General features: G+C 33.1%; 1 protein-coding gene across 1 annotated transcript; it reads right to left on the bottom strand.

The window, feature by feature from the left end:
* Window positions 1-11437: 11437 nt before the first annotated feature.
* Window positions 11438-42660, bottom strand: LOC129234335 (outer dense fiber protein 3-like protein 1). The gene is made up of 6 exons (XM_054868327.1): window positions 42628-42660; window positions 40940-41069; window positions 26078-26135; window positions 16171-16291; window positions 12710-12850; window positions 11438-11530 (listed from the first exon to the last, which is right to left on the bottom strand). Exons 1-6 carry the CDS (start codon window positions 42658-42660, stop codon window positions 11438-11440), a joined length of 576 nt encoding a protein of 191 aa, XP_054724302.1.
* Window positions 42661-52786: the final 10126 nt, after the last annotated feature.

Genomic DNA, 52786 nt, shown 5'->3' with positions numbered 1-52786 from the left:
AGAACTATGTAAAATAAACTGTAAATGCTTACCTTTTTCCCAAAATCTTTTTTTTTCTGCAAATTATTGCACTGACTAAAAACACTATATTGTACTATCAATTAGAAACTTTTATCATTGATAATAAATTTTGGGATGGAGTGGTTCAATACGAAATTCACCAAGTTTTTTCTTTGGAATCGTTTAAGTTGCAAAGAAATTGACGTCATGTAAAATGGTGCAGTTTCAAAATTTCAGTGCAACAAAACTATGCAGCAGAAATAGCTATGCAAAAGAAATAGCCATTTACCGTTGTCAGGAAGCTGAATGTTTTTCTCCCTTCTTATTCCTCGTGAATTATAATAACCCTCTTCTATTTTGTGCTATAAAGAATGCGAGTTCATTTGAAACTTTTGTAATGTCTAATAAGTTCCAAAGGGGGGGGGGGGGATATTTTCAAAAAGGTTTTCCCGTCAGTGTTGTTCAAGTCGCATAAAAAGAATGTTAGCATGATATAATGGTGGAGTTTCAAATTTTCACTGCAGCAAAACTATGCAAAACAGTAAACTCTCCCAAGAAACTGAACATTTCTTATGTGAATTACTGTACCTCCAATATCCATTATTTAACAGTGTTAATTTTCAAATTTTATCATTTGTAATGAGTTCTAGCAACAGAAGTAAGAAATTCACAAAACGTTTTCTTCTGAATCGTTAAAGTCGCATAAAATAAATGATAATATGATAAAATCGTGAAGTTTCAAATTTCCTCTGAAATAGTATTATTTAAAGCAAATAGAAAAACGTTTAATTAGTCTGAAAATTTCTTTCTGTCAAAACTTCAATGGAGTCGCTCAAAAGGACTGCCAGCATGATAAAAATAGAGGAAATTTAAGTTTCCCTGCAACAAAAACTATGCAAAACAAGCAAAAAAGTTGGACTTAGTTCTGGTACTGAAGCGATCAACGTAGCAAAGCGACTAAGTTGCAAGATTTAATTGCATGACAAATGTATCTGGACTTTAATTACAGCACTCTTTGAGCTACTATTACAGCATTTCCATTTTTTTTAGCCATAGTTAGAAACTGCTATAGTTCGGAATTTTCTAAAGCTTTCTCGAGATAAAATTCCTAGATATACAAATCATTTATTTTATCTACAGGGTGTTCCGTTTTAACCTGCAAGACCTTTATTTTGCAACCGTTAGTACAAGGCGTATACTTCCAATTGTAAAAATGCTCAAAATCAGATGCGGAGTTAAGATATTGAAAGTTTGAAGCAAAAATAAAAGGAGTCAAAAAATACAAAATTTAACTTTTTATACTGGCCCCAGGTCCCCTAACTTATATTTAGGGAAATAATCTCCATTGAAAGATATTACTAACGCAAAAAACTTGACATTTGTGCGACCAAAACTCAGGGAGATATTCCAGTTTAAAGTTTTAAGGGACTAGACAAAAGATGAGATTGGAACTTACCGCCGTTTCAGAAGAATGATAGTCGTCAAAGTAAGAAAAACAAGGTATTTATATTTTTCATTGCTATTCAAAAATAAATGCAAATGTTATGCCGTGATACGCAAAAACACGACAAAGCCTCGAACAATTTGAAAAACTACACTTTATGCACAAGAATAATTTTAAACACTTGTTAACTGCTATATTTTCCCCCCAAAAAGCGTTCTTGACAGCGAGTGAGAAGTGTTGTTAATCACAAAACGCTACGTTTCATATCTCGGTGAGTATTGGTCGTACTAATTTCAAACTTTTTGTGTTGCCATTGTTTTTCAATGGATATTATTTCTTTAAACATAAGTTAGGGGACATGAGGCCCGTATAAAAAGTTAAATTTTGTATTTTTTGTCTTAATTTTATTTTTACTTCAAACTTTCAATATCTTAACTCTGCATCTGATTTTGAACATTTTTGCAATTGGAAGTATACATCCAGGACTAACGGTTGCGAAAATAAAGGTCTTTGCAGGTTAAAACGGAACACCCTGTATATTTGTTACTATATTGACTTTCTTCATTGTAATTATTTTCTGCAATACCTAAAGATTCTCATTTTGAATATTACATAGAAAGTTTATGATAAGCTAAATTACTTTGAAAAAGTTGATTTTTTTCCTTCAGTAAACTTGTCAAATAATGAGAGAAATGCATTTCATATTGCTACCAGAAATGCTGAAATTGATGCAAAATATGATTTCTCTTGCTACAATAATAGTACTGTCCAACCACGGATTGTATGGAATTTTCAAACGTCCAAATGAGACAAATTTGTCTGAATGAGGGGGGAAAGTAAAAATTTAATTCGTGTATTCCGCTCATTTGAATGAGACTCTGCTTCTGCAAAAGCTGACATCGCTAAAAATAATAGATTTGTCCATTTCTGGCTGTAAAACGGATGTTTATCTTTCCATACAATTCGTGGTCAGACAGTATTGTCCGTTTTTCACAAGAAGGCACTTGACTCCTCCCTCGTCATGTGGTATCCGATGATTCTATTTCGCTGTTTTCGGCAGAATGTATACTCGGATCATAGCATTTTGTTGTAAAAGCAGCAGTTTTTAAAATGTAAGAATAACTAAAATGCCAGCAAACAAGTGAAGCAAGTGATGTAAAGGACACTAAGACTTTTTTGCACATAAAAATGCACATGCCTAAGTTAAGGCTGTCTAGCTGTCTTTAGAAGCGCATGGATTGCGTACCGATCACCACCGCGTAAAATGGAACTCTGCGTTCGAGGGGCTGTGGCAAAGTGTCTTCTCCTGAAAAACGGACAATAGATGTGATACAAAAGTACTTTTTTGTTTTTCGCAATTACAATGCCGCTCCAAAATGATTTTCCATTCCTATGTATATCACAGATCTGACATATTTTTCTGAAATTTATATGCATCAATACACATGTACATAAAAGTTTGTCTACTTTTCCGAATAACCAAGTTTCTAAGTTCACCATTTTCTTTTACAATTTTGCTAAAAATGTGGTTTTAGGTGCCGTGAAATTCGTCGTAACTGGAGTGCATTATACATTTATCTTGGAAAAAGTATATTTAATGTGCAATTCTTAAGAACGTAAGAAACGTTGCTGAATGTGTAATGTATAACATATCACACATTGCAATAAATTTTAAACCAAAAATTTATTTTAATTGAAACCATAAGTATCAAAGCTGACACCATGGTTAGAGCTTACGGTTTCCAGTTATATCGCACTACAACTTCAAAAGGGATCAAATGATTTTTAAAAAAAATCGTTCTGTTTTGTGTTTCCTAGTAAAAAAATTATTTGCTTTCAGAACATGAATTTGCAAAACGATTGACAAAGTTGCACGCATAGAAAGTTAAGGCAAAGCCACCAGCAGTTAAAGTTGCACTAGAGGTTGACGCTGCAGTAGTAGTTGTCCTTTATGAAGAAAGAATAAATTAATAAGAGAAATTAATGCAGCAAAAAAAAAAAAAAAAAAAAAAAAGAAAGAAAGAAAGAAAGAAAGGAGTTGCAGAACAACTACAAAATTATATAAAAGTGTTTATTTGTACAATGCTTATCTTTCAGTTTATTCTTGGCAAATTTCAGAAGGAAATTGCACTAAACGATTGGAAAAACATGTACTGCTCTCATCCAACGATCACTCTAGTGCGAATGCGCATTGTCGTCACTATAGTTCGGGCAAACCTAACTTGGCAGCACTGTGAAGGCAATGCAGATCCTAATCAAAGCATTACAGCGCTATCAGGTTACGGTTGCCACAACTATGGAGAGCTATGCAACATAGACAAATTTTGATCTTTTTTCGCCTGTATTCGTCTTTTTATATTTAATTTTCTTTAAAAACGTCAATTACTTGAACTCTGTCAAATACTGAGGATTTTACCGTATTACTATTTAGTTTGATGCAATTTTTACTTAAGTGTACCTACTTTTAAGTGAGAAATTTTTTCAAAGAATGAAACATATTAAATATAAAACGATAATATTTCTACACGTATGCTCATTCCTTTGTGTTGAAAAAGTTTTATTTTAAATCTTGAAGCATGTGTCGGCAACTTTTTTCACATTTTTTTAAACGTACTTGTTCACATTTTTACTCAAAAATTTTCTTGAATACTTCCCCTCTTTTTATTATGGTACACTTCTTAGGTGGCAATTTACTCCTTGTGGCTTTGCTTTCGAATCTGATAGTGACAACTTGGCTGTAAACGTAGTTGAAAACTCATTACGTTTTAGATCTCACAGTTTTTCCATCAGAAGAAAAAAATATTCGATATGTTTGGAAAAAAATAACATTGAGTAAAAAGTATTCACAAAGAAAATGGGGAATAAGGAGCAATATATGTAAAACACACGGCAAGTTCAATAGTAAAAAACCCCTCCAATGATCCTTACTAAGCAAAATTAACTGTTGAACTTTTTCTTGAAACTAATATTACTAAGAAAATTATCTTTTTGTCTTTACAGCAGTGTATTTCTTTCCAAGAAAAATATTTGCTTAATTCAAGCAAAGTTGAAATTTTAAAACGTTCTTTAGTCACGCTAGAAGTCTGAAAACGTTTTCAGAGGACATCAAAAGCTAATAGTGCAATATTTATTTACTACCGAGTAAAATCTATGCATACAGCAACATTCTTCAATATTTAAAAGAAGATGGCAACTATAAAAATATGTTCATGGAAAAATATGCTACATGGAGCTCGAAACGTTGATTTCTTAATTTTTGAAATTTCAGTTACTCTGTATTGGTTTGTATATGTTTATTTTAAGTACAGAATTGTGTTTATACTGTATATGCAACAAACCGAGTAAGTGTTTTTTCATGGAAACGTGTGTTATTTCCATTCTCAAAGCCACTATTATGTGTTGATGTAACTGTTTTTAATAAACGTCTCTCGCTCTTTCCCTGTGTCGTTTCTTTGGAAAAAAGAAAGGGGCTTCTATTCTGCACAATAAATGTATAAATTCTCAGCAAAATACATACTAAAGCCTAAACTAAGCTTACGCAGTCAATGGAAACTGCTCTTTGAGTATTATTTACTTCAAGAACAGCTGCCTCCACTCAATCATTAATGTCCATCATCACTCTGAGGTCACTTCAAATTTCATCATTTCCTTATAGGATCACAATTCCTTTGCTGACCAGTATGACTTTAGAGACGCCAATATGACTGCTTTGAATCTTGGTCGTAAGTACTGACCCAAGTTAACAGTTTACTCACACAATTACAAAACTAATTTGAAAATGTAATTTTTTTAAGCAGATATCCTCCTTAGATATATTAAATACATTATTCTTCAACATTTTGTGAATATAAATATTTTTTTTTACCAAAAGGAAAAGTAATTTGTGCAATGGGGTGTGGGGAGGGGGGGGGGGATCGATTTCGGCTTAGATAGTAGATACTGTCCGTTCTCGAAAGCAAAGACTAGCACTCGAGATAGATTCCATTTTAAAAAGGGACGAAAGGTTGAGGGTAGGCATTTTCCGCTCGTACTTGTTATCTGTCTTTTTCGACGCTACTTAGGAAGAACTACCGAACGCGTATTTTGCACCTTTTTACTTTCGGGTTTCCCTCCCTCTTTTGATTACATCAGAGTAAACCTGACGCATACGCAAATTGGCGGATGGTCTCCGCTAACGAAAACAGACACTATATATATATATATATTTATATATATATATATATATATATATATATATATATATATATATATATATATATATATATATATATATATATATATATATATATATATATATATATACAGGGTGACCAGCAATTAACGCGTTGAAAAGAAATCTCAATTTCTTGAAAACTGTTTGGCGTATCAGGTCCAAATTTGGCGATTACATTCAGTGCGTTGCCAAGATTTTTTTTTTTTTTTTTGCACAGTCTCATTGAGTTGGCTTTTGTTGTTTATTTTTCAGTGAAAATGTTGAGATATGAGGTAGTGAGAAGCAAAGGGATGCAAGTAGCAAAATTAAAAATTTGGAGATAACCAGCACAAATGGTAGGTGAACCTCTCCCCTGTCTTAGGGCAAGTACTAGAAGCCCTGGTAGGTGCTGCTGTACAGCATGATTTAGAAAAAAAAAGTCAATGAACGCCTACCTAGGACGTAATCTTTATATGCGTTTTACTCAAAACTTGAAAATGTCCACTTACATACAAGGAAGCTCACAGCCCTTTGCTTCTCACTGCCTCATATAGCGTTTCTGAACGTATTTTCAGGGTTCGAACGAATTATTCGCACAACAACTGCCCAATTGTGACTCAAAAAAAATTTGGGAATGTGTTTAAGCTTAAGACAACAAAGAGACTCACTTCGATTCCGAGTCACAACTGACTACAACTGTATTTATGTCGAGGACTGCATACTAAGTGCCTTGCCTCCATTATTTTTTTTATACCGATAGATGGCAGCACCATCACCGGATCGAACAGTTAACGAGAATTTAGAACTAGACCAGGAGCTATAAACAGACTCACTTCTGAAGGATATGTGGAAATTTTTTGAAGTCAGTTCATTTCCGCAATTTAAATTGAGCAGGATTTCGAAAGCACGTGGCTCATGTAAGACGGCGCACCACCTCATCGTTCCAATGAAGAGTTTGATCTGCTTGAAGAGCACTTAAATGAGCGGAGTTTGACTTTAAGGTAAGCGAAATCTAAAAATATGGGAATTGATTGGGTGTCCTATTCTCCTGACTTGAACCCCTGCGATTCATTTTTTTGTGGGGTCATATCAAAGACAAAGTTTACGCTAAAAACCCCAAGACTTAAAAACTGCGATTCAGACTGTTTTTGAAAGCGTTAAAGCTTCAATCCTTCAGCAAGTGTTGCAGAATTTCGCTATTCGTTTGCGCCATATTATAGCTAGAGATGAAAGACGCATTGAACCTGTATCAAACAAATTCCCGTGTATTGTACTTTGTTTTAGAATTTAAATAGAATTTTTTTTTATCACTTGTTTTCAAGAAATTAATTTGTAACATCAGCGCGTTAATTACTGGTTGCCCTGATTGTACGTGTGTGTTGTCAATGATGATTTATACTACATCTGATACATTCTCCTAGCGACAGTCTTAGTAGTCAGAAATGGGAAAATTTTCGTGTGATTTCTGTTTTATTTATTTACCTACATATGAGAAAATTAAAAAATCGAAATTATAATTCATTCAGTTCTCAGAACAAACACATCACAGAAAATTGTCAATATGCTGAAAGTATGCTCTCCACATTCCTTCTTTATAAGGAGTCTAAAATGAAAGAAATGAGTCAATGTTTGCATTTAAATTTAGTACATTAATCTACTTAAACAGGAGCTCCCAAAGTGGATGACGTAGCACATGCACCCTGGGGTGAAGTAAAGAGGATACCTTGAAGTGTCGAGGTATATATTTCATAGCAAAAGACCAAAATTGAAAAATATCTACTTTTACTGGTGATTCACCAGAAATCTTTGAGATTCAAAATGACATTTCCCGAACTTGATTTAAAAACGCTTGTAACTTTTTTCTCTTTCGAGATCGAAGCCAAGTTTTTCGACCATAGGTCAGCTAAGCCTAAAAAATTCGAGCTAAAAGCGCAAATAACTCCCGTCGTAATTAAGTTAGAGCATTGAAACAAATTGCGTAGAACGCGGCAAATTCTACCCTTTCCAACGATATGTAATATTATTATGTGCAAGTAATTTTTCACCCCCATATTTGGGGATTTATGTGAAAATTGGGCCTAAATTGGAACAAAAAAAGAACGACTCATTGATTTTTTTTTTCGAACCGATCTGCAAACTTTTCCGGTGCTAAAGGAAAGATACTGTCAACATTTCAGCGAAATCAGCCGGGTAGTTCTCGAGTTTTGCGGTTTCACACAAAGAGACGCTTTTTGGAGATTTCATTTTAGACTATGTCGAGATTAGAAATCAACTGGGAGTTGAGATGATACACTAAATAATGAACTGGATTTTTGATGAAAACCTTCGAACATGAACTAAAAAGCTTATAACTCGTTTTTTATACAACTTAGAACTTTCTAACAGATGCCATCTTCAGCAGAAAAATCAGCGCTTTCGATGGACACATAATGTTAACACGTGCAAGTATTTTTTCACTTCTTTATTGGTGCATTTATGCAAAAATTGGGACTTAAATTAGAATAAAAAAGAAACTATATACCAATGGGATTTTTTTTTTTTTTTTTTTTTTTTTTTTTTTTTTTTTTTGCGAACTGGTGTATAAACCTTTCAAATACCAAAAAGAACAAACGGTGAAAGTTTCAGCCAAATATGCCAGGTAGTTTCTGAGATCTTAGAGAACACACAAAGCCACACCATTTACCAATATCCATTTATATATATGTATATAGTTTTACTAATAATAAAGCTGAAAGAGCCTCTGTCTGGAGGATGCCTGGATGTCAGAAGGATGTTTGGATCTCTGTGACGAGCATAGCGCCTAGATCGTTCGGTCGATTTTCAGGAAATTTGGCACAAAGTTAGTTCGTAGCATGGGGGTGTGAACTTCGAAGACATTTTTCGAAAATTCGACTTTGTTCTTTTTCTGTTCCAATTTTAAGAACATTTTCCGAGCAAGATTATCATAAGATGGACGATTAAATTACCAAGTTATCATAACGTGGAACCGTAACATGGGCAAGCCAATTGGAGATAAATTCACTAAACATTATATGTAAATATACAGGCAAACTAAAAGACTTTATTTTTTCTACTACGGGCAAAGCCGTGCGGGTACCACTAGTAGAAAATAAAAGTAAGGTTTCAAAGAAATTCTGGAAGGAAACATATGGCGGGCCTGCGTTCAGGAGATCCCATAGCGCCTTCAGCCTTGAAATTTTGTACAAAACTACGTCGATCCCCGGTGGTTTGCACTTGAAATTTTGTTTTTTTTTAAAATTCGAATTAGTTTTTTTTGTAATTAATTTTTTTAAGTTCAAATTTCGCGTAAATTGCCCATGATTGCCTGTTAAAGGGGTGAAAAATTACTTGCACATATTAATATTATTGAAAAGAGTAGAATTTTCCGCAATCTGTGCAATTTGTTTCAATGCTCCAACTTAAATACGGCGGGAGTTATTTACGTTTTTAGCTCGAACTTTTTTAGGCTGAGCTAAAATTTAAGGACTACTTTCTTCATTAAATCTATCAGTTCAAGGAATTGTCCCACAGTATTTTTTTTTTTTTTTTTGACACCACTGAAAAGAGCGGTTTTTTTTACTCCTGACCTAACTCGACCTTTGGTCGAAAAACTAAGCTTCTATCTCCAAAGGAAAAAAAAAAATTACAAGCCGTTAAAAAGCAAGTTCGAATAATCTCATCTCCATTAAAATTACTGATGTTTTATTTGGCATTGCCATAGTTACGTCTTTTCGATTCGTTTGTTTCTTCTTTCTTATTCACAAATTTTAAGGGCTTCGATTTTAACGGAAAATCTTAGGCTCAACTCAATTCAAGCCCCGAGATAAAAAGCAAAATATATTACTAGAGACCATGAATATGAAAGCGACTTTTGAAACGTACAAAACTGCAGTTCTGCAATGCTCAGGATCACCTTAGCCCTTACGGCTCTGCAAGTTGGTACAAGATATTTTGAAACCCGGGAAAGGGGTGCTTTTTGCTCCAAAAGGAGCTTATAATGCGTTTTTAATCTGTTCCTTTTTAATTGACGATTTAAATCTTTGCGAATCAAATAAGATTGTGAAGCAATCTTCGGAGGTTGGTGAGCGTTAGCGAGAGGGGGCAGAACCCCCTAGTTTATATTCAAAAAATAATGAAATATCCTTAGTTTCATCTATCCTTTACTGGGAACAGGAGATATTAACGTTTTAATTTAAAAAACATTCTAGGATAAACTCGATTGTAGCACTGAGCTACAGAACGAAATATTACTGTAGACTACAAATTTGAAAAAAACTTTTCAAACGTTATTTACAAACGAAAAAGGCCCTTTTGTTATGTCCAGTAATCCTTGAAATGCTTACAGCCTTCAAATTTGGTACAGAATTAGTTCAAACCCTTGTGGACACTTTAAAGTGTTTTTCTTTTTAATTATTTGTTTTATTTAATTTCATAAATTTTTTATTTCGTTGTGTGTATTTTATTCTTTTTTTTTACTGTGTTGCCTCGATTTTCATATTGTTCTAATAATAATGATGGCTTCAGTTAAATTCTATTTGTACAGAAGGGAAAGAATTATTTTCCTATCAAATGATTTAGTTCTTCGCGAACCAAATAAGAATTTTAAATTAATCTTCGAGGCAAGCCCGTCATTTCAAATTTTTCCGGGGGGGGGGTGGAGGGGACAAAGAGTGTGTACTCATTGAAATTTTTTACGGAAAACAACGGAAACCACAAACACTTATAAACAAAAACATTAAACATATAAGCAAAACTTTTTCAAAGCCAAGAGGAGCAACTGACTCCCTTTTACTTATATGACGGTTCTGCTGCGGACTTGGTGAGCATCAGAGAACAATGGTTGGAGCTTACTAGTTTTGTTATAAAATATTATGTACTTATTTATTTGTTGTTACAATAATGTTACAGGGCCAACTTAAAGATAAAAACAGCAAAATAAAATGAAGCAAATTCACTTTCTACGAAGGTTCTGATCAGTTGACGTTTAAAATTTTCAATGAGTTCTTAAATATTCCAAATATTAATGTTCAAAAATATTAATGTTTAAAATCTACAAATCCAAAAATCTCAGTTGAAATTTGCAAATAATTTGCTTTACTTTGCATGAAAATGTTTAATAACTCAGGCAAGGTCGTATGCAGAGGGGGGGGGAGGGAATTTATAGGATTCAAACCCCCTCCTAAATTTTTGGAACTATTCCAAAAAATGTTTTTGTTTTTAATTTTTTCGGATTTTTTGAATAAGCTATTGTAATAATAACCAAACAAATGAAATTAGATTTAATGAATCGTATAGATTTCTCAAGAAATGTGTTTGGTAAAAATCTCTCCGAAAAAAAAGTTTGGTTACGGTCCTGAATTTAACCACAATGAATTTAAAAGAAAAAAAAAGTTTTTCCACTTCACCTAATGTATGGGAGCATAATTATACAATTATAGACACATCGCTCCGTTGATAGAAAAGTGACATAATTAAAAATCGGCATTTTAGAGTTAGGATAATGAAAAGACAAGCTAAAGCTTTTTCATTTTTTAAAGAATACATTATAATTGAAAGTATAACAGGAATAAAAAGTTATTTTATTTATATTTGCTGTCCTGATTAACATGCTGTTCTATTACAAAACTTTTAAATTGCTCTTACCGACAAAATGCAATTTTTAAACGTGTCACTTTTCCATCAACGAAACGGAGCGACATGTTAAATAAATCATTAAAAAATTTCAGAGGTTATATTTGAAATATGTATATTTCTTAAACTCACCGTTTGCAAAGTGTATCGTTGTACATCTTGTTCGATGCTCATGACTCGGCTGCGAAACGCTCGAACGCTTTGAATGGAGAATGCTTGATGCCGAAAGTGTACCGCGGAGTTGAAGGCTTGTGGAACTTTACCTAGAGGAATGCAGAAGGTTCGAAGCTCAGTATCGTTACGAAATTGAGCATTTTTTTAGAAACTAACTTAACTTTTAATTAGTGAAGATAAATTTTCTGCTACAGAAAAAAAAATCCTTCGAAAAATTTTAAATCTAGCCGTTATAAAACATTAGAAAAAAAAAACTTACACAATCGAAAAACGGACCTTTTGCAATCCGCAAAACATTGCGTAGGAAGCACGCTAAGCAAATAGGTGTTGATAAGCCCTTACACTACAGTAGAACGTCAAAAATCCGAACTAATTGGGATCATAGGTATTTGGATTTTCAAATTGCTCGTATTATCGAAAATGACCAAAAGAAATACCGTTTAGGTAAATAGTATGTCATTAAATCAAATATAGTGGTTATACGATATGTGTGAACATAACATACATTATAGTAAATGATGCTGCAATATGTAATTACATTATTAAAAAACACAATTTAACAAAAATTTACTCTCATTGTTGACTGAACATGAAGGAAAGATGAAAAACATTTGCAGTACTGTATGTACTGCAAGTGACGAACTATTACACAATAACTGAACAAAGAAAATTATAAGAACTTCTAGAAAATACACTGACTTTACACAAAGATGGTTAATATGAATAAACTGATTTAAATTCATTTTATAATACTGATTTTCAGCTGAGAGAGCTTGGAAATGAGCATTCGGTTTAAAAGGGTCTGGTGTTAATTTATCGAATTTGGCATCTCACATTGGCGAATTGGACGAAGCCCCAATCGATTCTTCTTACTATTGCACGTATTTTATTTACGTTTACGTATACCCATTGACTACCGAATTTGTTATATTCATTCTGTTGGGTAATGGATCAACAACAAGTTGGCAAGGCTTTGCAGCTTTCTTTGAGACTTTCACCTCCGACGTGTTCATTATCAATTGAATTAATTTATTTCGCTTCATTTTAGTACCGTTTAATATTCGATTCGATGTAAATGGAGTCACCATGACTTTGTGCTTCGTTTAATATGCCGCACGTCGTAAGTTGCCCGCGGATCACCGGTGCCCTTTGCCCTAGATGTTATTTCCGTCTCTTTGTGCTATAAATGTCATGGACTCCAAGGAGAAGACACAGGGTCTGAATATATCCCCTTTTTGGAAAACCGAACTAAGTAAAAGCAAACGTACCATGTGATAATAATTAGAGGCTGGACCAGGAGTGACAGTACCAGTCTTGGAGCAGCTGATCTGTGATCCCATTGAAAAAGCAGGCATACGTCTCTTGGTTTTGTCTGCAGGTGGTAATTTGTAAGCAGCTGGTCCGGGGTTCTATAAATTGAGAGCGATTCCATTAAACTAAGAAAAGCCTTTATGATAAGTTCAACGTCCTTTCGCCAAATTATTAAACCATTAACGTCGAAAATAGACAGAATTTTGAGAAAAAAGTTTTTTTTTTTTTTTAGTGAAATGCAATAATACAATTAAGTTCACTTAAGTTTGGGGATAAATAAGTAGTGAGCACCAGACAATAATGAGTGAGAAGAAAAGTCATATTTTCGAAACTACTGTAGGGTAGACTGGGGCAAGATGACTTAGGTCTCGGGGCAAGATGACAACACTGAAAAAGGTTGAACACAATTTATTTTTTGAATATATTACATATTTTTAAAAAAATTTACGGTGTTTTTACACCTCACAAAGCATTAAATTAAGCGTAATGAATTGCAAAGTTACGTTGTGGTGCCTAATTGTGCAACTAACAAATGGTCACAAATAAAAAGGCCATTTTCATAATTCTTCTGGCATTGCAGCATTAGAACCATTCTTCCGTTGGAGGTTCAAAATATTCCTCTTTATCAGCAGGACTTGTGAAGAAGAAGTATTGTCTTTTTGCACCGTGTTTCGGCCCCGGACTGCCTGTTTGAAAGGATTCGTCTTCATTTCCAAGGCGATTAATTGACGTTTATTCATGGTAATAAGCAGTATATAACCTAAGTTACTGATAAATACTGAAGAGAAACAATCTATCATTCCTGTATTAGCCAAGCTTATTTACACATGCATAAAAGTTATACTGTAGTATCATTCTGTCAACGCTTTGTAAAATATTGCTTGAATGCATCTTAGAGCTTATTGTAGTGTTTTCGGCATCGGTAGTTGATAAACAGTGTCGTTGACGTAACCCCATGAAGATAATCGCGTATCTTGCGAACCGATCTGGATTACAGATTAGACTTCTGCCGCATTGAAAAATACACATTGAACGTTTGTGACTGGAAAAAAAAGTATAGCATATTTCTTTCTAAATTCATGTTTCACTTATTGTAATACGTGCAGTAGTTTCGAAAATATGATTTTTTGTAATTGTGTTCATATTGTCGCTAAAAAGACGAATGGGTGTATCTCAAAAAAATCGAAAAATGAGTTATGACTATCACAGAAATGTCCGAAGTCGATTTTATAATCTGACCAATGGGCGTATCTCTACAATAAATAGTAAAAAAGTTGGACCCTCACACTGGTGGTGGTTCTCAAGCGATACAGTAACCTGGAAATCTTTAAATCGGTTTTCTGCAAAATGCTTGAAAGTGATATACTCCCATCGTCTTTTTAATAGTCTGTACAATATAGTTGCACGCTAAGGCGTATATTCATTTATGTCTGACATTCTCAAAAATTGCCTAGCTATATTTAGAGCCTTTTTAAAACCAAAACCTATTAAAAGTCAGTAATTAATAAAATGTCTATAACTAAATATCTCTTAAAAGCCTATTCGTTCCATTAAATGTAATTATAAAGAAGGTATTTTTCCTTAAAATAGTAAAAATCTAACTTTCAACTTTTTTTTTTTTTTTTTGAAACCCGAATATTTGATGTGCTACTGCTACCCAACCAAAATGCATAGTGGGTTAATTAGTAGTTTTTTTCGTAACATAGTAGTAGCATTGCTCCTTTTAATTTGGTTAAGTTGCTTAAAAATGTTGGGCAACAAAGATTAAAGATTAAAAACTGATTAACTTCACTTCAAATTAATCGTCGTTTGTTTACAATTATTCTGCTAGATTTAAAACGTTTGTTGCAAAGACTGAACAAACAAAAGTAATTAAATACAAACTTTATTGAAATCGTCCACAAAGAGATAGGGTAGACCGACCAGTAAATCAGCACTTAATTCCACTTTCAAAAATTCATAAAATAGTTAAAAAGTAGCATTTGGCACATGGCAGCAAAAGCGTTTTAATTGAAGTACACAAATATTCTTTTAAATGTAGAGAACTTATACGTAAGGATTTGTTTCGAGGGGGGAGGATGAAAAAAAAAGCAGCAATCCCGTAAAGGAACATTGCAAGCAGTAGAGAACCCAACCTTCATTCAGTCGTTTTCTTTTTAGAATTGCGCAAAAGTGTAAGTTTCTGCTGCAAATTTATCTAGAAAAAAGTTTTTGAAACCTGATTGTTTTAAAAAAAAGTTAAGAATTCTTCATGTACTAGCTGGTCTTCCCAATTAAGATAAATTAAATCCTTGGATAGTCACTTGTTTTAAGATCTAATTGGAAAGAAAAAAATGGCTAAAAATCAGAGCAATCGAGTTTTTGTAATCCGTCGGAAATGACCTTTTGTTTCTTAAAGGCGATATTTCATCTGTAATTTCTTCTTTGAAGATAATTGAGGATTTAATAATTAAACCCACAGATGTCCGTTCTAAATGGCCGTAATTTCAGTGGATCTGATGGATATGTTTTCCTTTGATTAAAATCTTAATGAATATGTTTGTTTTTGTACGAACTAAGAGTCTAAAAGCATTCACTGACGTTCACCATAACCTCAACAGCTAATAGTATAAAGCTTGATAGAGCAGATCAGCTCCAGTTCACTTGACTAAAATGGAGATCTTCCTATTGGCAGGTTGTTTTTTGATTGAAGCAAGCCTATGGACATGTTCTCGTTTGATTTAAGAAACTAAGTATTGAAACAGAATTTAAAAGGATACGATTTTTTTTACTGAAGCTAGCAATACAGTGTTGTAGAAACACTGTACTCTTTGAATTAGCTGAAGGACAACTTTTGTTGAAACTGGAGATTTTTATTGGTACCTCCTCAGCAGGTGTACGTAAAAAGTTGGTTTTTACAGCTCTGCTCTGGTTATTTGTGGCCTTACCTTAGGAGTGTTTTTTTTTCCGTATACTATACTGAACGAGAAAAGTATTATTACTGCTGAGATGAGATTGGTTATAGTCACAATGTCACTGCGAAAGTAATCCTACCAAACTCAGCTCCAATAACCCTTTCCCCTTAACTCCCCGTTAGGAAATCAGTACTCTTATAGTCTCGACTTACTGGAGCCGAACAAAAAGAAAAAAAAATTGTTAGTATCAATGTTAGAAGGAGGAGCGAGAGAAACAAGTTTTTGGCTAGCGGTGTTGGCGCGTGCATTATTTAGTAATGTTCCAGCACTCTGCGAAAGCGTTCACATGCTGACGCGCGTTGGTTTTGTGAACAGCTCCTTAGTGTGAACAAAAGTATCATACTGGAAATATGAAAGAAAAAAAAAAGACTCTTCTCAGTAGCCGTCATAAAATAAACTAATAACCTCTAATAGAAAATATAACAATGGAAAATGCACAACATAAAAACATTTTTTCCTCTTACTGGAGATTGGTGTAAGCCCTTGTCTAATCTATCTGCAATAGAGAATGCAGGTCCCTTGCTGTAAGGCGAATCTCCGATGCCTAGAGTCTTTGGTAGTGTATACGCATTTGGAGCTGGAACGTAATAACAGACGAATTAGAAGAAAATGACTAGCATGCATGTTGAATATTTATAGTTGAAGATCAATTGACAGCAAATTAATTTTCCATCTTCTATCACACAAAGATAATTACGTAGCCTTTAATTTGCAATTGACGTGGTTAGAATGAGATTCGTGTAAGTCATCCGGACTTAGTTTCGAGTAATTTATGAATTTGTTTTAAAAAAATTTCAAAAACAGCCAGATTGCGTACATTTTAATTTCAAGAAAAGGTTTTGCAATTTAAAGACTTTTTTATTTATTTATTTATTTATTTTTATTTATTTTTATTTTTATGAATCTACTTTTATCAAAAGTTACGTGTAACTTTTTCTAAAGTAACTTTAAATGATTTACGCCACTCTCATTTTACACTTACGGTATGCTTATTCAAAAAACAGTTATGTATGTGCAAAGATTGTTGTGATATACAAGCAACGATAAAATTAAAAAATTTAAAAAGCCCCGACTGAGTCGCAACTGTAGAATCAAGAGGGAAAATTGAAAATCCTTTTAAAAGTCTTATACTATTAAAAATCAATTACAAGTATTTTATTTGTTAGCAAATAGAAACTGGCAACAGATTTTTTTTTTAAATCATTGCTTTTAGTTTCCTTGTCGGCCAACAATGAATTCGGTTATCAATCGCGTGAATAAAGGCTTAGCCGTTATTAAAATCCGCTTTAAAAAATGTTATAATTCGAATTTTTATGAAACATGGAAGTTCCAAAACACATTCTATTAGACGCGGAAAAAAATACTCTTCATTTTGGTATTAAATTTTAAAATTTTTGACTATGTTTTCATTGCAAAAATCGCGAAAAACCTTTTAAGGTTTTTAATTAATATCTTCGTTTATTAATGTAATCCAAAGATGTAACCTAGTTAAGAACACTGTCGATCAACTCTCCTTTCGAACATTTTTTTTTTTTTCAAAATCGGTTTGGGCGCTTGAGTGCCACAGACAGACACGCAGATACACAAATACACAGACACGTCAAACTTATAACCCCCTTCCTTTGTGTGTCGGCGGTTAAAAAGAACTTTTCAATCTCTCCTCCGGAAATTTTTCGAAATGGGCGTTCCAAAAACTCAATTTAGACGATCCTCGATGATGTAAGAGGGAGTGGGTTCGATGGCTCTCTCCTAGAACTTTTTCGAAGTTGAAGTCCTAAATGCACATTTGTAAGCCATCTTTGATGCCGTCAGGGAAAAGAACGGGAGTCGGGAGTTCTCCCGGAAATTTTTCGAAATTAAAATTTTTAATTATCCTTTTCTTTGCGGAGTGCTCACGAGAGCGGATCCAAAGAAGCTCATGATCCCTCTTTAACGTGACTAAAGATAATTCGTAAAACTGAGTTTTAGGGGCTCCCGAGTCCGCTCGTTTGTGTTCTAATATTTCACTTGTATGCCCTCCCTCCCTCGCCGCTGATTTTTGAGTTCATTAAAGACCTTTTCCTAAGCGAGAAGCCCGATATGGACAATACACGTGCAACTAGCAGAAGAGGAGGAAATATCATTTCTTCGTGGTGATTAAAAACATTGCTAAATAATAATTATATTTCTTCATTTATGAATTTATTTATCGATTACCTTTGAATTATTTTTTTTCTGTAAGGAAATTTAGACTAAATTTTTCACAACCAAATAAATAGGCTATTTTGTGTCATCCATACTTTCATTCATCCGGACGACCTTGATCCGCCATTAGTTAGTTAATGAGGTTCTTCTGATTTTGCTTTAAAAAGTGAAACATAAATGGCAAACCACATTACCTGGTGGGTTAAACCACTTGTGCTTTTCCGGCTTGATCCTCATCGTATAGGCTGGGGGTCGTGGACGGGCAAATTTTTCGCTCTCCCCCGTATTGTAGGTGGCCGGACCGGGAGACGTCGAGATCATCCGGCCCTCCAGTTTCTCGCCAATGACCGGAGCATGACATACGTCTTTGCCCTGATTGGTGATCTTTCGCACATCGTAGACGGCAGGACCAGGACCCAAACTGATACATGTTTTGTCGGTTCTGAGAAGGAAACAAGAAGTTCCGTCTAGAACTATACGAGCTTACTTTCCTGTATACCCATACTACTTTATAGTACCTGATCAATATTCTCAAAAATAGCTAAAATCGCAAATTGTTTCAAACATATTTTTGCTAATTTCTAGGAATAAAGTATTATTCACACATCTAAAAAAATTAAAAAAAAAAAAAAAAGCAGCACCTTTTAAACAAAGCAGCTAATACACTTTTTTCCCTTAAAAAAATTCTTTAACAGCTTTCAAAACGAAAAAATAATAATTAAAATTAATAAGCTTATTGAAATAAATACATCATATCAAAAAAAAATCGTTTCTTTTTCCCCTGTTGCCAAAAATAATTTTTTAAATGAATTAATGCACTTACCAAAATAAATAAAAACAATAAAATGTCAACTTAAAGAAATACTTTTCAATGTCAAAAAAAAAAAAAAAAAAAAAACCATTAATTTGAATTTTTGGCATCTTGAATTCAAATTATGTTTTTCGCAATCACGAGCGTGTGTGTTTGTGTAGGCGCATGTGTGTGGATGCATGTGTGTGTAAGTGTTTGTATGCATGTGTGTGAGTGTTGTGTACGCGCCTGTGCGTGTAGGCGTTCGTGTGTGTGTATATGTAGGCATGTGTGTATGTGTCTGTGTGCAGGCGTGAGTGTGTGTATGTGTGTAGGAGTGTGTGAAGTCGTGTGTTTGTATGTGTGTGAGCGTGCGTGCGTGCGTGTAGGACATGGACGTCTCCGACCAGGAGAAGAGGATAGCTCAGGACCGGGGGACAGCCGCGCCTGGAGGACGGCGCGCAGTGGTGCTGCAGAGGCACCCTGGTCCAAGCTGAAAAAGGAACCGGAACATAAAGGACGGTCAAGTGAGAACAATAAGCAATTGTGATTGCTCAAAAAAAAATCGGCTGCGCATATCGTTTTGTAGAAACATAAATGACTTTGAGTTTATTCGCCGAAAACTGAATACCTAAATTAAAACTTTAGCGTGAAAATAAAAACAAATCATATCAACAATAATTATTTCACACTGAAAACCATAGCTGCGGAGTCGGAGTCGGAGTCAATCTCATTTTGGGATAAAGGAGTCGGAGACGAATATCCAAGAATCGGAGTCAGTCATTTGTCATCCGTGTATAAATTTTTGCCAAAGCTACGAAGTCAGAGTCGAAGTCGGGGAGTCGGAGTCCGATTAATTGTCGGGCACAGGAATCGGAGTCAGGTGCCTCTAAATTCTCAGAGTCGGAGTCTGGAGTTTGGCGTCAATAGCTATTTCCAGCAAAATTTGTTTGAAATAAATCCGCTTTCAAGTACGGAATCCACATTGACTTTCAGTTTCCCCGTAGGCGCTAATGTTAAGTTTTTTTGAACTGTTCAAAATTGAACAAAAAATAGTTTAAATCAAAAAACGAAATATGGGACTGAGGTGTCATCGCCGAGATCTTTCGAACAAAAAAAAGTTTGTTCGAATCGGACTATTCATTCAAAATTTATTAGGGGGGGAGGGGGACAGACAGACCGACAAACATTTTTCCCCATCTCAATACCCAACTTTCCAATTTTTAATTTTTCGATATTTATTTATTTATTTTATTTATTTTTGATATTTTTTCGTTTTTCGCGAGATTTTTAAGATGCATTAAGCCTTCTTTCATGCTTTTTTCTTCTTTTTCTGACTTTTACTGGGAAAGTAGGCTAAAAAGAATAAGAAAACTAGAATTTTAAATGAATAAAATTTTCTTTGAGCGGTTTTTTTTTTTTCTTTCCACTAAAGGTCATACACATGTTTTATCTACACCAGTAAATAGCCTACTTTGTTGTGTGGCTCCAATAATTTAAGCAATGACCTTGACAATGTTTACTTCTTTTTGGAAGGGAGTTAGTGAAAAAGGGACGTGTTATTGGCACGCATATCAGTTGGAATACTTTTGCAAAACTACTACGAAGCCAACTCAAATTACCCTTACCTATTACCCTAAAATAAGGTAACAATCGTCACGCTCATAGTTCAACATCAGAGCGAAAGTAAAGCTAAATGGAAAAAATAAACGGGCGATTAGAACGGGCGATTTTTTATCAGCATTTCATATACACTTTGTCCAGGGCTGTGTCCAAGGGGAGGGTTTTGGGGGTTAAACCCCTCCCATTGGAGAAAATATAATAAAAAAACCAAAGAAAAGTGTATATTTGGCTTAAAATCAATTTTAAGGTTCAAGTTTGTGTACAGCATTTAAAAAAAAAAACATTCTCTTTGAAGTTTCGAAGCAATTTTTTTCTTTTTTCTAGTTTGTCTGAAAATAAGTCGTCAAAATGCTACTACTCCAGATTCCACCCCCCCCCCCCCTTCGCTGTGCCAATAAAATCACGGAGCATCTCTAATTTTGTGTTCAGATCTTCAGTTTTGCTAAATTTCCAGAAAATGCCCCTAAATACCTAACATCATTTAAATTGCGTCCAAAAATCGCTTAAACGTGGTTTTGGATTTGTTTCAGTTTTTAAAGGTCCTAAGGTTACCAAATATCGTCTCCTCAGAATAGTGATGTAAAATACCTGGGTATTTATTTTTAGGGGTAAATACCCAGGGTATATAACCGGGTAAATACTTAAAGTGGGTATTTACCTGGGTATTTATTTCAAAAATTTATATTCAACTAAAATACTTTTCTGTGTGTATTCCACTACGAATCTATACAGGGTCTATTTCAAAAGTAACGCAATTTTTTTTAAAAGTAATTTATTGAACAGATTTGCACAAACATTTAAAATTCTTCAAAGTAATGTCCTTCGGCTTCTGCCATGACTGGTAAGTGCCCTGAAAGGCATTTTTGGGGAATTCCCCATAAGGTCTTCTTCATGGCTGATTGGATCTCTTCTAGGGATGAAAAATGGGTTCATTTCAGGCTTACCTTAATCCGAGGAAAGAAGTCTGTCAGGCTGTAGGTAGCTGTTACAGCATTTTCACTTGGGGTTTGGACAAATACTCGTGAACTCGCAGCTCATTATGGCACGGTGCTTCGGCACAAACTTGCCTCACACTTTTCTCATCACTAAATGTTGAGTAATGCGAAACACAGCAGTAGACGACATGTTCAGTTAATTTGCAACCATCTTGATAGTCAATCGAGGGTCAAGGTCTAACAATTGAGGAACACAAGCCACATTGTTGTCGATTTTGCTGGTTGACAGTCGCCTAGAGCGTTGTTCATCTTGAACCTCTTCTCCGCCCTCTTTAGAGGTCTTTAACCACCTCGAAACTTATGAATAGGACAGAGAAGAGTTCCCCTTAAGCCTCACCATGGGCGCCCATATAGGGTGCTGTTTAATAGGTAAATTTTTATCGACTGGTAAAATTAGTAAACTTTTGTTTTTTCAATTAATGTTTGAAAAGTTTTTTGTATATCGAACTCAATTTCAATAAATTTTGTATCAGCATTTCATATAGACTTTGTCATAACTGTGTTACATTTTATTGATTTGAATTTGTATTGGTTGAAATGTTCCACCCTTAGAATTCGTTGCAGTTGGATAAAATTGACATGACATGCATGTTAAATGAAAAAAAAATTGCAAGATAGATATTTTTTACTAGGATTATTTTACTATTAACCAGTGAAATGAAATTCCAATAACTTTTTGCTGTTTAATAGTTAAATTTTTATTTACTGGTTAAATTAGTAAAATTTTGTTTTTCCAATTTATGTTTGAGGAGTTTCGTGTGTATCAAACTCAATTTCAACTCATTTTTTCAGCATTTTATATACACTTTGTCGTAAATCGGTTACATTTTATTGGTTTGAATTTGTATTGTACTAACATGCATGCTATGAAAATTTTTTGATGAATGAAAAATTTAATGAAAGACAACTTTAATTGTGTTATTGTATTAGGATGTTCAATTGAAACCTGGTCAGTGCGTTGAACTTTGCATTAGACGTAAATGGCTCCATGTAGCTGCGTGTGTGGTGACCCCATGTATAGATAGAGAGACTGATGCAAGCACAAAGTTTGACTTTACATAGTGACTATGTCTACACGAGGAAGGGAAGGTTGTCATTTAACTTATCGTTCACAACAGAACAAGCAAGTTCACAGGGAAATTCAACTCAAACACGGTCAGTGTGTCTAACTTTGCATTAGACATAAGACTTTGCAGTAGACGTTGCCCCTTACATCTAACGCCCAAGTTAGACGCATTGACCGGGTTTCAGTTGAATGTCCCTGCGAACTCGCCTGTTCTGTTGTGGACGAAAAGTTGAGTGTCAACCTTCTCATAGTCGTACAGCCACACTGTCGCTATGTAAAGTCAAACTTTGTGCTTGCATCAGTCTCTCTATCAATACATGGAATCACCAGACATGCAGCTGCATGGAGCACCTTACGTGCTTTGCAAAGTTACACACACTGATCGAGTTTCATTTGACCGCCCCTAATATAATAATTCAGGAAAAAGAATAAGTAAAGTTTGAAGCTAGATATTTTTCTTGATGTACCTCATAAACATTATTGAAATTTTTTTATTAATTAAAAAATTTATTCTTAATTAAAACCTAAAACAAACAATACTAAAAGAAAAAAAGTATATGGATCATCCACCTACTGGTAATTTTCTGAAAGAAAAAGAAAAGTACAGTTGGTTCTCTGTTTAACGACGGCTTTTACGGTCCCAGATGGTCCACTCTAGTGTTAAAAGCATTCTATTTAAGGACGATTTTTTGTGGTCCCTTGAAAGTCGTTAAACAGAGAGCCAACTGTTACCAAAGACAGAAGCTGGAAAATTCATTATTGGAATTTAGACATTTTTATTTAATCATGCTTTATGTAAATTAAAAAGATTTATCAAATTTGAAGAAAAATGCAATTTATTGGTAGAACTATGCTAATCTTGCTATTTTTGAAAGCTAACTACAGTAAAGAGTAAATTAAAAACTTTTTTCCTTTGGAGCAAGTCTTGCAATTTTTCTTTTGTTAGGGGATAAGACAACTAATAAATTGTTTTTCAAAAAAGCAGAATATTTTATTATGTAAATTACTTTTAATGCAACGCTATTAATATAAATAATTGAAAGACACAGCTGTTGTAAATTATATTTCGACACATATAGAAGGTTTTTATGACGTCAGATAAGTTATAATTTACTGCTGTGTGATGGCGTAAAGTGAAAAATAAATATACACCCTATAAAAACATCTGGTGCTGGATATCCTGTAAAAATCAATATCCTGCATTCCTAAAGGAAAATAAAGTATCAGAGTTCTGTAATTATCAATATTTTATGTTCTTGCCACTGTATGCATAGTATCTCAACTAATAACTGACTGGAAATTTTAACATAATAAAAATTAGGTATCTTCTAAAAACAGCACATCAGTTAAAAATTTTGGCTCCTTAAGTCAGAAATTATAAAACCTTTGAGAACAATAAAACGTAACCTATTTTAAGAACTGTAGTACCTTATTGGTATTAATTTTTTTTTTACTTTATTAATGCATTTTGATTGTCAAAATGGTTCGAAATGTAGTTAACTTTTATTCAGATTACAATTGGATTGCTGTTAAGGAAAAAAATATAAAGATAAAAAATGAATGTCAATTAGGAATACAGTAAAACCTGTAAAGTTGACCACTTGTCTAAGTTGACCGCTTTTGTCAGGAACGGAATTAGTCCTATCTTATATAATGAAGGAAAACCTCTCTATCTTGACCACTAATATACACCAGCTTTGGTTTGGAGAAATGTAAAAAACCCTTTGTAAGTTGAGCAACAGGCAAAAGCATTAAATTGTACTAAAGGTTTCATCAGTTATGCCTCAAATAAATAACCAGACATTTTAGAAAATCCTATGAATATTTATGTTTCCATCGGAAAACATAGGCCTGATGTTATGTCCCAGAAAATGCGCCAAACTTCAATAAGGAGTTATTTTGTTGAAAAGTAGATTATTACCATGGTTACAAATGTTCAAGAAAAAATCGAATGAAGAATTTGAGTAACTTTCGACTTATGAATTTTTAGGAACTGTTAATATCAAGTAAGTTGTTTTTCATTAGTAACGACACATTTTTTTTTTTTTTTTTGATCGATTCACAGAAATTTTAAATTGGTATGATACTTTACGAGTCATTCTGGTTAAATAATCTCTAAAAATATTTAAACAACATTTTTTCTTATTGTTTTAAAGTAATGTTAAACAATGAAAGTGAGTTTAAAGTACTCCAATTAGTTAAAATGAATGCATGAGACAAGAAATGACAAAAAAAAAAAAAAAATCCTTACTACCCTCTATAAGTTGACCACCTGTCTAAGTTGATCACAAAAGTGCTGCACCGCAAGTGGTTAACTTACACAGGTTTTACTGTAATTGAAATAGCAATATTTTCTCTTTTTTCCCTCCCAGCTATGCAACTCTTAAAATATCAAGAAATGTATAAAAAGGATAATTTCTTAAATTAAATAATGTATATTTTTTAATTAAGTTTTTAATTAGGAATTGTCGCTTACGTACGTTAAGAATCTTTTTAATCTATCTTTATTTATTCCAATTGCTCATTTTTTTAATGCAGTTAATGGTTTTAGCAAACATCACAAAAAATAAATAAATAGTTGTTTAATATCTGCCTGCATAGCAAATTCTACCTTTTGCGTCAATGTTATGACACTAAAGAGTATGATAAACCTGTGGTCATTTTGACGATGAAAGATGCTCATTTTAAGCACTCTATTCTTGAGAACAATATAAAATTTTGACTGAAAATATTATAAATGGTTCTCGAGTACATCTAATATTAACTTTTCTAAAGAAAATCGAAAAAAAAGGGAAGTTTTTAAAATCCTCACAAAATTACTTATTTTCCACGAAAACAAAATATAAATCAAGTAAAGCAAATGGCTAAATTTAACACCTAAATGAGGAAATCAGAATATTGTTAGCGGTTCAACCACGTACCAACAAATGAAAGTCGGAAAACGCTAGTTACGGTTCAACTTCATCCCAGCAATGCAAGAAACGACAATTTCACTCCAAGAATGCGACGAACGGAAACGTCAGTTATGGTTCTACTCCGCTCCAGTTGTAGGGGAAAAGGAGAACACGATACATGGTTCAGATTAACTCCTATGGTTGGAGAAAGATGGAATGACGAATATGGTTCAACTACGCACGAAACTTGGGAGTGATATAAAACACCCTGTTTTGGTTCAATCATGCACTGAATATAGGTTGCAGCAAATTTGCTCCTTTTTTTCGTGCAACGGTGGACGTAATTTTTAACAGTGTAATGTCTTCACGGGAAAAGAAATAACTTTGATTCGCAATGGTACAGAAAGCAGGGACGTTCCAGGTGCTCGGGGCATCTCCCCCCCCCCCTCATGGAGGCTTTAATGTAAAGATTGAAATAGTAGATGGATTTCTACTTTTGAAGAAATCTTTTTCATCGATATCTACATTTCTTCGGTCTCTTTTTTATAATGCTCTTATTTTACTTGCTCCGTCTTGGATGGATTTAGAAGCAAACACAAGTCTGTAACGCCAAACTGACATAAAATAATAGATTGCTTTAACCGGATGTTTGCCTTTCCATCTTATCGTTATTCGAACAGTAACGCTCTTAGGTGGAATTAGTTGGCAAAAATCATGTCCTTTTACGTTGCCAACGAGATTTTGCGAAAGAAACGAAACAAAAATCTCATCCATGTTATGAATTTGTAAAACGCTTATTAAAAAAATAATAATACTCACTCTTTTCCTACTGAAAATGCAGGAGCTTTTTGTCTTCTCGGATCGTGACCCTCATCACCTGCGAAAAAAAGCGATATTAAATATTAAATTTAAAAGTTAGGAAATTTTTAAGTTTAATTCATCGAAATCTATAAATCTCAGCAGAGTTTTCCCGTGCTCTTCCGCCATTTCTTCAAACTTAAAAATCATATTGAACTGTGTATCAGACTGCAAATCTGTCACATGGACAAACTTTCAGTCACATTTCCACTCAAATAGTATTTTATTTTCTGCGTCTGTGTTTATGACTCCTAGAGGTAACTATGGGTTAGTTTTCTGGCTTTAGAAAACCAGAAAAATACAACTTTAGTTACCTTAACATTCATTATCTTGTCGGGCTATGCTTCTAATTGTGATAAAATAGAGAAGCAAAATTTTTTTTGTAGGTTTAAGAACGATAACGTTTTGATGTTCTTTTTCTTTTTAAGGTCTTTGATCAACCAAACTTTGAGTTAGCCGAAACGTATGCTAACCACTATGCTACATTTCCCGTTACTCTTCCGGTCTTAATGTGAATCTGTACCATGGCATCGAATATTACGATTTAATTAATTTTAAAACCATCAATTAATTTACTCTTTAGTATTAATCATAGCATATCATTAATAGAATTTCAACATATATTTGAAACTATCATCATTATTAATATTTTCTATAATAACAAAGTTTTTCATTTAAGAAAAGATTTAATTAAATACTAGCAAAAATACCCGGCGTTGCCTGATTCAGAAAAAAATGTGAGAAACAATCGCTACTTCCTTTCGTTTTCTTTTTTAACTGAAAGAGCTCAAAACATATCACTTTGACGGGGTTAAAAATCGAGCTTCTTCCTTACCCATTAAAGTAAAATAGCAATAAGTATAAAGAACGAACGAATATTCATTTAGAAACGAAAGCACGAATTTAAGCATATAAAAATTTGAGGAATTTCCAAAATATGAACTAACAAAAACAAAGATCACTGAAAAAACCGTGCGCTTTATTTAATTAAATAGTACACACTCAAAAGTAAAAAAAAGCTCTCAACTACATTTCTTTAAGGATGTAAAAAGTAGAGTTTCCAAATGTTTAAACGACTTTAAACTCATGTCTGCTCCAGAGAAGCCTTGATTCAAAATTTTCATTATGATTACTTTTATTATTGCTGTTGTTAGGCAACGAATTTTTGTAACAATGGGTTTTATATTCGCAACTTCAAAGCTCGAATACGCTACCTTGCGGTGATTACCAATACTAAAGAAAAAGGTAAAACATTCGATTCCACGAGTTTTCTTTGGGGTAAATTTCCGGCTTCAAGCAGTTTGTGGTGTTACGTAATTTCAGAAGAATAAAAAAGAAAGCTTCGCACAAATACGATGAAAAAGCACTGTCATTCACTAAACGTCAAAGCAAGTTATAAGTTATGGCATTTGTTTCTTTCACCTATTTTCATCCGCCATTAGACAGTGGCTGCTGCGCCCCCTATAATTTATTGCAGTTGCGAATTTAATTATTTAATGGGGTAATGATATGAAATTTACTGTTTTCCACCATAACTTTCTACAACTAAGTTTTTAAGGAATAAATTACAGCCTAAGTTACTCCCTCATAATATATCTATCTATGGTAAAAAATGGTTAAAATCCCTCCAGTAGTTTTGAAGTTTACCCCGGACATCCGGACAGAGATTAGCCCTTTATGTATTCGCAACTCCAACGAACTATAGGGGGCACTGCAGTCACTGTCTAATGGCCGACTTAAAAACTAAAACGAACGCATGTGGTAACGAAGAAAATGCTAAAAGTGTTGTGATTTTTGTTCGTATGTATGATTTTTTTGCTTTATTCATTTGAAAATATTTTTCAAAGTCTTTTGGTTATTCTGACCCATATAGAAAGAGATTAGAAACCAAAAAGTATTACGAAAGTAAACAATTAATGCAGAACACACAGTAAGTTGTTCTGAAGCAGCCATTTTCACGATGTTGAATTCGGAATTCATAAATTTTTGGTTCGCTTCGAACGGCATTTTCATTTTGTACCGTTTTATCTATACATTAGTACATATTAAGTTCAGTTTCGTGACATTTCCGGCATTTGTTGACATTTTTGTCACATAGTGCACATACGTGGCAGACTGTCAAGAGTAACGTTTAACACTAGATAATTTATTTCTATGACTATATGATTGGATATCCAAAGAAATCATGCATTTAATTCATTCGTCATGGAAATGATTTACCTGATATGCGAAATCTTGTCAAGATACATTATTCTTTCACACAATTTTAAAACCATAACCCTATAAACAGATTTTTGGCGAACTTTTATTTTTTATTGTTAAAATTATTAACGTTCTTTCTGGATTTTTCAATCTGTTCTGCGATAAATATTTTCAAGAAAATTTATTTGCATACTGTCTATTTCAGTAGGATACTGTAGTAACAAAGGTTATTTAAATCATTTATGTGGAATTAGGTTAAGTGTCCAGTCAATGTTGTTAAGTTCGTTTTTTTTTTTTTTTTTTTTCATCGAATTGAAAAACTGATATTTATTCAAATTCACTCAGAACAAAATAAATAAAATGTGTACTCACAGTTTATATATGGTGGTAGTTTTCTTTTCAGTTGATTGACCATTATTTCTTTTTACTTATCGAATTCTGTAATCTTACTACCATTTTATTCCACTCATGATAAAAATTAAAAATGGTTTAACTAAAAACGCGAAATCTCGCCAAGGCTACTTTGCTCGCACAATAACCCTAAACAAATTTGGGGAAATCTTTCAGCTGAGAATAAAAGGAATAAAGTAAATTCTTTCTCGGTTAAACATTTTTCATTTCGTTCTACGATAATATATTCAAGAAAATATTTTGCATACTGTCCATTCCAACTAAATGCTGCTGTAAAATATGATTAGTTAAATTAATTTAAGATTAAAAAAAAGTCATATTCTTACAAATTCATACAAAACAATAAAAAATTTTACCTGGTATAACGTTATCCAATTTTGTTAATCCCGAGTTTTCTTGTTTATGCTTCCACCATTTAATATTTTTTTGAAAGAAATAAGGAAAACTAACATTATTTTGAGAAGCTCGAGAATACTACTAAGGGACGAATTATTTTCTGTAGCTGGGAGCAAACTAAGACACATCGATTGCGTTAATAAATACTCAGAACAAACTGCCTGTATTTACGTCAACAGACATCACCGCAAGGTAAAATTGTAAATCACCGCAAGGTAGCGTATTCGAGCGCTGGAGTTCCGAATAAAGATAACCCATTCGCGATTTAGATTAAATTCAATGGTTTATTATTTCAAAGTAATTAATTCTGATTGCTATTTTTCATCAATATTTTATTTATTCCTTTTTCCGGACTTAGATCATTTCCATACATTTTTGAACTAGGAATATTTTTCGCAATTTAGAATATTTTTCATCAATATTTTATTTATTACTTTTTCCGGACTAAGATCATTTACATACATTCAACCATTTCCATACATTGACATGATCAGTCACTTGTGATTGATCATGTCAATTAGCACGAGATGCGAAAGACGTCATCGGCATTCGATGTGATTTGAAAACCTGTTGCCATCTTAAAATTACTCGTAGTAGATTAGGAAGAAGTTGGAAGTCAAAGTATTGGCATTTTCTAAAAATATGAATACTGTGGAAAACAACTCAACTCTGCTCAAAAGTTCATGTGATATTCTATGACTTCAACAGCATGAGACGTATGTACACTTCTTCTTATTGGTTAAAGTGAATATTCATTGGTTTATAGTGGATGTTTGGAGAATCATTTTCAGTGTGATTCTGAGCTTGGAAAGATGTCGTGAAATTTTGTTCTATATACTTAGGATTTTTCTCCACCCGCTAGTGTTAAAACCAAGTTTGATTTATTTTTAAAGTTCACAGGAAAATATTTTAGTATTGTGACTCTTAATCCTATGAGAGTTAAGAATGAGTAACGTTGGTGAAAATCATTCTGAAACTTTGAAGCCTGAAGATGAACAGATGGATGCAACGAGCATGAAAATGAACATTGAGGCTACTCCACAGCCTGATGATATGATACACATGGGTGGCAATATTTTCACTTTAGTGAATACTTTTCCGAAACGCACGCGTGTGCATATTCGCAACTCCAATAAACTATAGGGGGCGCTACAGCCACTGTCTAATGGCGGATGAAAAAGGTAAAACAAACACACGCCGCAACTTATAACTTGCTTTGACGCTTAGTGAATGACAGTAATTTTTCATCGTGTTTGTGGGAAGCTTTCTTTTCTATTCTTCCGAAATTACATTACATCATAAACTGTCTGAAGCCTGTAATTTACTCCAAAGAAAACACGTGGAAAGGAATGTTTTACCTTTTTCTTTAGTATTGTTAATCACCGTAAGGTAGCGTATTCGAGCTCTTGAGTTGCGAATTAAAAGATACATATGTGGCAAAGATGGTAATCTTCGTCCAACTAAGGATGGTATTTCCTTGGAACCAGATGTGGGGAGTTCACTTATTTCACGTCTACGTAAAAATATAAATCAAAAATTAATCGAAGAGCGTGATTACACTTTTGTTGTAAAAAAGGGCGTTTGTGTGTTCAAAAGAGTGCAAATGGTAACATCTGTGTTAGTGTGCAAAGATTGTTCAAACTAAAACGAGAAGTGTTCCAGTTGATGCCAGAGCGAGTGTTACTTTTGGAATGCCAGATTGACAAATTGTGTTACGCGTCCCCTTGTATCTCACGCAGTGTCAAAGACAAACTTATGACTTGTACTCTAAAAGAGCACATACTTTCGGAAATTGAGAAAAAATATCCCTGTGGTTGTCGATGTGATGAAATCAGCACATGCACAGCACAAGGAGTTGGTGAATTAGCTGATTCTCTACGTAAGTGTCTATTTAATGAGCTCATACGCAACATAAACTGTCTTTCGAAAAAAGAATGTGTGGATTGTGAAAATAGATTCATTTTTTACATGAGAGTGCATAAATGTGAATCATTAACAAAGGGACGAAAGTTCGACCCTTTTTTCGAACAGGCTCTTTATATTGTTAATTGGGAAGTCTTGACTCGTGAGTTCGTTACTCTGAATGTTGATAGTCCATGTTTAAGATGTTTCGTGTCTGATTTATTCAATGTAATCGGTGTTAAAAATGTGCTTGAAAGTTTTGAAGAGTTTTACTTAAGGATATAAGTTTATTTAATTGTCTTTTACTGTGTGTGAATAAATGATGTTTATCATTTTAAAAGAAACTTGTGTTTTTATTCTGTTGTTGAATATAGTTGATGGATTTGACTTTGAAATCACTCTTTCATATCTTTCTATCTATATGCACTTTCTTGTAAGTAATCTGGTTATTAATACTAAGAGTAAAGTGATTGCGAGTTTTAAAATTAATTAGATCATTGTGTTTGAAGATTCAGTTGAGGAAATTTATTTTTGTAAGTTTGAAAAAATTTTTGAAAAAAAAAAATAGTTTTTGCAAAAAAAAGATTGAAAAGAAAAAAAATAACATGTTTGAAAAATATTATTTTTTACGTTTTGAAAAAAAAAAAAAGATTGATTTTATTTTTATTAGTAGAAAAATATTACAAGTTTTAGAAATTATTTCTTAAAAAATATTTTCTTGATTGAAGAAAAAAAAATTGATTTCATATTTATAAGTATTACTAGAGGACCCGACAGACGTTGTTCTGTTCAAAATTTGTAAATTGGAAAGTTAAAAAATTTCAATAAACCAACAAGTGTTTGAACCGTTTTGTTGAAAAAAATAAGTACAAAGAAAATGCTTTAAGCCCCTTGGTGTCAGAATGCGTATATTTATTACAACTTGATTTATCTAATGCCCACTGAGCAGTTGTTTTATTAACGAGTTTTTCTCCCGTACATGATGGCTTGTTCCCTCAGCCATACTCAAAGGATAAAAAGTGACCTCAGATATTAAGTGTAAAAAACCAACTACCCATCTAGAACAAACGGGAAATCCCGCTGCAACATCCCCCATATGAAAAAGAATAAAACAATCGAAAGGATATCGTTAAAAAAAATGATTAAGGTAAAAACAGTTCTCTAAATAAGCGAAAATCACTCATCCCCCCCCTCCCGAAGTAAACTAAATACATTTTTCAACTAAAATGACTAAACACTCTTTAAAAACAAAAAACACTTCTTTGCAATTTGAAATATTTCGCCAAATAAACAAAAAATACAGTAAATTACATTAACAGTAGCTTTAAAATGTAAAAAATGATCACGCAACTCTATTGTTTATAGCCAAAGTCGTCAAGCAACAACGTTATTGTAATCCAGACGATCAGTGAGCGAAGCTAACTCCGACCGATTAGCGGTCCGATCTTTTTAACGAAAACTTTTAAAACTTCAAATATTGCCTAATTTGTTCATTCCACCAAAGATAAAGATCTTCCGCTGCACTGATCTTTTGTGTACAGAACTACCCTGTTGTAATTTATTTGGACGAAAATAAAATTTGTTCCGTCTTTAAATTCCATCATCTTTTCCTTTAATAATATACTGATTAGTTTGATAATCCTTAAAGTATTCTTGACATTGGTGCCAAAACTCAGATGGATTTGAGCTGAGAAACAAATGTTGCTAGGGACGGTGCTTTCTGATCATTTGGGTTAGGAAAACCTAAAGCACCGATCCGGTCACATGGTTCAATTACGATGACAGAACACACGATTTGCGTGAACCTTCCAGTACTTTACTTTAAAATATATCTCGGGACCTAAAATCGTTGCTTTTAAGAAATGAAGGCTTCACTCTCTTTCTCTACGTCTTATCTATTTACAAAAAGCAGAGCTGGCTTTCTTATTGTCCTTTGGCAACGGCAGGGCTGGATTAACCATAGAGCAGAAGTAGCGGGGCCCCGCGCTTCTGGGGGCCCCGCGCCATGAGAAAAAAATTCCAGAAGAAAACTACTTTCCCGAATTTTTACCCGTTTGCATTTTTCTACTTAGATCTAACTTTTCTAAATGTTCAGGCAAATTAAAAAATTTATATTTTTCATTAAAGAGCAGATTCGTTATGGAATAATACCATGCTGACCATTATCATCGGTGCAGAGTGGAAGGCGGGAAGGGGGGGGGGGGACTTTTTATGTCATTTAGAGACGGTATGTAAGTCATGTCAGAGGAAGCACGAAGGGCATGTGGGGGATCGCTGGATGATTTCCAGAAATTTCTCTTGATTGAAGTCTTAAAAAACGCAATTTTAGTTAATCTTTCTTAGTGTTAGGTGGAAAAGCTCAGTTGGGTCGGAAAATTTTAAAAACTGACCAAAAAATTACATTTTTAGGCAGTGTTTGGTAATGTTAGGAGAACGGATAATTGGGTTTTCTCTTAGATATTTTTTTTTTCAAAAAGACATTTTATTAAATTTAAGGGATTTAGGGATCCTTCCTAAAACTTTCAGCTGTTCAAGCCTAAAAAAAGCAAATTTAGGCTGTTTAATTAGAGTAGAGGAAAGGGGATGGAGTTCTTTCCTGAAATTGTGTTCAAAATTGAAGTTAATTTCAAGCTATCTTTGGGAAGAAAGGGTTTGAGGGATCGACCTATAATATAGCTGGAAAACAAAATTTCAAGCTCTGTGAGAAGTTTAGAGAAAGAGATGAGGAGTTGAACTTTACCAGAAAAAATTCTGACTTGAAGTTTCAAATCTCAATTTTGGATTTTCACTGGAAATGTTATCGGACTATCTTTGGGGAGGGGGGGGGGGGGTACGGATTTGCTTCACAAAATGTTGGAAACTGGAATCTTCAAGACGCAATCTATCTTTAGTTCCAACTTCAGGTAAAGAGTGGGGGTTTGGATCATTTCCCCCGAATGGTGATAAACTAGGGAAATAGGTGACTATAATTTTTTTTTTTAATCGAGACTGATTAAGGATTCTCTTCGAAATTTAGTGCCTAAAATGCAATTTTAAGCAATTTTTTTCGGGGAACGCAGGAGAATGAGGTTTTTTAAATTCCCTAAGCACAAATCCTAAAAACAGTCTTTGGGGCGATATTGGACAAGATAAGAGGAAAGAATTACCATCTAGAAATTGTTTGAAAGTGTCTTTCGTCTTAAAGCTTTCGAAATTGGTGTCCTGAAAAGGTAATAATTAGTCATCCTGAACTCTTTGATCGCTTAACTTCATATCAGTTTGTCGCCCGCAAAAATTGCCGCCCGCGAAACTACAAGGAGCAAAATTAAGAGATCATGACATAAGAGAAAAAAAGATTCTTTGACTGTTCCCACGTATGCTGAGCGAAATAAATAAATTGTTAATAGAGTATAATTTGTCGAAGAACTAAAATAATTAAGTGTGGAAGAAAGACTTTAAATCTCGTTTTTAACTTTTTTCCTCTGAGTGGGAGGGAACTAAAAAGCTGTCGCCAATGTCCCGAACCAAACCCATTTCTTTTGCATCACTAAAGGTAGCTGAAAACTTTTTTATTCGAACTTAAATTTCAGAAAATTTCAGTGATAAAATTATTTAACATAATCGAAAACCCGCTAAAACTGCTTCCTGGAACTTCAATTTTTGAAAAATGTCCGTGGGTGAAATCCCGAGCCCTTCCTATAACATCATCTAAGGTGGCCTACAAATGCGTATTTTGGACTATAATTTCAAAAAATTTCTTTGGGATTGTACCTCTCCCCCTCCAACATTGTTAACGATGGGCTAAAATGTACTTTTAAGATTTCAATTTCGAAAATTTTCCGGGTGGCCTTGGAGAGTGCCTGAACTCCATCCCATACTAAACGTATCCAGCGATGGCCTACACTCACGTTTTCAACACTTCGATTTCAAGCAATCTCCAGGGGATGACTTTCGTGAACTCGCCCCCCCCCCCCCGCTCCAAAATCAGCAAAAATCGTATAAAATTACCGTTTTAGAGTTTAAAAATGTTCTACTTAAAATTGTGTTTTTAGATTAATAATAGGTAATAAATTCGAAAATTTTCCAATGGGGCTTCCTTGGACACTCCTCTTTCCTCTCTACAACATCATTAAAGACAATCAACAGTTTTCTTTAAGACTTCAGTTTTAAAAATTACATGTAGAGTGTCGCTGTAAACCCAAATTTTTCCCTTTAATTTTACTTAAGATGGGATGCAATCGCGTTTTTTAACTTCAGTTTCAAAAAATCTCCGAATAAGGAACTCTGAACCTTCTCTCTTCCAAATGTCATCAGAACTCGTTAGAAATGAGTTTTTAAAATTGAAATATCGAAAGTTTTCCGGGGGTAAGCCCCTGACCCGCCCCCCCCTTTTTTTTATATCGTCCAAAAATTGCGTTTTCAGAATCTTAAGCTAAAAACATGTAGTAATGGGATAGGCGAGGGGCAATATAAGGAAAAAAAGTGTTATAACCCTCGTAAAGCTCTAAAATCATATCCATATTTATGTATTCATGCGTGTTATAAGTCCACCTCACGTATCCATGAAGAAGTGCACAATTTTTTACTATATCATGTAAAAACGAGGATCCCTTGGAAACATTTGCTACGGGCCCCGCGCTGGCTTAATCCGGCACTGGGCAACGAGTAAAATGCTTATTTCAGTTCTCGCTCAACAATAGGTTAAAATAAATATTAATCATTTGGGAGATACAACCATCCAATGTTTAAATTAATTAATTAACAAAAACGTTTCCGATTCGATCCATCGCGCTTCGAAACCATGCTTGCCACAACTTAATTACACGCAAAACATTTGATCAAAATCGGTCCAGTCGTTTAAAAGCTTTATGGTGACAAATGTCCACAAAGAAGATTTTTATATATTAAGATGAAAAAAAAAAAAAAAAAAAATACAAGATAGAAAAAAATATTTGATTTTATTTTCTAAGTAGAAAAAATGTTTCAAGTTTGAAAAAACGCTGTTTTGAAACAAAAAAAAAAAAAAAAAAAAAATCTGTTACGAAAAAAATATTCTTATAAGATGAAATTTTTTTTTAAATAAGTTTGAAAAGAAAAAGAAATTAAAGCATCGATTTGGAAATAGACTACATGTGAATAACTCGATTAAGACTTGAAATTATTCGTTCAAGGTTGATTATTACGTCATGTACATATGTATAACTTGAATATTGCATTCGCTTTAATATGACAAAATACATTCGAAAATTTCAAAGGAAATTGAATTCACTGTTGTAAAAATAAATAAAATCGCAAGAAATATTTTTGGAAATGTGAAAATCACTATGTTTTTGGAAGAATAAATAATTGCAATGTTTAATTGATGAAAACTATTAAAAGAATAAGAACGCTTTGAAAATAATCTCCACAGTGAAATAATCATTGAAAAAACAACCAAGTTTTAAAAAAGTAATAACTATGGTTTTTTGAAAATGCTAAATGTAATGGTAGAATGATTGAGAATAGAAAAAATCAATTCTTCAACTCTGTGTGCGCGAGAAACGATTGGTTAAAACTATTTTTTTTTTTTAAACAGAAGTTTAAGAACAGAAGTTTTTTAAGTTCAAAAAAAAAAAATAATTTGATTGTTAGTTTGCATCAATATATTAAGAAAAAATTATGTCATTTGATAAGTGAAAAGAAATATTTACATTTTGTGCTTTGAAATTTATCCATGTTAAATCGATTAATTAAAATTCTACGATTTTTTTTTTAAATTAATTAGTTTTTGCGCGACCGTATTATTTTATCGCATACTACACAGCGTGTGTGTCTGATTTCATTGCAGTAAGCTTTGTAAGACATAGATAGTAAGATCACGTGATTTTTAGTTGATCAAAGCATTAATCATCTCGAATGTTCGAACGTAATGTCCAGAATGAATCAGTGTTGATAACGTGTTGATCAAGAGAGCCTTAGTTTCATTTCAATCTTTCACCTTGTTATAAGCGGACGCTGTGGAAAGGAGCTACCGACCGGACCGAAATAGCGAAGATTGTAGTTAGTTGCACTTTTTGGGTTGTTTTGATAAATCAATCCATTAATTGCAACTAGTTTCAATTCTTTGTTCGATTCACATTTATGAAAGAGTGATACAGTTCTTTTCCTAACATTAGAGGTCAGATTTTTAATATTATCTTCTTAGTATGATAAATTTGATAGAGATTGAGAATTGTTATGAGTTTTATTTTGTTGGGGATTTTCTATGAGTGTATATATTCCTGAAATGATTTGAAATTTTGTAAAAATATCTTTTTTAAGTCTTAGATGTGAAGTGGGAGTGTTTTGTTGAAAGTTTCTTTAGTTATACAAACTTGAAGCTGACTTGTATGAAATATTGCATGCGAATGAAAAAATAAATAAATAAATAAAACTGATATTTATAAATTGTATTGAACACTTTGTTAATGAAATTAGTTGGTTGTAAAGTAATAATTTAGAAAAGTTGTTAAACTCTCGTCTTCGAAAAGAACTATATTGAAAGTGTTGTATTTTGAATATATAGCGGGAACATTTTTCATCACTTCGGTAAATGAATGAAAAATAGTAAAACACGTAAGAATATGGTAAAGCAAAATAAAATATTATTGTGGGAAATGATATAGTCAAGGTGAATCTAATTCGTATTGAAAATTTTGTTTTATTCCAACAAGAGTGCTTGCATGAAAAAATAAATAAAGTAAAAATATATGCAATAAAATGATTAAGTTAAATATTAATGAAAAAATAATTATTACAGTTAATTAAATGAAATGTGATAAATTAAATGAAACTTTTGAAAAGCATATGTAGTGATGAAATGTAACTTGAGTGCGAAATTTGCTTACTGGAAAAAATTATTTAAGTTGATTTTTAAATTTAATGAAAGTATGTTAATGATAAGTGTTAATTACTACTAAGAGTAAATTTATTGCAAGTGTTGAAGAATTAATTTGGTTGGATGAAAATTAAAGACATGGTATGTATGATAATGTTTCGAAAAATTTAAGGGTTCGATTATTGTTACTAATTGTGAAACATTTCTAAATTCAAAAATATGAGAAAAAACGATAAAGTTAATACAAGCGAGAAAATAATCAAACTCCAAAATATACGAAAAAAAAATAAGCAAAAGAGCTTCAAAATAGTCTTAGACCTAAATAGAAAAAAAATAATCGAAAGCCTAAATGTATGAATGTGAAAAATATTTCAAGTCCAAAAATGCATGAAAAGAAAATCCAAGTCGGAATAAAAAATGATTAAGTTAAAAAAAAAAAAATCTTCAAAAACGACAAAGTTTAATATGTTCGAAAATAATCGAAGTTTGAAACACACGAAAATAGTCTGTCTAACAATTGTGAAAAAATAATCAAAGTTTATAGTGACGTGAAAAAAACGTTAAAGTACAAAATGTATGAAAGAATGATAGAGTTCGAAATAATTGAAAATAAACAAAATAAAAAACTATAAAGTTTGAAAAGCGCGCAAAAAAAAAAAAGATTAAGTTTGAAATGTATGAAAAAAAAAATTAAAGTTTGAAATAATTGAAAATAAACTTAGTAAGAAAAACTATGAAGTTCGAAAGGCATGCAAATAATCTAAGTTGTAAAAAATGATAAAGTATGTAATGCATGAAAAAAATCAAAGTTCGAAATATATTTTAAGTGTAAATATGCATAAAAATTCAATTGAACTCCTAAATGTATGAAAAAAATAGTTTTAGTTGGAAAAATGATAAAAGCGAGTAACACTTGTAATTAAACAAAAGATGCAAAAATAATTAAAGATCCAAATGCATTAAAAAAAATCGCGAAAAAATAATCAAAAGCCGTTAAAATAATCTAAGACCATAACGCGAAAAACTATTCGAACTCTAAAATGCATGAAAATGACCAAAATCACGAAAAATATTCCAAGTACACAAGGTAGAAAAACTATCTAAATTGCGAAAAATATTCCTAGTTCAAAAATGTATGGAAATGATCTAAGTCCGGAAAAAGGAATAAATAAAATATTGATGAAAAATAGCAATCAGAATTAATTACTTTGAAATAATAAATCATTGAATTAAATCTAAATCGCGAACGGGTTATATTTAAATAAATCTTTACTTAAGTGAAAAACTTTGTTATTATAGAAAATATTAATAATGATGATAGTTTCAAGTATGTGTTGAAATTCTATTAATGATATGCCATGAATAATACTAAAGAGTAAATTAACTGATGATTTCAAAATTAATTAAATCGTAATATTCGATGCCATGGTACAGATTCACATTAAGACCGAAAGAGTAATGGGAAATATAGTATAGTGGTAAGCATACGTTTTTGCTAACTCAAAGTTTGGGTGTTCGACTCCCGAGCCCCACACTCGGTAAAAATAAAAATAATTAAATTCGCAGAAATATTCTAAGTCTGGAAAAAAAATCAACGTCTCAATAGATGGCGCCACTAGCACTCTTAAAAGTAAAAATCAAAACAGGTTGCCATCGTAAAAGTAAAAACTTAGTGTTGCCATTCCCTAAAAACTACTCGTAAACTTTCACGACAAAGTGCGAAAACGCGGCGCGCGAAAACCCCTACGGATCCTCGCGGCGGCCCTGGGAGGCGGATCAGGAGGCGCAGGGGATCGGGAGGCGGATCTGATCCGCTGATCCACCTCCTGCAGGTGAACCCCCATTATTTACCTACTGGGGAGCTTTTTGCTAAATGTTCACAATTATTTAATCTCAGTACAACCAACTGCAGTGAAGCTACAGTACGTGTTTTCATCAAGAGCATTATTTTTTTAAGCAAAAATCTTTTCCTATTCCATACGAGAGATGATTTGTTAAGACGCAATAGACATTGAAGGGCGCACTTTTGCGTTTCAAATGATAATTGCTTGTTGGGATCTGACTTTGTACTGCTCTACAATAGGGAAGTTGCAACCTATTAAATGTTCATATTTTGGCTATTGGATATTGTTAATTGACCCTCAAAACTAAAAAATTCACCATCGCCGAGTTTTAAAACACCGTGATTGATTTTTAATGAATTTTTAAAAATGCGCTCTTCTGAAACGTCACGAGCCTACGTCACAGGGCATTAATGGGCAGCCTTCCGCCGAAGATCCCTTGTTTTCGCTAGGGACATTTTGAGCGCGCTGATATTTTTATTTTTTAGAAATTCAATAATCCTTTTGAACACACTATGGAGGCCAGATTTGTTAAAGCACAATCTAAATAATCTTTCTCAAGTAACATCAATGATGATATTCGAATATTTCCGAGAGGGATGAGAGGTTTAATGTTCCACAAACGCGAGGAGTTAAATGCGAGGAGATAAGCCTTTTACGTTTCGTCTTCGAAGTCGAATGCACTTCCTTCGGCTTCTCCCCTATCGGAAGAGCGCATGACGTCACTTCCTATGCCATTTGACGTCACAAGCGCTTGAACTTTAAAAATTAATTTAAAAAAAACTACTTATCGTATCGCAAAAATTTTTTCACCTATGATGTTCATACATGTTACTCTATCACATAAAAATAAAATTGAAAAAATCGAAAACTTCCCTCTTGGCGTATGCAATTTGAGAAAACTACTAATTCGAGTAACAAAAGCAGTCCTACCTAAATAGAACAACTTTTTCTAATTGACATTAAAATGTAATTTTTAGAAGAATAAAGTCAATCCCGCGGAATCCCGGGATCCCGCGGGATTGACTCCGAACAATACCGAAATCCCGTAGGACTGAATTCGGCGCGGGACTGGAAACTCTAATTGTAATAGTGTAGTCAAAATCGGAAAAGAATCCTCCGTCACCAAGCGAGTTTCCAAAAAAAAAAATATTTTTCGCCGCGACCCAGTTGTCGTAATTCTACCAGTCTTGAGCATCTCTAGCTTAAGGCTTAGAGTATATGATAGTAATTTACCTATTGTTGGGGGGAGATTCACAATGGCGGGACCAGGGCTGGAACTCATTGCGCCAATGGCTCCAACAGGTTTCTCAGGCTTCCATTCATCCTGACGCTTGTAGTAGCTCAAGTACTTCTCGTTTCCTGGCTGGAAGAAAAGTATAATGTTTAGTTTCCTAATGACCATTGAAAACTAAAATATCATCGTCGAGAATGTTTCGGTAATTAAAAATTTGACGATTTTTTTTTTGAGCAATCACGATTGCTTATTGTTCTCACTTGACCGTTCTTGACGTTGTGGTTCCTTTTTCAGCTTGGATCAGCGGCTCTGCAGCACCACCGCCCACCGGCCTCTGCAGGCGGCGCGGCGGCTGTCGCCTGGTATGCTGGTGGTGTCGCCAGGTAGCTATCCGCTTTTCCTGGTCAGAGGCATCCGTGTCCGGTACACACACGCCTACGTGCATACACACAGGTCTATGCATACTTACAAGCCTACACATGCATGCACGCGCACCTACGCACACACAACTATACTACACGTAACTACCCAGGAGGAGGGGCAAGCTTGGGGGACAGGAGCCGTTTCTAGAAACAATAACTCCAATGAATAGGGTCCTGTCGCAACTCGTGATTGCGAAATACATAATTTGAATTCAAAATGTCAAAATTCATTTTTTTTTTTTTTTAAATCTGCTTCAAGCTTTTGACCTGAGTTTCTGCGCGAGGAATATTATGTTTCCTTTCCAGACCCAAACAAAGAGTATGGGAGCATCCATTCGCATAGGGTTACCAAAATAAAACTATTCACGCTAAAAATGTGAGGAACATGCCGAATTCCTAATTATCAAAATATCCTAGAAAATTAAATGTTAAGTTTTAAATATAACAATACTGATTTTGGCAATACACTTGAAAAGCAGATAAAGAGCTTTGTTTTGTCTAGCTCGGCAAAGAATTTTGTAAACACGCCAAGTTTTCCATGTTATGACAGCAATTTCCCAGCAGATAATATACTTTATACACTTATTAAAGTATTACATCTATGGTGGCGGATCGTCTGAAAATTTCGATTAGGAAGCTTTTTGAGGGAATAATCGTAACGGAGAACAATTTATTCACCGGTCTAATCGAAACAAATCTCATATCTGCTTGTCAAACATTTACAGAATCAATAACTCTGTAATATTTAATGTTTAACTTTCAAATAAAACAATCCGTTAAATGAAACTAAAAGTGACATTAAAATGAATGGATATATTTATATAAACATAAATATATGTATGGATATTTATGTATATGCAACAAATAATTGCAATATACATAAAAACAACTCATTAATTGATATGAAAGATGCTTATAAAATGTAAAATAAAAGGATGAGGAGCAAAAATGGCAACAGCTATTTCAACAGCGGGAAATTTTTTCGCCAATACAGCATGTTCCGCGTTAAGATAATTTCTCCGAGTTTTACGAAAATATTTGGAGCTTCACCAAAACTTTTGTTTCTAAACATTTGAATCTTATGACAATGCAGTTCATTATTATCGCGTCTTTCAATTAGTTTGGCTGTTATATCCATCTAATTGGTAGAAAAATTGGGAATTTTTAATATTGTCCCATAGGAAACTATAACCGAAAGACTTTCAATGTTAATGTCATCATTTACATTATAAAAATTCGAACTGAAATTATTTTCTATAAATTACTTTGATAAGTCCTTTCTTATGATCTTTAGTCATACTGTTACAGATTAAAATTTTGTAAAAATCTAATTTTAAGAAACTGATGTAATTTTGGTAATACTTAAGAGGAAGTAATTATAAATAAGAAAAAACGCCCTCGCTCACTGCATCTCGTATAGAAGTTTTAAATGTTGCCACCAAACAACAATAAGTACGAAACAAATGTTACAAGGCTAAATTTAGACTAAATCATGCGAAACAAAAAGGGGTAAATTGAACACCTATGATACTTGAAACATATTATCACTCTAATTCTCTGAAAACTATATTTAAAAATAGAAAACAAGAATAAATGCCTTAAATTAGAACCCTCTGTAAGATAAAGACATGGGACTTTTCACTCCAGGGTCCCCCGTACCTACCACCATTTGTGGTTAAACCAGTTGGATAAGACCCAGAAGACAGCTCTGAATTTTTGATCCAGATCAGAAGCCGAGCAATCCCTGATCCAGCACCCTCAGAGGTATTGATTCACTTGAGGACTTGTGATCATTGTCACCATTAGTAAAGATCGTCGAAAATTTTGTTTTTAAGGCTGTAATTCTGACGAGGGGTGTTGAGGGTATTATAGCTTATCCCTTTCTCTAACATCATCAAATATAACATACAATTGCATACGTAGGACTTAAAACTTTCCGTTACGAGTTCCGAATACCGTTACTTCCAGTTTCCAGTTAAATCACATTCGATGGCCAAAAAATGCGTTTCTAACGCTTCAATTTCAAAAAATTCTCGGGGGAGTACCTCCGAAACCACCTCATTCGAAAGTCATCGAATTAAAACAGAGAAAGAAACCCATCCCATATTTTGTCAAACAGGGGGAGCGCGAAATCTTCACTTGTCACTCGCTTTACGATTTGAGAGAGTTCGGATATGTGAGGTGGGGTGATATAGTATCTTAGTTTGGCTTAGGACGTAAATAGATCTTAATCTGGCCCTATTAGCCCAGTAAATTTAAGCCGAAAATAGGTTCGATGCGCCACAAATTTATAATTAGCTGACTTTTTCAGGATTAGTTCCTGAATATGTGTAGAACAACTCCTAAAAAGTCCCTTAAGTTCCCATGTGAGCTTCTACCCAAAATGGCGGATCAAAGATGGCCGCCTAGTACTTATTGTTTTCCTTAAAACTCGGACAAAAATGAAAATTTTTCAGTTCTGAAAAATAAAAAAAAAATCTCGGCTATAGAAGTAATATTGTTTCGATGCATAACCTAAAATAACCAATAAAAAATTTCTAAAATTTACTTTGACACCAAAAACTGAAATTTCTGTGTTCTATGTAATATGCAGCTGAACACATGAACTACTAAAATAAATAATTTTTTAAATTTTTTGGGGTATTTTTTAAAAAATTATTTTTTTTTCATACATTACAATAGTTGTTATTTTGCAGTTTTAAAAAATTCAATTAAAGTCTACGTTGGATCTGATCTTTAAACGCGTTTTACTCGAAACTTAAAATAGTCCACTTTCATCCCTTTGCTTCTCACTGCCTCATATATGATCTGCAAATAGTGTTTTTTGTCTGCAAGTGCAAAATTTTCGGTGTGAAAATTCAATGCTGTTCTGTTTAGCTCTTTGAAACAACCAATAAATCGTAAAGTGACTCCAAATTCCTTTTGTAACATTAAGTGAGAATAAAAAAATAAAATAAATAATAATAATAATAATAACAATAAAAAAAACACTCACAGTCAGGGTCGGACTGGCTATGCGGGCATTTGGGCAAATACCCGGTGGGCTGCTCCAAAAGGCGCAGTTGACCGTCGTATTTTTTTTTTCTTTTTTTTTAATGTAAAATTTTATTGTTTTAATATTTCAGAAGATCTCTTTTCCCTTAATACCACACCACTCACACTACAACGTAGATCTTTTTACAAGCAAATGAGCCACATCTGCTTTTTAATCATCAGCAGCTGACCCCGCTTTAGCTGATAACGATGTAGTACAATGTACAGTACTCAACTTACATGGAACATCTTAACGTTTTTGTTTCCAAAAGTGCTTCGAGGCCCCGCCCTGTTTATGTCGGAAGATTTCCAAGAGAGTTTTATTGAACTTATTGCTTAGGGCCCTTCCACTGGACGCCGTGTTTTGAGATTTCCAGTATTCGCACAAAATAATGTTTCATTTTTAACCGACTTCAAAAAAGGAGGATATGATTTCATATTGCGGCTTTTTATGTGTGTTTTCGAATTATTCCAACACTACTAGACCGTTTGAAAAAAAAAAATTTTTGTTTGGAAGGGTATACTTCCCAGATGGTCCCCCATTGTAATTTGGTCTGGATCTGATAAGGGGTCCCGGAGAAATCCAAGAAACTTTAAATTTCATACGTCATGGTCACGTGGTGTTGCTGTGATCGGTGTATTTTCACACCTAAGCTTTTGGCTTTCTCTTGAACGATATTTAATTCTCGCGGTACATGGATGATTAATTTTCTCAACGCTGCGCCGCATGGTAGTTTTTTATTATAGGTGCTACTAATGTATTTATTACTGCGTAGCAAATCCTTAATATTTTATTTACTAATAAAAAACTTTATTTAGGCACTAAAATATAAAGTTATTTATTTAATACTCCAACTTTTAAATATATTTAGTGTTCAATTGAGGGGGAATTGAATACAGAACACTCCTCCCCCACGATTTAATTTATATTCTTTAATAATATACATTATTACTGGTATGATTTCTGAAGTTTGACCAATATTCTGGATTTACTATTTCACGATGCCGCCAGTTCAATTAGAAATTAGGGTTATATTAATTAGCAGGCTTCAAAAAAAGGAGGAGGTTCTGAACTCGTTGGATTTGTTTTTCCTTTGTACAATGTTCCATAAATACTCGAAGACACCTGTACCCAGGGGCGTGCACAGGGAGGGGGAGGGACACCTGTTGGCCCGGGCCCGAACCTGGAGGGGGCACAACATTTTTGTAACTAACGGTGAAATATAGGGGTAAACAATATGGAGAGAGGCCCGGAAAAGTCATTTGTGATAGGCTCCAAAATTTCTGTGCACGCCCCTACCTGTACCGATAAGGAAAAGTCTTTTTTTGTTTGAAACAGCATAGTTCCTCGGCGGTCTAATGTTAATCAAGTTCAGGTTTGATGAAATTGAGGAAACTCTTCAAATATCATACTCACATTTAAATGGATTTGTACTTTATTAACTTTGTATATCATCTCACTTAGTGAACCGGTTTTTATGCTTTTTTTTTTTTTTTTTTGTTTAGTGGTGGCTTTGTTTAGGGGTGGTCTAACTTAGGTTCCAAATCTTTGATTTACCCTATTTGTTCTTTAGGGAAAAGTTAAGGGTAAAACAGTAAATTTCATGCAATTTCCCTCGCAAACGATTAAATATAAAACCCATTGATAAACCAAGGCCATAAAATAAAGGTTTATACTTTCTTTACCTATAGTTAAAGAAAGTACTCAAAATATATATTATTAAGAGTAATGATAATGAAAATTTTGAATTAAGGATTCTCTGAAGCAAACATAAAATTCATTCTATTGGAATTTTTAATCTTCATCTATAGTGGGGCCATGTGAAGAAACATGCGACTTTTATCACGAGTGTTACATGACACTAATTGCGAAACATAAATTACAATTTACAATATTACAATTCTAAAATTTACAAATTTACAAATTTAAACTTAAAGCGATTTTGTTTTTAGTGACTCGTGCATTTGCTTTCGGAAAGCAAACTTTGATAAAGTTGAACAAATGATGCAGACAATTTTTTTCGTACATAGTTACGCATTTGAAAAAGCCTTTCTTCACAGTTCACGGAAGTCTCCGAGACGCTCGCCGTGTTATTTTGTTATTTACACCACTAAAAAGCAAAAAATAAATTACTTTTAAATAAAAAAAAACCGCCTTCAAAAAATACCCAGGAACTAAAAAGCAAAAAATAACTGACTACACTTACATTCTATTTCCTACCCAAACATAGAAATGAAATTTATTTTACAATTCCAATACAAAAATCAATTAAACTAAACACCGAATTATAAAATAAACACTGACTTAAATTACTATACGATGAATTATTTTAAATACATAACTAATTATATACGATCTCTTAATTTTTAATAACCTTTTGAAGTCGGGGCCCCCTATAAACTACTACCTGACGTAACTGAGTAGGTTTAGTTTCAAATACTAATTTCGCGTATAGTTAAATTAGTGTTTAATTCAGGATTAGGTGGGTCGTCAGTTACGTTATGTAGTTGCTTATAGGAGGCCCCGACTTCAAAAGGTTATTAAAAATTAAGAGATCGTATATAATTAGTTAGGTATTTAAAATAACTCATCGTATAGTAATTTAAATCAGTGTTTATTTTATAATTCGGTGTTTAGTTTAGTTGATTTTTGTACTGAAACTAAAATAAATTTCATTTCTATGTTTGGGTAGGAAATAGAATGTAAGTGTAGTCTGTTATTTTTTGCTTTTTAGTTCCTGGGTATTTTTTGAAAGCGGGTTTTTTTTTTTTTTTTTTTTTTAATTTAAAAGTAATTTATAACTCTTTGACATAAATGACGAGGACCATGTGCGTGTATATGCTTTCGTAAAATTTTTCCCAAATATGTTTTTAAGAAGTGTATTTAAATTTATTATACAACAATTGATTAGAAGTACTTTGAAATGTAAGTAAAAAGAATGGTATATTCGTATAAATATATTAATTGATTTATTATCTTAATATATAAAAATCTTCCGTGCGTACGTTTGTCACCATAAGGCTTTTAAACGACTGGACCGATTTTGACCAAATTTTTTGTATGTAATTAAGTTGTGGCAAGCATGGTTTCGAAGCGCGTTGGATCGAATCGGAAACGTTTTTGTTAATTAATTAATTTAAAAATTGGATGGTTGTATCTCCCAAATGATTAATATTTATTTTAACCTATTGTTGAGCGAGAACTGAAATAAGCATTTTACCCGTTGCCAAAGGACAATAAGAAGGCCAGCTCTGCTTTTTGTAATAAAATTTCCTACTGTGATATGTCAATAGAGGATAGATAAAACGTCGAAAGAGAGTGAGTGAAGCCTTCATTTCTTGAAAGCAACGATTTTTAGGTCCCGAGATATATTGCAAAGTGAAGTACTGGAAGGTTTACGCAAAACGTGTGTCTCTCATCGTAGTTGAACCATGTGACCGGTGCTTTAGGTTTTCCTAACTAAATTGATCAGAAAGTACCGTACCTAGCAACATTTGTTTCTCGGCTCAAATCCATCTGAGTTTTGGCACCAATGTCAAGAATACTTTAAGGATTATCTAACTAATCAGTACATTATTAAAGGAAAGGATGATGGAATTTAAAGACGGAACAAATTTTATTTTCGTCCAAATAAATTACAACAGGGTAGTTCTGTACACAAAAGATCAGTGCAGCGGAAGATCTTTATCTTTAATGGAAAAAAAAAATAGGTAATATATGAAGTTAAAAAAAAAATTTTGTTCAAAAGATCGGACCGCTAATCGGTCGGAGTTAGCTTCTCTCACTGATCGGCTGGATTACAGTAACGTGATGGCTTGGCGAGTTTGGCTATAAACAATAGAGGTGCGCGATCATTTGTTTACATTTTAAAGATACTGTTAATGAAATTTATTTTATTTTTTGTTTATTTGGCGAAATATTTCAAATCGCAAGGAATTCTTTTTCGTTTTTAAAGAGTTTTTAGTCATTTTAGTAGAAGAATGTGTTTATTTTACATCGGGAGGTGGGGGAGGGATGATGAGTAATTTTAGCTTATTCAGAGAACTGTTTTTACCTTTATCCTTTTTCTAAACGATATCCTTTCGATTGTTTTATTCTTTTTCATATGGGGGATGTTGCAGCGGGATTTCCAGTTTGTTCTAGATGGGTAGTTAGATTTTTACACTCAGTATCTGAGGATGCTTTTTATCTTTTGAGTATGACTGAAAGAACAAACCATCAAGTACGAGAGAAAAAATAGTTAATAAAACAACTGCACAGTGGGCATTAGATAAATCAAGTTGTAATAAATATACGAAATCTGACACCATAGCAGCTTAAAACATTTTTTTTTCTTTTTTTTTTTTTTGCTTCTTTTTTTCAACAGAACGGTTCAAACACTTGATGGTTTACTGAATTTTTTTAACTTTTCAATTTACAAAGTTTGAACAGAACAACGTCTGTCGGGTCCTCTAGTATTTATTATAATTATTTATTTTGTATTGTCTTGTTAAAATAATGCTTTGTTAAGATTTATTAGCTGTAGAAGTTTCTTGTTGGTGTTGTAAAAACGGTCCGTTCACTTCATTAACGCTTCTCATATATATATATATATATATATATATATATATATATATATATATATATATATATATATATATATATATATATATATATATATATATATATATATATATATATATATATAATTATTACACAGTAGAGTGCAGTGGCGGAGTGGGTTGATAGAGCTTCTGCCCCTAAAATTGTTTTTTGGATACGCCACTGGAACATGCAACATGCTATTTATTTAACTTCTTTTCTTTAGCTGGTATTTATTTCCAATGTTACGGTACATTGGATGCCTACAAATTAGCTAAACATTCTTTACTCATATCATAACTCTAGGTAAAAAAAATAATAAAAAATACATAAAAATTAATTTGAATTCTGAAATTTTAATATTTGCTTTGCTTTTGTATCATAGTTTATGATATCAGGAGCGGAAACGTTAGTATTTTTAAATGATAAATGGATGCTCTCGAAGGAATGTTTTCGTTTTTGACAAAACACATCTTTAACAAAAATGGTTTTATTGCACCAAAATATGAGTTTTGTTATTATTATTATTATTATTATTATTATTATTATTATTATTATTATTATTATTATTATTATTATTATTATTATTATTATTATTTGAGATCACTGAATTGCATTTTATTCTTTCACACTTAAAATTTTTATTACTATATTGTTGAAAGGTGTTTCTTTGTTTGGATTTTATTTTCATACTTTTGTATTTGATATCTTTGTTTCCACTTTTTATTTTTCATACTGAAAATTATCAGCTTATTTCTTTGGGGTTTTTTTATGACTCGGTCTTTCATTAAATCCCTTTAATACTTCAAAAGTACTGTTAGTTTATTTTGGGGACAGTTTTAAATAAAAAAAACTCTTAGCTTATTTTACATTAGAAATAAAATTTGTTTCCTCCTGACGTGTGTTCAGTCCTTTCTCTTCCTATTTTTTCCTACTTTTTTAAGTGATTTTCTCCTACTTTTCCTACTTTTTAAATTTTTGATTCCTTATGTCCTACTTTTTTCCCTCAAAAAACCACTTCGGGGTCTGAATAATTAAGATCTGCGTAGCTTTAATGCTGCCAGGTTAGGTTCTCCCCAACTATTGAAGTGTTTCAGTTTTATTTTCAGGAGTGTACATTAACATTTTCCATTTACTAAAGAGCATGTTTCACTGCTTCAAAAAAGAAAAAAAATGATGGTAATGATTATGGAAAAAAAAACATAGGCTTTAAGATTTGCTTGAAAACTTCTGAAAAATCAGGATTTTCAAACATTAAAGGAAATTAAATTATGAATTTTCAATTTCAGAAGTATATAAATATTTCAGGAAAAGTAAAAATATGAGAGTAAGAATTTCACTTGGATTCATCATAGTTGTGAGCGCGTGCGAACTCATTATACTTTTATCCTCATCACCCTATTTCTTAGCGTACGCCTTAGGATTACCATCCGGAGGGCTCCGAAGGCCGATGAACTCTGAATTTCAGAAAATACTCGAGCAAGAGTCCCCGAACAGACTTCTTCTTTAATATCATAAAAAAATTAAGATTTTTAAAGAACAGTTAGAAAATATTTAAATGGTATAGCCACTGAATATAAAATACTACTGAAGTTTTTAAGACCATAGTTTTGAAAAAAAAATTCACGGAATAGCCCAGCACCTCTTTCTTGTAAAATTTTTTATCATGTAAATTTTTTCTGCAATTGCGTTTTTGAAACTTCAATTTTGAAATTGGGAAGGGGGGGGGGCAGAGAATTTATTTCGATCTATTTTTTTAAAAAAATTATTGGGGGCACTCCTTGGGCTCCATCCCTTAGCCCTAACGTTAAATGGCCTATAATCGCGTTTTAAGGCTTCAATTTCTACTACTTTCGGCTGAGACAACTGCCCCCCCCCCCAAACATCAGCAAAGAAAGTCTAAAATGGCATTTTTAAACCTTCAAGTTTCAAAACTTTTCCGGGGTAGAACCCCCGGACCCCCCTTTCCTTAGCAGATCACAAGTTTTCTCTCTCTCTCTCTTTTTTTTTTTTTGCTAACTACCTCACCCTTCTTGGACTTTTTTCTGATGGTACCACTAAATTATACTTGCATTGGAAAACTAGATAGACTGGGATTTTGCTAAATACCCAGGCATAGGAATTGTTCCTAAAATTCCTAAAATTTCCAGTTTTGTCCTAAAATGTCGATAATGTTCATACTATCTTCCCAACTTGTGCAGAAAAATGAAACTTTTCATAATGATATGAGTGTATTTTAGGACAAAATGGACTTCGTAGTCCTTAAGAAATTTTTTTTTAAAGAAAGCGAGAGAAAAACCTTTGCTGCTGCTACTTTTTTTTCTAGAGGGAGGGGTGGGGATGCAGTTAACAAAAACAAATGCTCAATATAAAACTGTTTTATCTATACTTTCTAAATCTTGCAGTCATTCCTCTTCTACAAAAAAGCTATAAAATAAAATAAGAACTCAAATGTAAGCACTTGGTTCAAAAAGTATATTTAAAACAAAAGTTAAATAGTTTGTCTCCAGGTGTACCGGGAGGATTTATTTTTATAGTACTTACATTGCGTTGTAGTCTGAGCATTAGCTTGTTCTTCCAATACAAAGAGTTTGGTGCTTTGTGTTTCTGTTCAGTGAAATTTGATAACTTCTTGCATATATAATTTTTAAATTTAGTCACTAACTTTTTGTTTTAAAAATGTGAATAGTAATTTGTTTTATTAAAATGCCATGGGAAACGAAATTCTCTTCCTTGTGGTTGAAAAAGCAGGCAGAAATAGATGCAAAATTAGCACATGGTGCCATGCAGAAAGGGATGAATTTAAAGCGTTTTATTTTCACAGGTATTGTCTCATGCTGATGCGGCGAGACATAAGAAGTTGACAAGTAGCTTGAAAAATCAAATTGTATTTTAAATTCCATGTTCTTTGTCTTCTATTGAAAACAAATTGGTTATGATGAAGCAATCCAAAGTTTTTATTTCGAATTCACTCGTAATAAAAATAAAATTTCGTAAGCGGAGATTTTCTTATAGTTTTTGTTGTCATAAAAAACAATTATTCATTTGCATCTTCAAAATGGTTTATCTGGAATTTACAGGGATATTTTTGATGATTCTGAGATACTAAAAAGTATCAGATTATCTGATACAAAGAAAAGTATGCAATAAATTTTGGACTTGAACTTTGCACTCTACTTTTAATCCCTCCTTATTAAAGACATTTTTTTCAACAACAACAAAAAAAAAGTAAAGAAGCAATTGGACATATGTACATTTATTTTTTATTTCATACCGGTCAATGTGTTAAAGAAGAAAAGATTGAATGCATTTATTGTATTGTAATTTTCAAGATTGAATTTGAAACGTTTTATCATCCAATGCGAAAATCAAGCTTATAAATTACGTTTAAGTTTAAAAAAAAAACTTGATATTTGTTGTCCTAAAAATTACTAAGCTTTTATCAAAATTGTGTCCTAAAATTTTTGAAATCACCACTCCGACCCCTGTAAATGCCAGAAAGCGGGACTCGGAGAATCTCTCCCCCTGTACTGACTAAATTACGAACAAATATAGGAGGCAAAATTTTTCACTATAATGTGTATTTTTTTTTGTCAGAAATGTTTTTTCCTTTTAAATAAGAATGTAACTCCCCCCCCCCAACACAAAGCTTGTTCGTGTATCCAAAAAATTAAAAAAAGTTATGATTTCCTGCATTGTTAATATTATTAAGACTCTTGTTATTTGTTGTGAGGGCCTCTGGATCAGGCTGCGCCTGCGGCCTCACAATCCCATGATCCGCCACTGCATGTCCGAAAGCGGGAATCGTG

The sequence above is a fragment of the Uloborus diversus genome, chromosome 1 (genome assembly GCF_026930045.1).
Source record: "Uloborus diversus isolate 005 chromosome 1, Udiv.v.3.1, whole genome shotgun sequence".
NCBI lineage: Eukaryota > Metazoa > Arthropoda > Arachnida > Araneae > Uloboridae > Uloborus > Uloborus diversus.
Note: the sequence above shows the minus strand (reverse complement) of the source record. Positions and strands in the feature narration are given on the sequence as shown.

Coding starts and splice junctions, on each gene's coding strand:
- LOC129234335 (XM_054868327.1), bottom strand. CDS start 42,660: ATGACTAAAGATCATAAGAAAGGACTTATCAAA. Junction 26,136..40,939: donor GAATCTCCCCCCAACAATAG/GTAAATTACTAT, acceptor TTTTTTTCGCAG/GTGATGAGGGTCACGATCCG. Junction 12,851..16,170: donor AGGGCTTACACCAATCTCCA/GTAAGAGGAAAA, acceptor CTCAATTTATAG/AACCCCGGACCAGCTGCTTA.